Source organism: Hyperoodon ampullatus (assembly GCF_949752795.1).
Source record: "Hyperoodon ampullatus genome assembly, chromosome: 14".
Taxonomy (NCBI): Eukaryota; Metazoa; Chordata; class Mammalia; order Artiodactyla; family Ziphiidae; genus Hyperoodon; species Hyperoodon ampullatus.
Window position 1 is genome coordinate 67569482 of NC_136927.1, and position 72089 is coordinate 67641570.

Consider the following 72089-nt stretch of genomic DNA (forward strand, 5'->3'; position numbering starts at 1 on the left):
CTAATCCTCACTCTACTGTAAGGACTCTATCTGGCTTGCCACAGTTCTCTTCCCAATGCCTGCCGTACGGGTGACACTCAATAAATATTTATTTTTTAAATGATCTAGGATTTGAATCCAAAACCACTTTGTCATGATTTTCAAAGTATGATCCAGGGCTGCCTGCCTGGATGGGCCTGACCCCAAGAATCAGAACGACTGCCTGGCTAGAAATCTGGGCTCAGTGATGGATTCACTGTGTGGCTGGTCTTCCCTCCCTCGGTCTCAGCCTCCCCTTCCGGAAAAGCAAGGGCCCTCTGGACTTCCAGGAAAGGAATCCAATAAAGTGAACTCTGGCAAATATTAAAGAATCTTTTCTTGCTGAGACATTTTCATTTTAACAGAAGCTCCTTAGGGTCCCGAAAGCTATTAAGACCTGGTGAAATGAGGCTATGGCGCGGAGTGTAGATGCTGCCAATGGCAGAGGCGGAGGAGGGGTGGAGGGAGACATGGGAGGGTTTTCAAGTTCCTTAGAGCTTCCCTGGGGTGAGAGGCTGTGTGTCCTCATGGCCAGCCCTGCTGCAGTAGGTGACATCTCCTGGCATCCCAAGTAGGTGACACAATCTCAAACCACATTGGATCGGCAGTGACAGTACTATTTTTTTTTTCTGTAAATCCACATGCCTCAGGGCTCATGCATGTGTGTGTGTGTGTGTGTGTGAGTGTTCATGCACACACATCACAGATCTGCAGGTGACTGGGTTGAGAGAGGGGGCAGCCATAGACATCAAACTCCAAAGTGCCTACGGAGCTCCAAAAAGGCAGGTCTTCACGACATCCTTCTCTTCAATTAGAGCCGATGTGCTCAGGAGTGCAGGCACCATCATAGAAAACTGCCCTGAAAATAAGAGTGAACAGAGGTATAAAATCACTGAGCTTGGGGGGAACTTGGAGCCCACTTAGTCCATTGTTCTCAAAGTACGGTCCAAGATTGGCACCACCTGGAGCTTGTTAGACAAACAGTCTCAGCTACCAAAGGAACGTGATGAATCAGAATTTGTATTTAACAAGATCCCTGGTGTATATATACATACCACAACTTCCTTATCCATTCATCCGTTGATGGACTCTTGGGTTGTTTCCATGTCTTGGCTATTGTGAATAATGCTGCAATAAACACAGGGGCACAGATATCTCTTCAACATCCTGTTTTCATTTCCTTTGCATATATATCCAGAAGTGGAATTGCTGGATCATATAGCAGTTCTATTTTTAATCTTTTGAGGGACTTCCATACTCTTTCCCTAGTGGCTGTACCAATTTACATTCCCACCAACAGTCTACAAGCCTTCCCTTATCTCCACATCTGGAATTTGTATATCTATACACAATGGAATATTATTCAGCCATGAAAAGGGAGGAAATCCTGTCATTTGCAACAACATGGCCCTTGAGGGCATTATGCTAAGCAAAAAAAAGATAAATATTGTATGATATCATTTATATGTGGAATCTAAAAGAGCTGAGCTCGTAAAAATGAGAGTAGAATGGTTATTACTGGGAGCCTCGGGCAGGGGGGAACTGGGGAGATGATATTTAAGGGCCAAACTTGGAACTAGTAGATAAATAAGTCCTGTAGGTCTAATGCACAGCATCGTGATTACAGACAACAATACTGTATCATAAACTTCAAAGTTGCTAAGAAACTAGATCTTACTTATTCCCACCACAAAAAAGAAATGAAAATCATGTGCTGTGATAGAGGTGTCAGCTAACGCTACAGTGGTGATCACACTACAATATATAAATACATCAAGTCAACACGTTGTACAGCTTAAACTTACCTGTCAATTATATGTCAATGAAAATAAATTTTAAAATAAAATAAATAAATGAGATCCCTGGGATCCGAGGAACACTGTCCTAGTCCAACACTTTCATCTGCATTTGGAGGCAAAGTGAGGATCAGAGAGGGGCATGGTTTACTCCGTGTCACACAGCCCATCAGGAGCAGAGCCTAGACAGGGACCCAGGCTTCCTTGCTGCCAGTGCATCACATGTTCTGGCTCTGTGTTTTGACACACCCTGCTTCCTTCTCTTGGACGGCCCTTGGCTCTCTCCTCTGTAAAACCATGTGTGACCTTCAAGATCCAAGAGGATGTCACCTCCCTAGGCAAGATGGCCCCCAGAGACATCCTTGGTGGCAGAGTGAGGGTTGCTGTGTACTTTTAGTTCTGTGTCACAGGCTACTGTTCCCGCACAAGACCTGTTCAGACTTTGGAAATGAGCTCTCCACGAGAGGAAGGCATTTGCTACAAAAGGTCAATAACAGAAGAAATACTCAGTGTACCAACTGTGTCCATCAGGGTCTAGGCAGGAAATCAGAATCCAGCTCAGATGGTTCTTGGGATTCGAATGAAGGGGCTATTTACAGAGCTGGGGGACGGGCTTAAGGAAACCTGTGAAGGATGGGAGGCCCCCAGGAACTAGCCTCCCTAAGCTTGAAGCAGCAAAGAAAGCAGTAGTGGTGTCCCAGCCTGGCGGGGAGATGGGAAGGCTGGAGCCAAGGGTGAGAGGAGTGTCAAGAGTGATGCAACCACGGCCAGACCTAAAATCCAAAGCAAGGAGGAAGCAGGGAGAAGTGCCCTGACCCTGCTCTCTTCCTAACCTCGGACCTCCTGCCGTGCTGGCCTTTGGCTGAGCCCAACTACAGATGAGAAAACTGAGTCAGCATGCCCAAGGTCACCCAGTGGGTGAGCCAGGATTCAAACCCAGGCCACCTGGTCCCAACATCCATGCCGTTAACCTTTCACTTTTCCGATTTATGTTCATTCACTCAATTATCTACTATGTGGTGCTCAGTATTCCAGGCACTGTGGTTTCCAAATTCTGGGTTTTCCAATTTCTTTTCGAGACTTTTGTCATCAGAACACAGTAAACACTGTTCCTGTTCAAAGGGAGAGCGTTTTCCCTGCTGTAGGACTTGATGGTGGGGGAGTGACAGCGGCTTTGGCTTTCGTGGAGGTGGATGGACAGACTGGTAGGAGAAAAGTCCAGGGGTTCTGGCCAGTGTTGGATTCATGCTGCTCCCAGGGGCCTCTGCTGGGTCCTGGGTCACCAGCAGGGACCTTGACCTGGGGGTGGGCACCTGTGGCGGTGGAGGCTGGGCCTGGGCCCATGGGGCACGCTGCCCAGCCGGGGAAGTTCTAATGTCCAAAGCTCACTGCTATGGGAACTCCTGCCCCTGCAAACAGCCCCCAGCCTGGATATTCTCAGACCTCTGCCAGAGGAAGAGTGACATCTGTGTCCCCATGAGGTCCCCACTCTCTAGAATGTCCTCCCTCGTCTCCAAGCTGAAGGGCCCATGGGAGTCACCTGCGCTGTCTCCCTCATTTTACAGAGGGAAACTTAGGCACAGGAGGACACAAGGCTTGCTGAGGGCCCCATGGCCAGGCAGAAGCCAGATCGGAACATTGGTTTCCCGGCTCCCAGCCCAGCGCCCCGCCCTACCTCCACAGGCAGAGTCCAGGGAGCAGATGCCCCCAGGCACACTGCTGCCAAGCTTTTGTCCTTGTTCTTTGCTGGCCTGGCATGGCTCTTCCAAAGCCCACATCCTCCTCATCCTTAGGGTCCCAGCTCAGCAAGTCACCTCAGAGAAGCCTTCTCTGACCATCGCTTTGGAATGGCATCCCACAGATCCGGGTTCAAACCCCTGCTGGGTGACTATGGCCTAATCACTTCATTCCTCTGAGCCTCAGTTTTTTCAGCTCAAAACGAGACTTCAGTAATCACCATAAAAGGCTGCTGCAGGACCGAGAGGGGGGTGTGGCATAACCAGCATGGTGCCCCGCACATAGTAGGCGCTCAATAAATGCTGCTTCCCTGCCAGTTCCCACCAGAAGCGGGAAGGATCATAGGATTCACAGGGCTCAGCCCTGCCCTCAGGAGCACTCAGGCCTCTTGCAGGGGGATTGGGGGGTGGGACAAGGACCCCAAAAACCTCAGCCTGATGGACAGAAACAATAGGACACAGAGGAGCAGAGAGGCCCCAGTGTGGGCTTCCCTGCGCTCAGTGTGGGAGATTCTGATCCCAACCCCAAATCCAGTGCCTTTTATGACCCACTGGGAAGAAACCCTGTCACTCCTGCCACAGTCAGTGTATTGAGGCAGTCCAAAGACCCACCCAATTTCAAGGTGGAGACACAGAGACCCCACCTTTTGAATTTGTGGACATATTTTTAAAGTACCACAATTACAGAAAAGCAGAGAATGGTTAATGCTATGATGGAGAAAGTGCAAAGCTTTCTGGGATCTCAGAGGAGGACCTTCCTCTAATCCAGGGAAATATGGAGGTGATCAGGGAAGGCTTCCTGGAGGTGGGGGCAAAACAAAACTCACGAATATAGGGAGTCCTTGGGAGGGGAGAGGTCCCTACAAATTAAGCACAATCCCTACTATAAATTTTGTTTCCCAAAATAAAATTTTATTTTCTTTACTTACTGCAAATACAATATATGCCAAGAAAATAAAAATGGAAATACCAGCAAACAAAAAGGTTTTCAAAACACCCATAATCCTGCCCATCCAACCAGAAATGATCCCTCATAACTCCTTGCTAAAAATTTTCCAGATTGGCAAACGTGAGAATAGAACAAAGAAATAGAACCTCACCCTATGATGCCATTGGCAATGGGCCCCTCATAAGCATCTTTCTGAAGTATCAAGAAATACATTTATTTCTGCAGTCTCACTTTAAATGTATGATAGTATACCCAGTGCGCTTTTGTTGAACGTCTTAGGTTGGGTCCCGCTCTGACCTTGCCGATGTCACACGGAGCAGCAAAGGGCATCCTACTGCTGTGACATATTTCCACACTGACTTAATTATGTACTTAGAGTAAAGTTCCAGCAGTAGAATTACTGGGTCACTGGGCATGCAGCTGTTTAAGGATTTGCCAAGTTGCCTTCCAGAAGATTTTACCACTAGCAAGGCTTGAGAAGCCTGTTTTCCCACAGGGGATGGGGAGCGGGGGTGTGGGGCGGAGATTTCTTTTTCACATAAACTGAGGTGAGTCTAACTCAGCTGGCTTGGACTCCCAGCTCTGCCACCTGCTGGGTGTGTGAGCTTGAGCCGGTGACCTGGCCCCTCTGAGCCTCAGCTTCCTTGTCTATAAAACCGGGCCTTCCTGGAAATGAACGTGGGGTCTTTTTGTGGGAAGAGGGGACAGAGAGTGTCACCTGGGCCCAGGCCAACCCATCCTCTCACCCGGGGCGGCGACCACAGGCTTTGAACTATGACCCATGACCCCAACAGTGTCGCAAGCAGGTTCCAGTCACTAGGCCTCCCCTTCCTGATTCCAGGAACCTGCCCCACTCAGGAGCTGCCCCAGGCCACAGGCCTCAGTTACTTAAGGGAGCTGGGCCCAGCCTGAGGCTGCGACAGACCTGGCCCAGCCCTCTGGGAACCCAGGATGGGGACCTCGGCTGGGGCCCTGTCCTCCCTCCTGCTGGGAATGCTGCTCACATCCACCCCCGGGGCCCTGGGTGCCAACCCTGGCCTGATCGCCAGGATCACCGACAAGGGCTTGGAGTATGGTAAGGAGCTGCGGTTGTTTGCTGGACTTGGCTGACCCGCTTGGCCCCAGGCTGTTCTGGGTACGGCAGGGGACACAGAGGGGACTCTCTCCCTTGGGGTGGTGCAGCCTTCCCGGCCAGGCAAACCTGGCTTGGGTTCTGGCCTCGTCACCCAACCCCTGGGCCACTTGGGCACATTACTTGTCTTAGCTGGGTTCCCCACTAGCCAACAGAGACAAAGATTTGGGTGCGAGTAGCTGAGTTGGGAGATGATTCCAGGAAACACTGTAAGAGAGTAGTGATGTGAGATGAGAAAGGCAAGGTGGCCAGGAGAGGCGTATCATTAAACCGGCTACCGCCTCAGTGATGGGAACAGCTCCACTGGAAAATTTTTGCTCGAGTTTGAAAACATATGCCTTAAAACTAGATGTCAGGGACTTCCCTGGCGGTCCAGTGGTTAAGACTCTGCGCTTCCAGTGCAGGGGGCACGGGTTTGATCCCTGGTCGGGGAACTAAGATCCCACATGATGTGCAGCACAGCCAAAAAATAAACAAAAACCAAAAATATATATATTAAAAAAAAAAAAAAACTAGGGACTTCCCTGGGGGAGCAGTGGTTAAGAATCTGCCTGCCAATGCAGGGACACGGGTTCGAGCCCTGGTCCAGGAAGATCCCACATGCTGTGGAGCAACTAAGCCTGTGTGCCACAACTACTGAGCCTGTGCTCTAGAGCCCGCAAGCCACAACTACTGAGCCCACACGCCACAACTACTGAAGCTCATGCGCCTAGAGCCCGTGCTCCGCAGCAAGAGAAGCCACCGTAATGAGAAGCCCGCCTACTGCAACGAAGAGTGGCCCCCGCTTGCGGCAACTATAGAAAGCCCGCATGCAGCAACGAAGACCTAACACAGCCAATAAATTAATTAATTAAAAAAAATTGATGTCAGAATGGTGGTTACCACCCAGAAGGGGCACAGGGAGCCTGCAGGGGTGCTGGGAATGCCCTGCATCTTGCTCTGGCTACATGGGTACATAAACATGTAAAAATTACCTGGCAATACCTTTAAGATTAGTGCCCTTTAGGTTATACCTCTACGGATGTTATACCTCAGTTTTAAAGAATGGGCAAAAGCAGGACTATATTTTATTTTTTATTGGAATATGGTTGATTTACAATATTGTGTTAGTTTCAGGTATACACCAAACTGATTCAGGCTCTTTTTTTTTGCAGATTATATTCCATTATAGGTTATTACAAGATACTGAATATAGTTCCCCGTGCTATACAGTAAATCCTTGTTGCGTATCTATTTTATGTGCAGCAGTTTGTATCTGTTAATCCCATACTCCTAATTTGTCCCTCCCCCACACCTTTCATAACCATGCTGTTTTCTATGTCTGTGAGTTTGTTTCTGTTTTGTATATAGATTCAGTTGTAGTATTTTTTTTTAAAAGATGCTAAAACAAAGTCTCAGGAATAAACTGTCCAAGGGGCAAGGGATCTAGGTTATTTATATACGGCTCCCCTCAGCACTTGATGGAGGGCTGCTCCTCACATTTATGGAGGCTCAATTGCCTTATCTGTTCACTGGGGTAATAACATTCCCTCAGGTAGAGCTGGTGGGAGCCCAGATTGGCTGGGGACAGAGAGAGGGAAATCAAGGAAGGGTTCTTGGAGGAGGTGAGGTAGAAAAGATACGTTAACCAGGGACAAGAGATAGCATTTTGGCAGAGACACTGGCTTATGCATTTGCTGGAGGCAGGACTGCAAAGTGGTATGAGGCGGAGTCGGGGAGACCCCGGGTCATCTGTGTACACACACCCTCCCTGAGGGCAGAATCCTGGGTCTCTCATACCTCAGATAAACAGAAGGTCCTACCGAATGCTGTTTATATTGAAACCCTAGATCAGGCAAAATTTGCCTTTTGCTCCTTTCCACTGTGTAAATGTAACCAGTCCTCCAGAGTTGGACATTTTGGTCCTTCCCATTTTTTTTTTTTTTTTTGCGGTACGCAGGCCTCTCAGTGTTGTGGCCTCTCCCGTTTTGGAACACAGGCTCCGGATGCGCAGGCTCAGTGGCCATGGCTCACGGGCCCAGCTGCTCCGCGGCATGTGGTATCTTCCCGGACCGGAGCACGAACCCGTGTCCCCTGCATCGGCAGGCGGACTCTCAACCACTACGCCACCAGGGAAGCCCCTTTCCATATTTTTAATGACATAAACCCTGCATTTACTGAGTACCTGATGTGTCAGGCACCAAGCAAGGGTGCTTTTTAAAATAAATTTAATTAATTAATTAATTAATTTTTTAACATCTTTACTGGAGTATAGTTGCTTTACATTGCTGTATTAATTTCTGCTGTATAACAAAGTGAATCAGCTATACATATACATATATCCCCATATCTCCTCCCTCTTGCATCTCCCTCCCTCCCACCCTCCCTATCCCACCCCTCTAGGTGGTCACAAAGCACGAGCTGATCTCCCTGTGCTATGTGACTGCTTCCCACTCGCTAGCTATTTTACATTTGGTAATGTATATATGTCACTGCTACTCTCGCACTTCGTCAGAGCTTCCCCTTCGCCCCCTGTGTCCTCAAGTCCGTTCTCTGTGTCTGTGTCTTTATTCCTGCCCTGCAACTAGGTTCATCAGCACCATTTTTTAGATTCCACATATGTGTGTTATTTGTTTTTCTCTTTCTGACTTACTTCACTCTGTATGACAGACAGACTCTAGGTCCATCCACCTCACTACAAATAACTCAATTTCGTTTCTTTTTATGGCTGAGTAATATTTCAGTGTATATATGTGCCACATCTTTATCCATTCATCTGTCAATGGACATTTAGGTTGCTTCCATGTCCTGGCTATTGTAAATAGAGTTACAATGAACATTGTGGTACATTTATCTTCTTGAATTATGGTTTTCTCAGGGTATATGTCCAGCAGTGGGATTGCTGGGTCATATGATAGTTCTATTTTGAGTTTTATAAGGAACCTCCATACTGTTCTCTATAGTGGCTGTATCAATTTACATTCCCACCAACAATGCAAGAGGGTTCCCTTTTCTCCACACACTCTCCAACATTTATTGTTTGTAGATTTTTTGTTTGTTTGTTTGTTTGTAGATTTTTTGATGATGGCCATTCTGACTGGTGTGAGGTGATACCTCATTGTAGTTTTGATTTGCATGTTGAGCATCCTTTCATGTGTTTGTTGGCAATCTGTATATCTTCTTTGGAGAAATATCTGTTTAGGTCTTCTGCCCATTTTTGGACTGGGTTATTTGTCTTTTTGATACTGAGCTGCATGAGCTGCTTGTATATTTCAGAGATTAATCCTTTATCAGTTGCTTCATTTGCAAATATTTTCTCCCATTCTGAGGGTTGTCTTTTGATCTTGTTTATGGTTTCCTTTGCTGTGCAAAAGCTTTTAAGTTTCATTAGGTCCCATTTGTTTTTTTGTTTTGTTTTGTTTTTATTTCCATTTCTCTAGGAGGTAGGTCAAAAAGGGTAAGCAAGGGTGATTTTTATCCTGTCAGCCCCTTTTTGCTTTGCAATGATCTTTTTTAACCCTCATGCCACCCCAGTGAGGAAAGTATTATTATCATTGCTATTTAACCGACAGAGAACACCAAGGTTGAAAACTTGCTCAAGGTCACCCACCTAGAAACATGCCAACACCAGAATCCTAGCCCTAAAATCCTTACAGTCTCTTATACACAGGCTAGATGCCATGAAGGACAGGAAAGAGAGCCACCCTCCAAGCACACAGCACTCCTCCCTCTCGGAGCTGCTGACAAAGACTTTGTGTCTTCATCCATAACATGGGCATGAACATAACTACCCCACCAGAAATGCAGTGATGCTCCTGTGTGTTTCTCTTGCTACTTGGTGCTCTAGAGGGGCTCAATAACCTGCAACTGCAATTAATGCTAATCAGGAAGTCGACCTCTTTCCCCAGGGCAGGTGGGAGCCACTGAAGGGTTTAGAGGGAGGGAGGCAGGCTGACTAGGTGGACTCCCAGCTTTTTCCCATCCACAGTGGCCCAAGAGGAGCTGGTGACTCTGCAGAGTAAACTGTATGATGTCACACTGCCCGACTTCAGTGGGGACGCCAAGATCAAATACCTCGGCAATGTGCACTATGAATTCCACAGGTGGGGCTCTGAGGTGACTGGGCAGGAGCCGGGGGGTCTGGAGAGGAAGGGAGGGAGAGCCCCAGGACTGATTCGGGACGTCTCTGGGGCAGACGGTGGGAAGGTTCCTCACAGAATTCAGAGGGAAGTTTTGGGAGGAACTTGGGCCCCTTCATTCATTCATACAACAAATATTAATGAAGACCCACTAGCTGTGTGACCTGAGCCTCAGCTTCCTTATCTGTAAAATGGGGATAACTTGCTGCCTCTTTGGAGTGATAATCCAGGCTCTGGCCTGGCCACTGGATGTAGCCTGGAAGGGAAGCTAGACCTTAAACATTGTTTTAAATAAACCTTAAATTTTAGATGTAGTAGTCCTCTTAGCCCTGAGGTTGGCACATCTGGAGGAGTCAGCTAAAGTTTCCTGGACGCGGTGGCATTTGAGCTGAGTCTTCAAAGGATATTTAGACCTGAACAGCTGATGCTTTTTTTAAAAAAGGCATCAAACACTTTTTGAAGGATTGATAATGGAATGGGGGCAATTGAGCCCACAGCTCATCACACACCTCTCTGCTCACCACTGATGGCTTCATTCAGTCCTTTTTTTATTCAGTCCATCAGTAAACATCTATTGGGCACCTACTGTGTACCGGGCAAAGAAGATGGAACTTGACCATTCTCTTCCCAATGATGGCTCCACAATACACGTCATCTTGGTTTGCTTCTCCCAGCCCTTTTGTGTCTCTTCTTGAAGCTGCCTTCGGCCTTCTCTGAATCTGATTCCCCCACCTGGAGGTGTGGAGGAAAGGGATGATGGGGTGCATCTATGCACCCTACTCAGGATCCCAGCCAGGGACACATGAGCTCTGACCCTGACTGTGCAGCTTTGGGCAAATGCATCCCTTGTGAGAGGTTCTATGTCCCCCTCTGTAAAAAGAGAACCTGAACAGTGCTGAACCCCTCTGTGAGACAAACTGACATAATGCATGTAAAGTACTTGGCATGGCTGCCTGGTCAGCACAGGGCACACAGCAGGTAAGTGTGGGGAGCCAGAAGCCTGTCTGATGCAGGCTCAGCTGGCCTAGTCCCTGTAGGATGGGGGCGAGAGCAAGACCCCTGCTGAGGCTGGACCTGCCTCTGCCTCTGGGCTGATGCCGCTTCTGTGGGTCTCTCTCCAGCCTGGACATCCACAGCTGTGAGCTGCTCGGTGCTGCTCTGAAGCCCCTCCCCAGCCATGGCCTGCATTTCTCCATCTCCGACTCCTTCATCAGAGTCAAGGGCAAGTGGAAGGTGCGCAAGCGGATACTGTAAGTTGACTCTGCTTCCAGGCCCTTGGAACCTTGGCTTTGGCTTTCATTCTACGCTTCTTGGGTCCAAGGTGTTCCTAGCTTCCCCCATAGCAGACCTCAAGGCAAGAATTCAAGTGCAAGTACTTCATCTGGGGAGCGACCTAAGGAAACATAGAGGGGGTGTGCAGAAGTGAAGTGGGGAAGGAGGTCAGCTTGGCAGCTACTAGAGCTCAACCCTCCCGGGGACCCCTGGGGACAGTGTAGGCAGAGCACACCTCTGAGGTACCCCAACCTCCTGTTTGCCATTGGTCAAGGGTAGCTCTCAGGGGCACGACCTCTCCAGCACTTTGAACTGTTCTCTGACCTCTGAGGTCCTTGGATGGAAGGTGGGTTAGTCTCCTTGGGCTGCCATAATGAAACGTCACACACTAGGGGGTTCAACCAACAGAAATCTATTTTCTCACACTTTTGGAGGCTGAAAGTCCAAGATCAAGATGTGGGCAGGTTTAGTTTCTTCTGAGACTTCTTTCCTGGGTTTGCAGATGCCTGCTCTGTTGCCATGTCCGCTCATGGTCATCCCTCCATGAGCCTGCATCCCCGGTGCTTCTCTGTGTGTCCAAATCTCCTCTTCTTAGAATGACAGATTGGACTCTAGCCCACCCTAATGGTCTCATTTTAACTGAATCACTGTCTCAAATACAGTCACATTCTGGTTACTGAGGGGCCTTCAACATTTGAATGTGGGGGGGGACACAGTTCAGCCCATAACAGGAGGGCAACTATGGGTGACCTGGCCATATAGACACTGGAGACCTGCCCTGTCCTACACAGTAGCTTGTGGCCACATGTCCTTACTGAATACATGAAAAGTGGCTGGAACAAATGGGGATCTGTTGTAAGTGTGACACACCATATTTGAAGATTCAGCACAAAAAAGAACATAAGAAATCTCATTAATAATTTTTACATTGATCACATGTTGAAATGATAATCATATACTATTAAAATGATTCTCACCTTTTTCCTTTTGCTTTTTCTAATGTGGCTACTAGAAAATTTTAAATTACCCATGTAGTTCACATTATATTTCTGTTGGACAACACTGCTTTAGAAAGATGCTCAGTATATAGGTCACCTATATGTGCATATTTCTTCAATTTCCATGACAGGAATGAAGCCATACTCTTCAAGATCTCTTATATGAGCATATGAATATCTACCTCATTTTTTTAAACTTTTTTTTAATGTAACTTTTTTTAAGATTTTTTTTTTGATGTGGACCATTTTTAAAGTCTTTATTGAATTTGTTACAATACTGCTTCTGTTTTATGTTTTAGTTTTTTGGCCACGAGGCATGTGGGATCTTAGCTCCCCGACCAGGGATCAAACCAGCACCCCCTGCATTGGAAGGGGAAGTCTTAACCACTGGACCTCCAGGGAAGTCCCTGTAATATTTTTATTGAGGTGAAATTCACATAACATGAAACTAACCATTTTAAAGTATACAATTCAGTGGCATCTAGTGCATTCACAATGTTGTGCAACCACCACCTCTACCTAGTCCCACAATATTTCCATCACCCCAAAAGATGCTCCATACTTATTAAGCACTAACTCCCCATTTCCCCCTCCCCCAGTCCTGGGCCACCACCAACCCGCCTCTGTCTCTATGGATTTGCCAATCCGGGACATATAAATGAAATCGTATAGTATGTGACATTTTGTTTCTGACTTTTGTCATGTAACATAATATTTTTGAGGTTTATCCACACTATAGCATGCATCAGTGCTTTGTTCTTTTGTATGGATGGGTAATATTTCACTGTGTAACTAGACCACATTTGGCTTCATTCTTTTTAAAGGCTGCATAGCATAGATGCCCACAATTTATTGAACCTATCCCAACTAGTTGACATTTAAGGTTGCTTCCTCATTTCTTGCTATTACCCATGATGCTTCAGTGAGCTGCCCCACACATATATCTTGACTGGACGAACCACAGAGTAAAGACTTAGAAGTAAAATTACTGGGCCAAAGATTTGTGGTTAAAATCAGGATAGATTCCACCAGCTTGTGTTCTAGATGTGCTTTCCCAACCAGTGTTTTGTTTTCCATATCTTCACAAGCACTGGGTATAAAAACTTCTAAACTTTTTATCAACCTGTTAGGTGAAAACTGGCATCATTGTTATTTTCATTTTTAGTAACTTCTCATGTGCTTATTTGCAATTGAACTTCCTTTTCATATCTTTGATCCCTTTTCTTTCCTTTTGTCCTTTCCTTATTTCTTTGTTTAGGCTTATTCTTTGTGTATTAAGGAAATTAACTCATATATTAGCTCACATGTTACGGAAATTAGCTCTTTGCCTAGATCAAGATGCAATTTTTTTTTTACTTTGCATATGGCATTTTTTTGTTGCTGTTCACTAAAGTTTTAATTTTCAGTGCTGGCAAGTTTATCCACCATTTCCTTTATGGCTGCTGAGACTTGGATCTAACCTAGAAAGGCTTTTGCCCATCTCTGACCATAAGTAAATGAACCCAAGCTTTCTTCTTGAACTTTTATGGTCTTATCTGTAATAAATCTTTGCTTTGTAATAAGTATTTGTAATAATTTTTGTAATTAAATTTTTACTGCAGCTTCACTTATTTGGGGGTAAGAATTGAGATTTATATTTTCCCCCCAAATGGTGGCTGACCCTAGTCTAGGAATCAATTACTACTTCTCTTATCTCCTCTAGGAAACTAGACGGCTCCTTTGATGTGACAGTCAAGGGCATCACCATTTCAGTCAATCTTCTCTTGGGCAGCGAGCCCTCTGGGAGACCCAAGGTCACTGTTTCTAGCTGCAGCAGCCACATCCGTGATGTGGAGGTGCACATGTCGGGAGATTTGGGGTAGGTCACCATCGGGACACTGACGAGCTTGACCCCTGGCTGCAGCCAGAGGCACATCCAGCCCAAGGCCTGGTCACTGATAAGCATGAGGGTCCAGGCGTAATGCATGGGTATATCACGTGCACTTGGAGGTAATTCTTTGGGGGACCTGCTGAAATTAACAGAAGCAGATTTAAGCTCGGAGTACTGGTGTGCCATTTCCACCAAAAGACAAACTTCACCACCAACAGGCAAACTTCACCACCAACAGGCAAGTGCAATTTGGCTACTGAAGAAACACAAAGGCTTTTGGCCAAAGGAGAGTTTGTGGAAAATATATAAACCCTTGAGCAAGTCTCTTCAAGTCTCAGTTTTGTTGATTAGAAAAACATGGATTCTCCAGCCCCTCCCCCAAATCTACTGACTTGGGGGGCACAGCAGGGGGCTGGGATGCCAGATGCGCTGAATCAGTGAGTGTGCTGGGAACTGGGACTCCGCATATTCATCCCATCCAGGATTCTGGGACACAGCAGGGGACCAGAATGGGGTGGGGAGGGCTCCCTTGGGGACTGGCCTGGCTCTCCCTACTCTCCCACTGTCCCTGCATTCAGTGGCACACAGCTGATCATCCACTGTGCTTCTCTCCCCAGGTGGCTGCTGAATCTCTTCCAACATCAGATCGAGTCCAAGTTCCGAAGAGTACTGGAGAACAAGGTAAGAATGTCCAAGTGGCTGGCGCTGCCGAGCCGCTCAAGGGGCTGGGCCCAAGTCCTTAATGGGCTCTGGCCTTGAACAGCCCTAGGGGCTGGCCCAGGCACACTTGGGCTCAAGGCCCAGAGAGGACAAATCAAGGTCATGAAGCTGGTGTGCGGCAAAGCTGGGGACAAAACGTAGGTCTCTGGACTCCGAGTCTATCCAGTTAGACAGAAAATGGTTAGATGCTTGGCCAAGGGTAAAACAGTAGGGGCCAAATGGAGACACCTGCTTGGCCTTGCTCACTGCCTGCTCTGGCCCTGCAAGCCACAAATGCAAAAAAGAAAATCAACACTTAGGTGGCTGCAGATACCAAGCAGGAAACTTTGGGAGTGTGTGGACCAGGTGGGAGTTCTGGTTCCTGCCTGGGCGATGAGCACCTGCTTTGTACGCGGAAGCAGTAACAGACTGTCAGTTCTTCCCATTAAAAAATTATGTGACATCTCCAAATTTTGGAATCTCTGTCTCAAAGAAAGAGGTTTCATGTTAACTTTCAGTTCTTGCACTCACTCACTTCACCCCAAAATCTCATTTCTGGGGTATCATATACCTGGATCTGTGTCTGTAGCAATGACTGTGCTTGGGAAGGAGAAAGTAACAAAGGAGGAAGAAACAGGCGCACACACCGCTCTTGGTACAACATCTGGTTTGGCTTTGAGTGCCTCCTGGTGGTTGAAGAGAGAATAGCATGCAGACCCCACAGATTGGATGTAGCAAGCTGCCGTCTGTTCCTTGTCTTATCCTGGTGTCCTGGGGTCTAGGTGAGCTTGGGAAATATGTCAGCCTCCTTCTCAAGCACCCCATTGCCATGTTGCCATGCCTTTCTGAGTGGGACATAATATTCTTCAGCGGTTTGGATTTATACTCCCCTGTTGATGATGGAGATAATAATGGTTAATATAATAATATATAAAAATATTACCATATTACAACTAATAATAATATAATAATTATCAGGGTAATAAGTTACCCTGATAAGTATTATTTTGATAAATTAGTATAATTAATGTTATACAGAGTGTGTCACTCTATATAACTATTCTTATTTATAATAATAATGGTGGCTATTTGTTGAGCCTGTGGTTTGGCTAAGAGTAATGTACTAATCACTTCACATAGGCAATGCCACTGGATCTTAACCACAGCCTCTGAAGGAGATACCGTTTCCCACGTTTGAGAGAGAAGCTCTGAGCGTGGAGTAACTTGTTCAGTGGTCACCTTGTTGACAAGAGGCTAGGTCAGGATCTGAATTTCCTGGAGCTTGGAGCAACTTGTACCAAAGGCCTTGTGGGGGCTGGTGTCTCAGGAAAGATGGAGATCTCTCTCCTCTGATCCCTGATCTTTTTTTTCTTAAATTTGTTTATTTATTTATTTTGGCTGCGTTGGGTCTTTGTTGCTGTGCGTGGGCTTTCTCTAGTTGCAGTGAGCGGGGGCTACTCTTCGTTGTGGTGCGCGGGCTTCTCGTCACAGTGGTTTCACTTGTTGCAGAGCACGGGCTCTAGGAGCACGGGCTTCAGTAGTTGTGGCACGTGAGCTCACTAGTTGTGGCTCGCGGGCTCTAGCGTGCAGGCTCGGTAGTTGTGGCGCACGGGCTTAGTTGCTCAGCCTCATGTGGGATCTTCCCGGACCAGGGCTCAAACCCGTGTTCCCTGCATTGGCAGGCGGATTCTTAACCACTGCGCCACCAGGGAAGTCCTGACCCCTGATCTTTATAGGGCTTCAGAAATCTCCTTCTCCCAGGGCAACTAAGAGCCTGGTGCAGGACCGTTCGGCTTCCCCATTCAGGGAGGGATGTGGTATCTGACTAGCAGGGCTAAGAATAATGAGTCCTTGCTGAGCTTACTCTCTGGGCCATACACACTCATCATCTTATAGCCTCACTCCACCCCTGCCAAACACCCTGGAAAGCACTGGGCCTTGTCACTGTATCCTGAGGTGAGGACCCCAAAGCAGAGAGAGATTCTGCAAAGGTCACACAGCCAGTGGAGACTTAGCAGGATTTGAACCCAGGTTTTCAGACTTCCCTACTACACCCTTAACCACTGCCCCAACCTGCCTCTCTTGGAGACCTTACTGCATGTCTGGGGCCGAAGCACCTGAAGGCCTCCCTTCCCCCATTGGGTGAGGTCGACAGAGTTTCCTGGCTCCTTTGAAACCAACCATGAAGGTTCCTCACCACCTCTTTCCTTTATTTCTGGCAGCTCCCCACTACCAAACTCTTCTCCCAGAAACTAGGCCAGCTGCAAAGGGAGGTGAAGATTTCACCCCTTGTCTGCCCAACCCCCAGCCTAGTCCTTCCCCACAACCCTGTGCCTGGTTTATGCCTGCTCACCCTTTAGCTTGCCCTTAAAATGCCACCTCTTCAAGGGAGCCAGCGGTGACTCCCTCACTAGGCCAGAGCCCCACCCATGCTCTTGGACCCCCTGCCCACGTGCTCCTCCCTCCACTGTATCTGTGCATCCATTTGCACCACAGGTGATAGCTGGTTAATCAAAAAAGCTGTTTAAAGTGAGGACTCACTCATACACACCTGAACAAAGAAAATATTTACATATGAATCCAAATGTTTTAAGGTACAGTAAATGTAAATTCAGTTGCTAGGCCCAGAACTGTTCTTTGTAAACAGTCTCTTGATTGGCATTGCACTTTCTTTCTTTCATTCAACATGGATCTGCTACAAATTCCAGCTCAGATTTCTTTAACCACAATGAGAATCTAAAGACATTTGCAAAGCAATCCCAATGCAGAATCCTTCTAGATTTTTATGATTGTCTTCCTTGTAAGCTTCCCTGGTCCACACCAATTTACCAGCATTTTCTTTAAGCAACTCACCTTTCCAAAACACTTACCATAGGTTTTTGGGAATTCCCTGGTGGTCCAGTGGTTAGAACTCCACGCTTTCACTGCCGAGGGTGTAGATTTGATCCCTGGTCAGGGCACTAAGATTCCTCAAACGCTGAGGCATGGCCAAAAAAAAAAAAAAAAAAAAAGAGGAAGGAAAGAAAACATAGGTTTTCATAGAAACAACTCTTGTCTCAGTTGTATTTCATGGGTTTACATAAGAAATAATTTGAGTGATTGCAATAGCAAGGAAAGCAAACAGGTTAGAGAACACACATTTCCTTTTCTTGGGACGCACGCAGTTCAACTGGGGCAAAAAATTCTGAGTGCTTAGTGTGTGTGTGGTAGTCTGCTGGATGGGAGGGTTCAGTCTTCCATGGGCAGCAGGGGACATGGGGACTATTGATCAATCCAGCTAACCTGTTAAGTGATGACATTTAAGAAGTATCTGCATTAAGTATACACTTATTTGTGTGGCTATTGCTACTTATTGTCTAGTTCTGCTATTTCCACTCTAGAAAGTCCTTCATGATGGAGTTTCAGGCAGTGCCTCTAGCCATGTCCCCTCATCCACTGCGTAGGTGACTACCTAGCTCCGATTTCCAGTCCTGGGATGGACTTTGACAGGTCCAGCTGGACCCTATTGGGATCTACATGGGGTCCGACATGTTTTTGATCATTTCTACTTTCTCAGTACCTGGCACATCATAAGCACTTATACATTTTTGTAGAATCAGTGACCAATTAGCAAATAAGTGAAATAATGGAACTAAAGCAACTAGCACAGGGCCAGACCAAAGCCAGGGAACTCACTCAGGCTTTCTCTTCTTATATTTTTCAGATTTGCAAAATAATCCAGGACTCGGTGACCTCTGACCTACAGCCTTATCTCCAAACTCTGCCAGGTAGGACACCCCACCCATCCCTGGGATACTTGATTTTTACTAATTTTTATAAGTGCATACATGTACCTTATAAAACCTTACATGGAAGAGAAGTGTTGAAAGTTAAAATTAAAATCCCCTTTTCTCCCCAAATTTTCTTCCAAGAGGTAACCTATTTCCTTTGAATGTACAAATATAAGTATACACATACATAAGCATATGACTATATACTCACATATGTATTCCTTTTGTTCATGAATATATGAGAATATGCATAATTATGAATATATATATTAGTCTATAATAATAGAGACATTGTTCTTTTGTAACTTGTATACTTTGGAGATCTTTTTTTTTCTTTTTTTTTTTTTTTGCGGTACGCGGGCCTCTCACTGTCGTGGCCTCTCCTGTTGCGGAGCACAGGCTCCGGACCCGCAGGCTCAGCGGCCATGGCTCACGGGCCCAGGCGCTCCGCGGCATGTGGGATCTTCGCAGACCGGGGCACGAGCCCGTGTCCCCTGCATCGGCAGGCGGACTCTCAACCACTGCGCCACCAGGGAAGCCCAGAGATCTTTTTACATCAGCACATATAAGTTGATCTCATTTTTAAAAACTTTTGTGTAGCAGTTAATACAGAGAGAAAAGTGCTCAAATCAGAAGTGAAGAGTTTTTAGAAACTTTTCACGAACTGATCACATGCACGTACCAGCTTCCAGATCAATATACAGAACACCACTGGCCTTTCAGAGTCCTCTCGTGTCTGCTTCTGACACTACCCACCCCTCAGGGTGACCACTAACCCAGCTTCTGCTAGCAAAGATTAGTTTTGCACTTTGTATATCAATGGAACCATACAGTAGAGTCTTTTATCAAGAGCTGGAGGCTTTCTCTATTCAACTTTTTTTTTTAAAGGATACACATTTTATTTATTTATTTAAATTTATTTTATTTATTTATTTTTGGCTACGTTGGATCTTTGTTGCTGCACGCGGGCTTTCTCTAGTTGCAGCGAGCAGGGGCTACTCTTTGTTGCGGTGCGTGGGCTTCTCATTTCGGTGGCTCCTCTTGTTGCAGAGCACGGGCTCTAGCCCTGTGGGTTTCAGTAGTTCTGGCACGCGGGCTCAGCAGTTGTGCCACACGGGCTTAGTTGCTCCGCGACATGTGGGATCTTCTCAGACCAGGGATCGAACCCATGTCCTCTGCACTGGCAGGCAGATTCTTAACCACTGTGCCACCAGGGAAGCCCTATTCACCTTTAAAATATGAGGTCAATCCATATTGTTGCATATTGTGAGTTCATTCTCCTGCTGTGTAATCCACTGTGTCCATGTCTCTCCATTTATTTATCTATTGTACTATTGAAGCCCATTTGGGTAGTTTCAGTTTTAGACCATCATGGGTAGGTGCTGTGAACATTCTAGCTCCTGTGGATGCACGTCTTTGGGTATATAACCAGGAGAGAAATTACAGGCTCTTGTGGTGCGCACAGGTTCAGCCTTAGCAGATCCTGCCAAACAGTTTTCCAAAGTGGTTTTTTTTTTTTTTTTTGGTACACGGGCCTCTCACTGTCTTGGCCTCTCCCGTCGCGGAGCTCAGGCTCCGGACGCGCAGGCTCAGCAGCCATGGCTCACGGGCCCAACCGCTCCACGGCATGTGGGATCTTCCCGGACCGGGGCATGAACCTGTGTCCCCTGCATCGGCAGGCGGATTCTCAACCACTGCGCCACCAGGGAAGCCCCCAAAGTGGTTTTAATAGACCTTTTATTTCTTTTTTGGCCATGCCACGTGGCTTGCAGGATCTTAGTTCCCTGACCAGGAATTGAACCTGTGCCCCCTGCAGTGTAAGCATGGAGTCCTAACTACTGGACCACCGGGGAATTCATTTTAACAGCTGCACAGTGTTCTATCTTAACAGATGTCTCCATTTATTTAATAAGTTCCCAGCTGCTGGATAGGTAGGTTTGTTGCCATCCTTTGCTATTGCCAACAGTGGGGCAGGGAGCGCCTCACACCACCTCTTCCCCTTCAAATGTAGCAAGTGGAGGCCCCGGATTTCGGCTACACACATAAAGTTGGTAGAAACAGGCCCTGGCAAATTGTTGAGGTGTTCTCTCATGCCTTGGCCCCCAGGTCCTCCACACTCACCTGTTGACATTCCCCTTCAGCAGAGACCCAGGCAGGCACAGACACCCAAGTGCTTGGGACAGAAAACTCCAGTCCCTCCAGGGCCTTGGAGGGGAGTCTCTGGGCCCTTTGGACATGGCCCAGCTTTCCTGGTTATTTGGTTCGTACTGGTAGGAGACTGGTTTCCCGGAAGATCAAGGTCTCGGTTGTAAACTTGGGGAGGAATAGCTTCGGCTGGAGAGTTTTTCCTATTGTGTGGCTTCCTAGGTGTGGAAGGGCTGCCAGACCTGAGTTCCTCCTGCCCTCAGGGTATGTGTGTGTGTGTCTATGTGTCTGAGTATGTGAGACTCTGGAAACTGTTCAGGCTCTGGGCTAAGCATACCAGCCCCCTTGTGGCTTAATCACCAGTGGAACCGAAGAACCCATGTCATCTCTTTCTTGGCAAAGGCGTTCTTTGCCCCCAGCACTGGGCTGGGTGGAGGGTCTTAAGGTGGAGGGGCAGGGGGCTCTGAAGAAAGTCACAGAGAGTGTGGGTCAGCCAGAGCCCTCGCCCCTTCTCCCCCGCCTGCCTCCTAATTCTGCCCTTCCCCCGTTCAGTCACCATGGAGTTGGACATTTTCGCTGGGCTTGATTACAGCTTAATGGAGGCCCCTCAGGCAACAGCGGAAGTACTGGACGTGATGCTTAAGGTAAAAGGGTCAGGGGCGGGGGCTTGGGCGGGTCCAGGCCAGGTGTGGCGTCACCTCAGGGTCAGCCCTTCCTGGGGCCTCTTGTTCTCCTGGCTTCAGATCTGTCCTCATCTCCCCGTGGTTCCCACTGTGTCAAGGGCGGGGCGATATGGATTGCTGCGGGGTGTTCCCAGAGCCAGGATCCTCCCACGGTGTCTTTTTTTTTTTTTTTTTTTAAGCTTTTTTTTTTGGCTGTGCCAGTAGCTGTGGCGCACGGGCTTAGTTGCTCTGTGACGTGTGGGATCTTCCCGGACCAGGGCTCGAACCTGTGTCCCCTGCATTGGCAGGCGGATTCTTAACCACTGCGCCACAAAGGAAGCCCCTCCCGGGCTGTCTTACATCACTTAGGCCTTGAAACTTCCCTTCCCCCTTCCTCCCCTCTTTCACCATTCCCACCAAGCAGGTGAGGTCAATCAGAGCTGGCCCTCAGTCGTGTGGAGGAGCCGGCCAGGAGGTCCTATAGGTTAACAGACCAAAGCTTCTGCGGATCGTTTCATTAAGGGATTCTGGATACACACTTTGATCCAAAGGAAAACATGCTTTTTATTTTTTAATTTTTATTGGATTATCGTTGATTTACAATATTGTGTTAGTTTCAGGTGTACAGCAAAGTGTATCAGTTATACATATACATATATCTTCTTTTTTTTATGTTGGGGGTAGGAGTTTTATTAATTAATTAATTTTTGCTGTGTTGGGTCTTCGTTTCTGTGTGAGGGCTTTCTCTAGTTGTGGCAAATGGGGGCCACTCTTCATCGCAGTGCGCGGGCCTCTCACTATCGCGGCCTCTCTTGTTGCGGAGCACAGGCTTCAGACGCGCAGGCTCAGTAGTTGTGGCTCATGGGCCTAGTTGCTCCGCGGCATGTGGGATCCTCCCAGACCAGGGCGCGAACCCGTGTCCCCTGAATTAGCGGGCAGATTCTCAACCACTGCGCCACCAGGGAAGCCCCCTTTCTTTTAAGATTCTTTTCCCATATAGGTCATTACAGAGCATTGAGTAGAGTTCCTTGTGCTATACAGCAGGTTCTTATTAGTTATCTATTTTATATATAGTAGTGTGTATATGTCAGTCCCAATCTCCCAATTTATACCTCCCTCCCTTATCCCCTGGTAACCATAAGTTTGTTTCCTACATCTGTGACTCTACTTCTGTTTTGTACCCTTTTTTTTTAGATTCCAAGGAAAACTTATTTAATGGTGGAGTTTCAGGCATGTTCCCTCCAATCCATGTTCCCTCATCAGACTCTATAGGCAACTACCTAGCTCAGATGTCCAGCCCTGGGATAGACTTAGAAAAGTTCAAATGGATTCTCTCTCTCTCTCCAGGGTGAAATTTTTAGCCGTGATCACCGCTCCCCGGTTGCCTTCCTTGCTCCTGTCATGAGCCTTCCTGAAGAACACAGCCGAATGGTCTACTTTGCCATCTCTAATTATGCCTTCAACACCGCCAGCCTAGTTTATCACAAAGTGGGATACCTGAACTTTTCCATCACAGATGACATGGTGAGAATCATAGCACAATAGCTCCCACAAATGACACTGTCTCCTTCCTTCTTTCCTTTCCACGCATTTACATCAGTGAAATAGTAAATTATGACTAAGAAGAAAGATCAAGAGCAGGAAAATGTAAGTTAGTACGATTTCCCTTTTCACTTTGGCTGCCAGAAAGCTCAAAGTTCTTTCTCCCTTAGAACAATTGTGGAAGACTTTGTGGCTTGCTTATCTGTCTTTTACTTTTCCCTCCAGACTCTATCTCTTATTCTAATTCATACTTTCTTTCATCCTGATGGTCTGTGGAGGTTTAAAAAAAGATTTTAGTGAATGGGGCAGGACAATAGATACACTGATAAATGCATAAAGTTACATAGAATAGAAAATAAAGACCAAGTTAAAAGTAAAGCACAATTTTATAAAGACACTGGGCCCCAAAATTGATTTTTTTAAATATCACGAATCTGTGCAGGAGCTTCCTGTAGCCAAAATGGAAAGGGTACATGATTTAGTGATTCACAGGAAAAAGGAGAGACAAAGTCTTCCGAGCACTTAGCTCTAAAATAACTCTCAGATGTGGCTTTGTATAATGGTTACTAAATTTTAGAGTGGATCACGTGGTTAATATTTCTTTCAGTTTCTTTAATATTTCTGGGGTTTAGATGGATGTTTCTTGTAGCTCTTTGTAAAAGCTGAGGCCCCGTGAACAATGTAGGAATGGTGGGGGAAACACAATGCAGTCCGTATTGGATGGTCCAGCCTACACTGGTAATAAATTGAGGACCAGCAGTGATGGATGGAGTGACACTTGTCCTTTGACTCACCCACACGCAGGCCTTTTACTTCTATTGCCATGTTTGAGTCACCCTTCCCACCTGTGGTACAGTCCTTTCTTTCAGTGGGTGGGATCACGGTAGCTGTGTTTTACTGAGCGCTCACTATGTGCTAAGCCTTGGGCTAGATGCTTTGTACCCACCATTTCACTTAGCCCTCACAGTGACCCAACAAGTGGGGACTATAATTATCTCCATTTTATAGGTGAGGAAGTTGGGGCTCAGAGAGGTAAAGGCACTCACCTGAGATCACATAGTCACAAAGCCAAGAGTCAAACCTAGATCTGCGTGATTGCAAATCTCACCCTTGTGGATCCTCTGACTGAGTCCTGAGTGTCACTTATGGCCCAAGGAGAGCAGTCAGGATCCCAAGGACTTGTGTGCTCATGGTGAATGCAGAACAGGCATCTCACCATTGCCATGGTAACCCTGAGCAGTCAAGAAGCTACATTATTGAATATCCCCCCACTTCCCCATCTCTCTTCAGAACTTCGGCTCTGGCCGGAGCGCCTAAAACTTCTTTTGTGTCCCTTTGCCGCAGGTTCCGCCTACTTCTAACATCCGACTGACCACCAAGTCCTTCCGTGCCTTCTGCCCCCGGGTAAGGCTTCCCTTAGCCCTCAGGGTGCAGGCTGAGCCCCCAATACTTCAGGGGTCTTCTTTAAAACCTCCACACTCCTCTCAGCTTGACCAAGAGTCAGAAGGCCAGCAGTGGGGCCCCCAGTGAAGGCCGTGGTGCTGCAGGTTTGGGGACTCCCTTCCCTTCAAGGCCCAGAGGCCTGAGCCCTGTGTCTCGTGGGACCACAGGCTGCCCAGTCTTTTTTTTTTTTTTTTGCGGTACGCGGGCCTCTCACTGCTGTGGCCTCTCCCATTATGGAGCACAGGCTCTGGACGCGCAGGCTCAGCGGCCATGGCTCACGGGCCTAGCCGCTCTGTGGCATGTGGGATCCTCCCGGACTGGGGCACGAACCTGTGTCTCCTGCATCGGCAGGCGGACTCTCAACCACTGCGCCACCAGGGAGGCCTGCCCAGTCTTTTGTTGATGATCTCTGACAATACCAAGGAATGCCGACATGTCCCACAAAATGTATCCTAATTAATAACACCAAGCAATTACAGAGGGCGTACTAGGGGCCAGGCACTGTTCTTGGTGCTTTAAAAAATTATTTTTTGAATGGATAATAAATTCTCATTGTTCAAGATTCAAAAGACATAGAAGGCTATAGAGTGGAAAGTCCCATCCACTCCTGTCCCCTAAACATCCAGTTCACACCCCGAGTCTATCAATATTATCAGATCGTACACATCTTTCTGGGGCTATTCTATGTATATGTGAACAAATGTATGTCTTTCCTCCATTTTTTTACACAAATGGAGGTATATTTTACACTCCATTTTGTACCTTACTTTTTCCCTTAGTATACCAGGAGATGATTCCATGTAGGTAGATAAAGAGCTTCCTCACTCTTGTTTTCTTGGGAATCCAGTCTGCCATTGTATTATGGATGGACCATAGTTTGGGTAATCAGTCCCCCATGGAAGGACGTGTACGTTGTTTCCGGTCTTTTGCTACATCAGTGTTGCAGTGAATAACCCTGTAGCTTGGTCTTTGCTGGACTAAGCTCTTCATGTTCAATATCTCATTTAATCCCACAGAAATCCACCTGTCCTGTCCCCTCTCCGCTATCTTCTGAGTCCCCCCAAGACACAGCTCAGACAGGTGGTAGTGCTTAAAGTTCCTTGCAGGAGGCTTGATGATGGCTGAGAGGAATTATAACGGTGGGAAAATGGTTGAACTTTAAATACTGCGGTACCTGGGTCACGTCCTTCCATAACATACCCTCACAGCAGGCCCCTTCTCTCCCTAGAGCCCCACAAAAGCCCAAGCTGCCACCATGTTGTCGGCACTAGCGTTAGAGGGACCTTGGCTTCATCCTGGTTCCAACATCCCTTTTGCCCAGAAAGAGGAGGAAACTCTCCCTCTCCCTTCCTGCTCACATCGTAATCAACCTGACACAGAAGCAGCTCAGGTCACCTTCTTAGTCAAGTGGTTTACCTCCTCAACCTTCTAAAGATCTCCCTTTTACAACTGAATGTAGATTTTATATTTGCATAACCAAAAGGCTCATGGGACTGTCGTTCCTCCACCAACTTCCCCCGTAAAAGGAAGTCTTGACCCCAAATTAAATTCTAATTAAAAGGAAAATTGCCAGCTCTTTGAAATGGTGGGATCTAGGTGTGCTGTGCTTCAAAAACATTGGTGTCTGGTCTTTGCATGTGCAGTTACCTGAGTGTGATGGGGGTATAGAGAAAAAAATAGCTCTCACCCATTGCCCAGGGAGGGGTGTGGAGTGAAAAAAAAATCAGCCTAATCTTTCTGGAGGACAGTTTGGCAATCAATAACTGGCAGAAGCTTTAAAAATATCCCTGTCTGGGGCTTCCCTGGTGGCGCAGTGGTTGAGAGTCCACCTGCTGATGCAGGGGACACAGGCTCGTGCCCCGGTCCGGGAAGATCACACATGCCGCGGAGCGGCTGGGCCTGTGAGCCATGGCCACTGAGCCTGCGCGTCCGGAGCCTGTGCTCCACAACGGGAGAGACCACAACAGTGAGAGGCCCACGTACCGCAAAAAAAAAAAAAAAATCCCTGCCCTTGGACTCAGCAATTCCATGTCTAGGAATGTATCCCCCAAAATAATAGCCAAGGGTACACAGGAGAGTGGTCTTTAAAATGGCAAAACCTTGGAGACAACTTGATGTACAATAAAGTTAGATCAATTGCAGTACCCATGCACAGTGGAATACAATGCATCCATGAGATAAATGACACAGACTCCATATGTCTGACGTGGAAGGATGTCCAGTTATACCTTCAAGAGAAAAAGGCACAGAGCATTTTGTGGAAATTAAACCAACCAAGAAGTGTTCTCAGCTTGACCTGATTCCCTCAAGGTTCTCCCAGCAAACCTGCACGTTTCCTTCTCTTGACATAATTTCTTCATTCTGCCCTCAGTTAGCCAGACTGTACCCCAACATGAACTTAGAGCTCCAAGGCACAGTGGTCTCTGCCCCTTTCCTGAACTTCAGCCCTGGGAATCTGTCCTCAGCTGCCCAGATGGAGATTGAGGCCTTTGTGCTCCTGCCCGACTCTGTCAAGGAGCCTGTCTTCCGGCTTGGTGTGGTAAGGTTCAAAGGCTTGGCAAACATTGTTCCCTTTTCCTACATGCTTTTTCCCCCACTCCCCACCTGGCTAATTCCTTAAGATAGATCTCAACTTAAGTATCACTTCCTCAGATAGGCCTTTCTTGGTTGCCCTTACCCCTGATCTACCTTAGGCCCCTTGTCATTTTTTTTTCTTGTGGCACCCTATTATTTTTCCTCATAGGACTTATTGTAAAGATACCAATGTAGCTGTTTGCAGGTTTATTTGCTTAATGTATGTTTGCCCAACTAAGTGAGTCTGGGCTATTGTGGGGAGGAACGCATAGGGGATCTTTGACCTGTTGCTCTGCTCTGTATCTATATCTGACCCCTGACCCCTGAAGACTACATTTCCCAGGTTTCCTTGCACTGACTTCTAGCTAGGTCAGCCAATGGAAGACACTGTCAGGAGAACAGAGGGTGGGAGGAAGGAAGAAGCCAGAGTATTTCTTCTTCTCTCTTTATCTTGGACAGAGACTCAGGCACTGACTGTGTCTCCTCCATGGTGCCTCCCCAATTCCTCCCTCTGTTCCTCCAGTCCTGGGGTGGAAGCAGCTTCCCACCTCTGCTAATCTCTGAGTTGCCTCTCCAACTCTTTTTTAACTTCTCAGCAATTCCATCATTTGTATAACCAATCCCCTGTATGAAAGTCCCTCTTGGTTAAATATTGAGAGTTGTGTCTCCCTTCTCAGTGGACCCTGTCAAACAGAGAAGGGATTCTGAGTTTTTTGGGGGTCCTGCTCACAGGATGGAGAACTTTGCTCTCTTGTTCCAGGTTTGAAACTCAGCAAGACAAATTTCTAGAAGAGTAATTGCTCCCAGATGTTATATCTGCAATTTGATATTGTTGTTATTGTTATCAAAATTGTTGTCAATATATTTTATTTTATTATTTTTATTATTTTCGTAAAGCAGAAAAGGATAACTTTATTGCTTTGCCAGGCAAAGGGGAACACCCCAGACTTCTGCCTTGAAAAACTATATGTCCCCAATATATTTTAAATTAAAACATAAGCTATTATTATTACTATTATTATTTACGAGGGCTGAATCTTGGCCCTGAGATAGCTAGAAATGGTCGCTTTAGAGATCTCCAGGGATAGGCCTCTAAACCTTCTCTTGGTAGTATGTTCAAAGTTTAATTGCTATCATAGTCAGCAATTTCAAGTAAAAATGTTCAAGTCCAAGTTCAAATGTTTATTGAGCACCCATGATGAGCTTCTTGGGAGTCTAATCTAGTGGGCAAGTTCCTGCTTTAATTCAGTGAGATGTTTGCTTAGAGGAGACAGCCAGTCCTCATAGTTATCCATTCTGTACATGACAACCTCCTTCATTTAGACCTGTTTCTTTCTACTGGAATTACCAGGCCACTAATGTGTCTGTCATGTTGACCTTCAACACCAGCAAGATCACTGGATTCCTGAAGCCAGAAAAGTAAGTCAGCCTCCTGACTTACATGGGGGGTGCTCAACTGGGCTCCATCTGACACTTCAGCTGATTCCCTGTAGCTGGAGGTGGGATGTAACCAGATGCCCCTGTCAAACCGTGGGGCCCACAGTTTGGGAAGGAAACTTAAATTTTACCCCAGTTGGCCCAATTCCTTTGGCCAACTGGATCTGCCTCCATAAACTTCCTTTTCACCTAACCCCCATTACTTCCAAATTTCTAAAGAATTTACTAATACTGCTTTTTCTTTTTTTTTTTTTTTTTTTTTTGTGGTACGCGGGCCTCTCACTGTTGTGGCCTCTCCCGTTGCGGAGCACAGGCTCCGGACGCGCAGGCTCAGCAGCCATGGCTCACGGGCCCAGCCGCTCCGCGGCACATGGGATCCTCCCAGACCGGGGCACGAACCCGTATCCCCTGCATCGGCAGGCGGACTCCCAACCACTGCGCCACCAGGGAGGCCCGCTTTTTCTTAATCTATGAATTTTAGACATCAGCAATATTGACTTCCTGAAATTATAGAGACTGAGTTCTTTCATGCTACACACTTCCCCTCTGCAAGTCTTCCCAATAAGGTTGTATCATTGTTTTTGGTTCCTCAATCACCTATTTCACTCTCACTGCTACCACACCCTTGGCCCTGTGCCTTCTCAAGCTGGTGTCTCCTCCTTTCTGGGGATCCCTACATTGCTTAGGTTTCCCTTGAACATAATGCCCACATCTCTGAATCTTCTCTGATTTGTTATAGGATACAAGTGGAACTGAAAGAATCTAAAGTTGGAGTATTCAATGTAAGTTATTATTGTTTTTATTTATGAAATGATTAGGGTAATAATTAATTTAGAGTATTTACTAAGCAATGCTTTGGCACCTGTAATAGAAAATAGAAAAGGAGAAGAGTTACTCTCTGCCCTAGAAAAGCATAGAAGTTCTTGAGGACAGGAACCGTAGGGCAGAGGAACAGTTACCTCCCAAAATAAGACAGTATAATTAAATCATCTATTGGACAGAATTCTTTTAACTGCAAAGAATAGAAAGCCAACTAAAAGTGTCTTAAGCAAACAGAAGGAATGTATAGGATCATAACCAAAAAACAAAAACAAAACAGCTAAGGCTAGAGGTTTCAGGCATAGCTGGATCCAGGTGTTCAAATTAGTACAAGAATCTCTCTCCAAGGGAAGGGGAGAGGGGCGATATAGGGATAGGGGGAAAATGGTTATTAACGGATTGTATAAAATCATGTGTGTGACACTTCTGAAAACTGTAGAGCACTACAGAATTTAAAGAATCTTTCATTCAATTTTTTAAAAAGAAAAAAAGAATATATTCCAAAAAAAAAAAGAATCTCTATCTCTCCATTCTGCTTTCATCTGTGTTGGCTTCATTCTCAGGCAGGTTCTTCCCACTGGTTGAAAAACTCACAAATTTCCTGTAGTTTCTTTTTTTTTTAACCCCCCCCCACACAAAAAAAGCCCTCATTGGATTAATCTTAGTCATATGCCCATTCTTTAGCCAATCATGTGGTCAGAAATTGGACAAGGTCAATTGGCTGAGCATGGGTTTAATCTACACTCCCTGAGCTAGGATTTGCAGTCCCAAACCACACGGACTGAGATTGGAAAGGAGGGTTCCCCAGGAGAAAATAGGAACTATTATTAAAACAAAAGGAATTGAGTGCTGGGCAGGCAAAACCAAAGGATGATTTCCACAAAGAGGAAAAAGTGGTGAAATAGATGGCGCCATATTAAAGGAGGAAAAAGAATGGGAAGTTTTATGTGGGCTGAAGCAATCGAGGAGAGATTTCTGAAGAGGGAAGGTGGGGTGATGGCAGCTGCTCACAAGCCAAGGAGGAGATGGAAAGACTTTCATCTACAGCAGTTGGCTCCCTTTTTACCATCCTATGGATGCTGGCTCCCTCTGACCACACTTTACCTGCCCCCCACTTCCCAGACCTTCCCTCAAGTAGAAGTGGAAAAAATACATCAAGTGTGGGGAGAAACATTGCCCACAGGGACCCTGAAGGATGACTCCTTTCAGAGAACAAAGGCTAAAGTGAATAATGACACACTAATATTGTATCTGTGCATGGCATGTAAAAATGTTCTATGAAGTAAATTATTCATATGTAAAGAGTCACAAAAAGACATCCTATCATGTTTTCAGAACATCGACCATAAAAAATAAGATCTGTAGGGCTTCCCTGGTGGCGTAGTGGTTGAGAGTCCGCCTGCCGATGCAGGGGACACGGGTTCGTGCCCCAGTCTGGGAAGATCCCACATGCCGTGGAGCGGCTGGGCCCGTGAGCCATGGCCGCTGAGCCTGCGTGTCCAGAGCCTGTGCTCCGCAACGGGAGAGGCCACAACAGTGAGAGGCCCGTGTACCGCAAAAAAAATAAATAAATAAAATAAGACCTGTAGAATCAGATAAATCTGGATTCAAATTCAGACCCTGCTGCCCGATTTCTAGCAAGTCACTTTCATTCTTTGGGCCTCAGTTTTCTTATCTGTGAAATGGGGACATTAATATTAGCTTCGAAGTGTTATAGTGAAAATTGCATCAGGTGTAGATGTAATGCTCTGAGCCCTATACCTGGCACATAGTGAGTGTTAAAAGTTGGGTTTCATAATTTTTGTTTTGACTTAAAAATCTTTTTTATTATATAAGTAACTTGGGAAAACATTTCCACTGTAAAAAGAAAAATTAACTACTAAAGATAAGGCTAAGCCAAACCTTGATGTTCTTCCTGGAGGATAGATAGTTGGCCGTGTAGTCTTCCAAATTTTTCTATCCCTTTGTACACATATAAATGTGCATCTCAAAATAGTTTTACCTTATAAAGTAGTAGCATGATGTAGGAATCTACCTGAAATTTGCTTTTTTTCAAGCCTTTTGCCATGTCAACCCATACGAAACCACCCCACCCATGGGGTGGCCTCTGTGGAGGTTTGTTGGTGGGCAAGATGGTACATGTGGTTATGGTGTACCTCTCCTATGCTCCACCAGGTGGAGCTGTTGGAGGCGCTGCTCAATTACTACCTTCTCAACAACCTCTACCCCAAGGTCAATGGTAAGTATCACTATGGATTTTTCCAAGTCAAGAGTGGACACTGCTCTTTCAGGGAAAGAAAGCTGGGACCAGGGCTCTCCTGCAGGCTGTGTGACCTTGGGTGAGTCACTTCTCTTCTCTGAGCTTCAGTGGCCTGTCTGTGAGACAGGAGTGTTGAAGTCGGCCTCACCTCATTCCGGGCCTCTAAGGAGGGCTGAGGATAGGGGCAGTTTTTGGAACACAGTAAACCTCCTCCTAAGAGAGAAAGAGGGGCTCACAGAAGTGCCCACACACAGCCTGAAGTGACAGGTGAGACTGAGAACCAAATTAATATACAGGGTACAAGGCAGCCCACCTCTAAAATCACATTCCCCAGTTAGTTGCTATCTCCCTGGTCAAAAAATAAAGCTTAAAGACCTAAACCCTGTTTCCATGAGACCCTGCTTCATTTGGCTGCAGTAGAAAGCAGGATGCCAGTGGGGGGCAGGGAGCAAATGCCCACTGGATTCTTATCATGAGTAGACGCTGCCCCATCCCTGCCAATGTCTCCACAGAGCACCATGGCTGAGGGCTCAGGCTCCTCTGTCAGTCTGCCTGGCATCAAATCCCAGTTCTCCCACTTTCTAGCTATGTAACCTAGGACAGGTTACTTGGCCACTCTGTGCCTCAATTTCCTTATCTGTAACATGGGAATAATCATCCCAATCTTTGGTGATAATTAAATGGGAATATACCACGTATAGGGTTTGTAGAGAGGAACTTTTTGGTGTAAAATTTTCTCTGTAATTATTTATTAACAAATCTCTCTGGATGTTCTGCCTCAACCTCCAGATAAGTTGGCAGAAGGCTTCCCCCTCCCTCTGCTAAAGCGTATTCAGCTCTATGACCCTGTTCTCCAGATCCACAAGGTCAGTGGATTCAGCAGGGTTCTGAGGAATTGGGGAGGGGGCTTGGTTAGCTTTCCTGGTTTGCAGGCTATAACTCAGTGGGTGGGACCCAGCCCAACCCTGCAGCTGGGAAAGCCTCCACGGGGGTGGGATGGTTCAGGGTCAGCTGGATGCCATGAAGCCGTCCACATGTCCTTTAGAAGTGGCACCTCTATGGGGGCAGGAGGGATTTGACACAACCTGTGTCACAACTTTCCACCCCCCCGCCGCCCCGCCCCCGGGCCGTGGGTGACCTGGGAGAACCTCAAGACCAGCTCGTTTTAAAAATACAGCCATCCTAGCCATGCCAACAGCTCAGGTTCTGAAAGCCATTTGTAAGTTTTTTAAATTTCTTCTAATTTCTTGGGAATTCCCTGGTGGCCCAGTGGTTAGGACTCGGCACTTTCACTGCTGAGGGCCCGGGTTCAATCCCTGGTCTGGGAAATGAGATCCCACAAGCCGTGTGGTGAGGCCAAAATTAATTAATTAATTAATTAAAATAAAATTTCTTCTAAGTTCTTAAGTGGAAGAGCTTTGATGTACTAATAGATACATGTTTGGTGTGCCGTCCCTCATAGACCCATGGCCCCACCACACTCATAGCTTGACTTATGGTGTATGTCCTTCCAGCCTTTTGTCTCCTCCAAGCATTTTTTGAAATTGTTTTCTTGTTATGGATAGTTGCCTTGCTAGCGCTCAGACCTGTTTCCTTTCTTTTCTTTTGGTTGCAGTCTAGTCTCCCTTCCCCCCACCAATGTTAAATTCTGTCCCAAGCAGGCAAGGGACCATAATTTACTTAACGATTTGAATACCAAGGAATATGTCTGATTCTTCACCAGACTCTCCACTCTTCTGAGCAAGCATTTTATGCACCATCTGTGCCCCACGGTTCAGGTTATCTTTCTAGAAGAGCATCCGTGAGGTGGGATGACTGGGTTGGCAGGCTTGTCAGCATTAAAGGAGATGCTGCTTTGTGCCTGGTACATAGTCAACATCCAGGAAACAACAGCTACTAATGAGAGGGGCAGGCAGCAGAGTGACCAGGAACATTGAAACAGAGATCAACTGAGACATTTGAAAAACAAATATCCAGAGCCCTTTTGTGCCCAGAGATACTCAACATCCAACTATGGTTGAGAGTTTATAAGCAGTGAGACAGATCATTGTTCAAAGCAAGGACTGAGGAACAGTTCATGCAGCTGGCCTCAGTTTTCTCCTGTGTAAAGTGGGGTGTAGCCCAAACCTCACTGGGCAGTTATGAAGATTAGAGCTTCTAGCTCAGTTTGGCACAATGGAAGTCATTAGAAGATTTGTTAGATTGACCCTTGAACAACACGGGTTTGAATGGCCCCATGTCTGGGTATACGCAGATTTTTTTCAATAATAAATACAATACTATGGTACTACACCATCTCTGCAGTTGGTTGAATCTGTGTATGAGCAACTGCGGCTGCAAGGAACCGCGGATATGGAGGGCTGACTATAAATTATACGTGGATTTGCCCACCCATCGGTGCCCCTAACCCCGCAGTTGTTCAATGGTCAACTGTATATACTATCATATCCATTCACATTTTTTTTTTTTTTTTTTTGCGGTACGCGGGCAGTGAGACACTGTTGTGGCCTCTCCGGTTGCGGAGCACAGGCTCCGGACGCGCAGGCTCAGCGGCCATGGCTCATGGGCCCAGCTGCTCCGCGGCATGTGGGATCTTCCCAGACCGGGGCACGAACCTGTGTCCCCTGCATCGGCAGGCGGACTCGCAACCACTGCGCCACCAGGGAAGCCCTCCATTAACATTTTGAGGTCAACTCTGCCCATGTGTTTGACCCCCAAAGGCAGGGGATGGGTTGCTGTAGGAAAGAATTGGATTTTGCTCTGAGTTCAGAATTCCCACCCCTTTGGTGATGGAAACTTACGAGGAAGTAGGAGAATAAACCCCAGCAGCTCAAAGTTTTGTCTTATTCACCAAGGAGAGAGAATTTAGGTGACACAGGGGACATTTAAGAGGTCTGCCAGGAAGCAGCAGCTTGGGAAATGACAGATAAATTGCCACCTTAGAGAAGGTAGCTGGCAAAAGCTGTGCTTTATGGAGACCTTGGGAACAGAGGCACACGCTCGATTTATGCACTGACCTGGTTTCTGGCAGAGCTTGTGCTTCCCCAGACGTGGGCCTCCCTTTAAATCAGAGATGCATCTTTTTGGAGTAGAGGATGCTTTTACCATCCTGTCCTGTCTTGTCTCTCCTAGGACTTCCTGTTTTTGGGCACCAACGTCCGGTACCTGAGAGTTTGAGGACAGGGTGAAAGACGGGGCTTGGGGGCCACAGCTGGATTGCCAAGTTGCATTTCCAGATGTGCAGCATATTCCTGGAGATTCTGGGAGGATGAAGACCATTTCTGTTATCAGCTCTGGGGGCCTGGCCTCTGTCCCCACACTCCTCCTTTTCAGCACGTACGCCCACACCCCCCTAACTCTGGATTTTGCTTTCCCACCAGGATGGACCGTCCTCCCCCACTAGCCTGTACTATCTTTAAGGGCAGGCACTGTCTTTTTTATTCACCATCGTATCCCTGTGCCTAGCAGAGTGCTTGCACTTAGTAGGTCCTCAATAAATATTTACTGATTGGCTCAATGAAGGAAACATCTGGTACTCTAGCTGATCCTCCCTACTGCCAACCCTCTCTTACTTAAGGGGTCTTTGGATGGTCAGCTCCATCTGTGGTCTTCAAGGATGAACCCTGACCACATTCCCATTTCTCAGCGCTGCTGCTGTGGGAACCTCAATGCGAGAACATGGGATTCCACTCCCTGCTCAGCCCTGGACCTGGTGCTGATGCTGGCTCTCTAAGACAATTGTCCATCTCAGTTTGGAGGCAGTTCATGGGTAGTTCATGGGCTCATTTCAGTACATGCTCCCTCTCTCCCTCCCTCTCTGTCTGCTGCAGACACAGGAGCCAGTGGGTCTCCGGGAGCAAAAACTCAGCCTCCTGCTGCCCTCCCCATTGAAACGGGTGTAAATTAGGAGGAAATGGATCTGTCTAGGTTTTGGGTCCGATCCGAATAAAAGACTCATCCAACTGTTATTTATGAGCCCCAAGCCTGGAGGAAGAGGCCGTGATTTCTAATTACTGAACAACCAGCCTTTGATCAGACTTTACCAAACAGTCATTTCCAAGTTATGTGGTTGGGCCCCCGGGGACCGGGAATCAGAAGGCTCATTGGATGCTTTCTTAATTGTGTTAATGAGCGGATGGATGGAGCTGCCGGCTAGCAGATAATTCACAGGGAATAGACACATTTACCCTGTGTGTGACAGAGATGCATTACAAGATGGGATGATGCACTGTCACCCAGCTGGAGGCGGGGTGAGCCATGGCTTCGCCTCGTCCCTTTTGTTCACCTGTCTGCTACCATCATCCATCCTGTGATGGACTGTGAAGGGCTCGGCTTCGTCCAGCACTGGCCACGTGGCCTTGGACCAGTCCCTTTCCCCCTTTCCCCCACTTTATGCTATAAAATAAGGATGATAATAATAGTAGCCATGTCCTAGGACTCTTATAATGATGATATTAGGTAATCCATGTAAAAGGATTTATTTAACCCTAGTGGGGATTCAATATTTATTGGCTGGACGTGCTTACTGAGCATCCTCCTGTTTGCAGGCACTGAGTTGGTCAGCACAGGGGAACTAGAGGCAGCACAGACCCAGTTCCTATGTCTGTTTTTCAGAACATTGCCTCACCGTGGAAAGAGCCAGTCTTGACTCCAACTGACTTGCTTTGGGCCTCTGGGAAAGGCCTCTCTAAAGCCTCAGTGTCCTCCCTTGTCAAATTTGCTGGGAATACCTCCTTGCAGGGTGACTAGGGACTCAGTGGGTTCACATCCAGCTTCTGGGGGTGAGGGGAGGATAGGGCATAACCAGGTCCTGGTAAACAGCTGATGCGATTATCACCTACCTTCCTTTGGGCTCCCCAGAAGCAGACTCTGAAACAAGGAGGCCGGTACAAGTAGTTTACTGGGAAGAGGATCCCAGGGAAATAACCAGTAGAGGAGAGAAAATGTGATGGGGGGCGGGCTTCCCTGGTGGCGCAGTGGTTGAGAGTCCACCTGCCGATGTAGGGGACACGGGTTCGTGCCCCGGTCTGGGAAGATCCCACATGCCGCGGAGCGGCTAGGCCCGTGAGCCATGGCCGCTGAGCCTGCGTGTCCAGAGCCTGTGCTCCACAACGGGAGAGGCCACGACAGTGAGAGGCCCGCGTACCACAAAAAAATAAATAAATAAAAATAAAAATAAAAATTTAAGATGTCAATCAAAGCAATTTAGGCACGTGCTTTAAAAAATTCAATGTACAAAATGGATAATCAACAAGGACCTACTGTATAGCACAGGGAACTCTACTCAGTATTCTGTAATAGGGACTTCCCTGGTGATCCAGCGGCTAGGGCTCTCTGCTCCCAACTCAGGGGGCCCCAGTTTGATCCCTGGTCAGGGAACTAGATCCCACATGCTGCAACTAAGAAGTCCACATGCCGCAACTAAGAAGTCCGCATGCCACAACTAAAGATCCCGCATGTGGCAATGAAGATCCCGCATGCATCAACTGAGACCTGGCACAGCCAAATAGATAAATAAATATTAAAAAAATTTTTCTCTAATAACCTACATGAGAAAAGAATTTGAAAAAGAATGGATATATGTATACGTATAACTGAAGCACTTTGCTGTACACTTGAAATTAACACAACATTGTAAATCAACTATACTCCAATATAAAATAAAAATTAAACTAAAAAAAAGAACAAAAACATCAATGTACAAAAGGGTCCATAATAAGCAGCAAAGGTCTCAGAGGGAACAACCTTTAATTCCTTAAACGTTTCTGTTTTTAGTTCTGGATACCTTCAAATATTAAGTAATGTTCCTATTTCTCTCTCTCTCTCTCTTTTTATTTACCAATATGAAACAAAATTACTGACTTCATTAACCCGCCCCACTTACAGTCCCTCTCTCAAAATAGTTATGTAACTTCATATTTTTGGCTTCTCTGTTGGTCAGTTTATAATTTCAGATACTATGTTCGTACATTTTTTTGCTCCATCAACTATATATAGCTGGGGTCTCTCAATCTCTCTACTCACTGTGACCTAGCACCTCTCTGAGCCTGAGCTCCCTCACCTGAAAAAGAGCAGGTATGAAAGAGTCTGACTAGATAGCTAGTCACAAAACCATTTCTCTTTCTTCCTGGGCTCACAGCTGTTTCCCAGCCTCCCTTGCAGTTAGATGTGACCATGTAACTGAGCTTTGGCAAGTGGAATGTGGGCAGAAGTGATGTGTGCCACTCTGGGTGTAGCCCATAAACACCCCTATTTGAGTCTCATTCTCTCTCTTTCTCTCCCCTCCCCCATCCGGATTTGACACCCAAGGTAACTTGAGATAAATGTACTGACGATGACAGAGCCTCCAGCAGCCCGGATCCCTGAATCATTCTGTGTCACGGACTTCCAGTACTATGTTGAATAGAAGTGATAATAGTGGGCATCCTTGCCTTATTCCTAATCTTAGAGGAAAAGCTTTCAGTGTTTCACTAATGAGTATGATGTTTGTGGTGGGCTTGTCACATATGGGCTTTGTTAGGTTGAGGTCATTTCTTCTCCTAGTTTGTTGAGTGTTTTTATCATGAAAGGGTGTTGAATTTTGTCAGATGCTTTTTCGGCATCTATTGAGATGATCATGTGATTTTTATCTTTCATTCTGTTAATGTGGTGTGTAATTTGCATATGTTGAACCGTCCTTGCCCCACACAGGTAAATCCCACTTGGTCATGTTGTATGATAATTTTAATGTGCCGTTGAATTTGATTTGCTAGTATTTTGTTGAGGATTTTTACATCTATAGTCATCAGAGATATTGGCCTGTAGTTTTCTTTTCTTGTACTGACTTTGGTTTTGACATTGGGGTAACACTGGCCTTATAAAATGAGTTTGGAAGTATTCCCTCCTCTTTCGTATTTTGGAAGAGTTTGAGAGGTATTGGCGTTAATTCTTCTTTAAATGTTTGGTAGAATTCTCAGTGAATCCATCTGGTCCTGGGCTTTTTTTGGGGGGAGATTTTTGATTACTGATTCAAACTATTACTAGTTACAGGTCTGCTCAGATTTTCTACTTCTTCATGATTCAACCTTGCTTGGTTGTATGTTTCTAGGAATGTTTCCATTTCTTCTGGCTTACCCAATTTGTTGGCATATAATTGTTTATAGTAGTCTCTTATCATCCTTTTTATTTCTGTCATCAGTTGTAATGTCTCCTCTTTCATTTCTGATTTTATTTGGATCTTTTTTTTTTAAGTCTAGCTAAAAGTTTATCAATTTCATTGATCTCTGTAAAAAAGCAGCTCTTAGTTTCATTGATTTGCCCTGCTCAGTTAACCCTTCGTTTCCCCCCAGCAAGAAAATATGCAGCCTATCTAGACCATAAATAACCAGATAATCTCTCCTGGTTCAGAATTCTAAAAGCTTGTCATCAGCTCTACAGTTCACTTAGCAAATGATTGTGTGGCACTGTAAATTGCTATTTAAATATTTTGTTATCTTACTTCTCCTGAGTTTTATGTCTAACCACTGTAAGTAGATTATACTTTCCTTGAGGGCAGGAAACAGATATTATATGTCTTTGTATCACCCATGCCTCATTGCAGTACTGAGTTGGGCACTTAATATGTATCTGGTGATTTGATTTGAAGTCTCTTGTCACTTAACCTAATTTTCCAATCTTTTCCCCAGCTACGGGCTGCCCCAGGCCCTTTTCACATAGCTCCTCCAATTTAGAGTCTGCTGTTAATTGTCTCCATACCTTTGTCTATGCTGTGCTGCACATGCTCAGTGCCCCTGCGTTTGACTTTCATATCACTCCTGTTCAGATCACAGAGCTCCCCAAAGGACATCTCACCCGGTTCTCCCTCTTTCTGATGGGTCTAAGCCCTCTGCTGGGGCTCCAGAGGATATTCAGGAGGTAGATGAGCCATGAAATGTTAAGTCAGGAGGGTGGAAACCCAGGTCAGCAGGAAACAAGAGAGGATCTGAAAGGCCTACATTTTAAAGGGTCATCAAGGGTTGCAGGGATTAGCATAGTTAATATTTTGGTGAATTTCCTTGGTGACTTTCCATTTTAGGAAAGCCTGGGCATGGTTAAGGTCATGCAGAGAGGAAGTATAGAGTGGGATGGCTTCATAGAAAAAGTTTCTTTTAGATCTAATACTCCATGATTCAAAATTACTTACCGTTATGTGTTGAATTGTGTCCTCCAAAACAGATATGATGAAGTCCTAACCTCCAGTACTTCAAAATGTGACTTTATTTGGAAATAGAATCTTGATAATCAAGTTAAAATGAGGTCATTCAGGTGGTCCCTAATCCAATATGACTGGTGTCCTTATAAATTTGGACATAGAGACAGACACCCACAGAGAAACAAGATGATGACAGAGGCAGAGATCAGACATGCAGTTTCAAGTCAAAAAATGCTTGAGGCTACCAGAAGCTAAGAAGAGGTAAAGAAGGATTCTATCCAGAATCTCTGAGGAAGCATTGTCCCATGGATATCTTGATTTCAGAATTCTGGCCTCCAGAATTGTGAGACAATAAATTTCTGTTGTTTTAAGCCACCCAGTTTGTGGTATTTTTGCAGCAGCCCTAGGAAAGTAACACACTTATCTTCTCCATGCTTCCTTCCCCCTATCCATAAAATGAGCACCTAATGTCAACTTCACAAGAGTGGGAGGCTTTTTGCTGAGCTAAAAATATCAGTGGATTTTTATTTTTTAAACATTTATTTATTTGACCGCGCTGGGTCTTAGTTGCGGCACACGGGATCTTCGATCTTCATTGTGGCATGCGGGATCTTTAGTTGCGCGGCATGTGAACTCTTATTCAAGGCATGTGGGATCTAGTTCCCTGCCCAGGGATTGAACCCAGGCCCCCTGCATTGGGAGTGCAGAGTCTTAGTCACTGGACCACCAGGGAAGTCCCACCAATGTTTTTTGTTTGTTTGTTTTTTTGTGGTACGTGGGCCTCTCACTGCTGTGGCCTCTCCTGTTGCGGAGCACAGGCTCTGGACGCGCAGGCTCAGCGGCCATGGCTCACGGGCCCACCCGCTCCGCGGCATGTGGGATCCTCCCGAACCGGGGCACGAACCCGTGTCCCCTGCATCAGCAGGCTGACTCTCAACCACTGAGCCACCAGGGAAGCCCCCACCAATGGGTTTTTAATTAGTTATGCAAAAGTCAGCTTCTCACTGAGTTTGCAAAATAAGCACAGCTGTTCCAAGTATGCTTTTGTTTTTTTTTTTTTTTGGCTGTGCTGGGTCTTCATTGCTGCGTGCGGGCTTTCTTTAGCTGTGGCGAGCAGGGACTACTCTTCCTTGCAGTGCGCGGGTTTCTCATTGCGGTTGCTTGTTGCAGAGCACGGGCTCTAGGTGCATGGGCTTCAGTAGTTGGAGCATGCAGGCTCAGTAGTTGTGGCTTACGGGGTTAGTTGATCCACGGCATGTGGGATCTTCCCGGACCAGGGCTCAAACCCATATCCCCTGCATTGGCAGGAGGATTCTTAATCACTGTGCCACCAGGGAAGTCCCTTGACTACAGTTTTTTATTCTTTAACTATATTACTGGATTCTACCTCTTAACCTTTCACGAAGAAGTTCTGCTTCAATATTCATAGATTAAATTAGTCTGTGAATTTCTTTTTGTTGCTTTGTCAGGTTTCGATATTTATCTTAGTCAACTCAGGCTGCTATAACAAAACACTGGGGTGGCTTTAACAACAGAAACTTGTGTCTCACAGTTCTGGAGGCTGAGAAGTCTAAGATCAAAGTCCCACCAATTTGCTTTCTGGTTAGGGTCTAATTCCTGGCTTACAGATGGTCATCTTCTGGCTGTCTTAACATAGCAAAGAGAAAGGGAGATGTCTCTCAGGACACTTTTTATAAGGACACTAATCCCATCATGAGGGCTCCATCCTCATGACCTCATCCAAACCTAACCACCTCCCAGTTGGAAGGCCCCACTTCCCAATACCATCACATTGGGAGTTAGGGCTTCAACATACGAATTTGGGGGGAGGACATAATACAATCCGTATCAATATTAATATCCTTCCAAACAAAAATCACTGGGCAGTTTCCTTCTTTCTTTTTGCTCTGGAAGAGTTTGGTGAGCTTTGGAATTACCTGTCACTTATAGATTTGAAAGAAACCATGGGGTTGTCTTGGACAACTTCCTCAGCTACTTCCATAGTTATTAGTGTGTTCAGGTTTTCTATTTCTTCTTAAGCCAGTCTTGGGAATTTTTATTAACTTATTTTGGTTTTAAATCATCCAAATTTTCAAGAGGATTAACATTGCATTGTTAAATGGGCCTTCTTAATCTCTCCCTTACCTTTATACTGTATAATATCATTCAACAATTAAAGAGAATAAAGTAGATCTTTATATGCTGACATGGAAAGATCTACAAGATAGAATGGGGAAAAAAAGCAAGTCTCAGAAAAAGAGAATCCATTTTTTAAAATAAGCTTTTATTTTGGAATTAGAATCTCCTTTTTATATATTAAATGGATGTAAAATGGTCTAAAAAGATACCCACTAATATCTAGTTGTAGCAGTATTCCCCTTAGACCTGAGCAAGAGGGACCTCTCCCTTGGGCATGCTCTTTAGAGGGGCTGCTCATCCTCCTTCCAGATGCACCACATCCACAGAGGACATGCCCATCTAGAGTCTGAACCTTCCTTCTAGACCAGCCTTCCTATTCCTGGGACCCCAGCATTCCTTCCAGAGTCTGTAGGGACCTTGCCTCAGGTATGTCTTCCTGAGGATGGAGTGTACCACTGCTGTGACCACTGCTAGGTCCTGTTTGAAGGGTGTGTGGAGAAACCTGGATGTGCAGGTTGGAGTCTCCATCTGTGTATGCATGAGGCCCTGGTGGTGTATACGGAGCCAGGAAAGGGAAGAGAAGGGAGGCCCTACACCACATTCTAGGAAGAAACTCTGTAGAGTCCAGGAATTCTAAATCCAAACATGGTTTCTCAGATCAATATGAAGGTATATTTGTCCAGGTAGGAGGATAGAACGTTTCTTTTTTTTTTTTTTTTTTTTTTTTTTGCGGTACGCAGGCCTCTCACTGCTGCGGCCTCTCCCGTTGCGGAGCACAGGCTCCGGACGCGCAGGCCATAGCTCACGGGCCCAGCTGCTCCGCGGCATGTGGGATCTTCCCGGACCGGGGCACAAACCCGTGTCCCCTGCATTGGCAGGCGGACTCTCAACCACTGCGCCACCAGGGAAGCCCTAGAACGTTTCTATTTAACAGTTTGTTAGCTGGATTTACAAAAAGTATGTAGATATATGGTATGTGGGCCTTGGTTTGACCCTTGTCCTGGGACCCGCAAATGTCATGGGGTTAATCATATTACTTCTGGGAGAGACATGGAACTTGAGGGGGGAAAAGGGAGAGAGTGTATCATGGGCTGAACTGTGTCCCGCAAAAGTCATATACTAAAGCCCAAAACGCCACCCCACCCCCTGTACCTAAGAATGTGACTCTATTTGGAGATGGGGCCTTTTAATGTGTCGATGAACTTAAAATTAGGCTGGGCCCTAATCAAACTGACTGGTATGCTTATAAGAAGAGGAAACGTGGACATACAAAGAGACACCAGAGGCTCATGTACAGAGGGGCGAACGTGTAAAGAGGGGGACTGTCTGCACCCCAAGGAGAGAGGCCTCAGAGGAAACCATGTGGGCACCTTCATTTTGGACTTCCAGCCTCCAGAACTATAAGAAAATAAATTTCTGTTGTTTAAGCCACCCAGTCTGTGGTATTTTGTTCTGGCAGCCTGAGCTGACTTTAACTTTTTACTCTATTTTTTTCTTCTTCTTTGACTTTTATTTCTAATGCCTATGTATCCATGCATTATTTATGTAATTAAAAAATACATATTAAAATGTTCTCTTATCATGCTCGTCTTTCATTTCTCATCCTAATTATGTATTCTCTGTATGTGGTCTTTTTCCTCCTGATTAGGCTGGCTGGTGGCTTCTCTATTTTACTGTGCAGGGTTCTTTTCCACAATGAATCAGCTCTTCCATTTACCAATTCTACCTTTGTTTCGTACTTTAATTCATTAACTTCTGCTTGTCTTCATTCTGCCCTTCTTTCCTTAGATGTATTTTGTTGCTCATTTTGTATCTTCCAGCTTTGAATGCTTGATTCATTTATATTTGTCTTTCTTTTTTCTTTTTCAGAAATATACGTGTTTAAGAAGAAATTTCCCTCTCATAATGTTTTTTTATTTTATTTATTTTTGTCTGCATTGGGTCTCCATTGCTGTGCATGGGCTTTCTCTAGTTGCAGCGAGCAGGCGCTACCCTTTGTTCCAGTGCGTGGGCTTCTCATTGCAGTGGCTTCTCTTGTTGCAGAGAACCGGCTCTAGGCGCGCAGGCCTCAGTAGCTGTGGCTCGAGGGCTCTAGAGCACAGGCTCAGTAATTGTGGCACACGGGCTTAATTGCTCCGTGGCATGTGGGATCTTCCAGACCAGGGATCGAACCCATGTCCCCTGCATTGTCAGGCGGATTCTTATGCACTGGGCCACCAGGGAAGTCCCTCTCATAATGGCTTTAGCTGTATCTCATTGTTTTAGACACACAGTGTTTTCATCTTTGTTTTCCAATCTTGTTTGAACTTACAATTTTGACTTTCTTTTGTTCTCAAATGGAGTTTTAAATTTTGAGGAGGGGATGCAACTAGAGATTATCATACTAAGTGAAGTAAGTCAGAAAGAGAAAGACAAAAACTATATGATATCACCTATACGTGGAATCTAAAATATGACACAAATGAACTTATCTATGAAACAGAAACATAATCATGGACATAGAGAACAGACTGGTGGTTGCCATGGGGAGGGGGTTGGGGGAGGGATGGAGTGGGAGGTTAGGGTTAGCACGTGTAAGCTTTTATATAAAGAATGGATAAACAACAAGGTCCTACTGTAGAGCACAGAGAGCTATAGTCAATATCCTATGATAAACCATAATGGAAAAGAATATTTTAAAAAAGAATGTATACATGTGTATAACTGAATCATTTTATTGTATAGCAGTAATTAACACAACACTGTAAATCAACTATACTTCGATTTTAAAATAAGTAAATAAATTTTGAGGAGGGTTTTAAAAAATATTTTATTTATTTATTTATTTGCTTGCACTGGGTCTTAGTTGCGGCATGTGGGCCCCTTAGTTGCAGCTCCCTGGCTCCTTCGTCGTGGCACGCAAACCCCTAGCTGCCGCATGCATGTGGGATCTATTTCCCTGACCAGGGATCAAACCCAGACCCCCTGCATTGGGAGTGCAGAGTCTTAACCACTGCACCACCAGGGAAGTCCCGAGGAGGGGGTTTAATTTTTCCGTGTGGTTGGGTTTTTGTCTCATTTCTACTTTTTGTTTTAATTTCTGGTTTTATTACTTGGTGGTCAAAGAAGTCTCTACTATTTCTATTTGGGGGAAAATTACTGATATTTTCTTTATAGCCATGGTCAAGACTTGCAACTATGGAAGACATATTCGCTGTTTACATATCCATTTGTTTGCACGATGCCATATTATTACTAATATCAACCTGATTCATTATTTGATTCGGATCCTCTGTATCCCTTTGTGACTTGTGGCTCTTGGTAAAGCCCTTTAGCCAGTGTGGTTGAGCTGATTCATCTCTGTTCAGCTGGCATTTTACAAGGGTGATATCAGAGTGTGAGTCTCACCTCTCTCTCCTCACCTTGCCCTTAGCTCGTTGGCTTGATATAGGATCCCAGCTCAGAGAATTACAAGGGTGGTAAAGTTACAGAGTCATCCTTACAGCCCTGGTTCCCATCACCCCCGGGCTTGAAGACAGTCACAAGGTGTGACCTTCCCTAACACTCTTGAATCCTCTTTTGCTCTGAGTTCTCATCTTTCCAAGTAAAGATGTTGGTCAGACCCTTCCAGACCCTCTTACTTACTTTTAGGAAACCTGTACCTACTTAATATCCGGGAGATAGGCAGGGACTCTCCATGTCTTCCTTAAATGTGTTACAGATATCTCTGTGCGTCTGGAAGGTACTCTTGCCAATTTGCTCAACTCTGCCACGTTCATTTCAGATGACACGTTCTTCTGTTACTTGCTCCGTCAATTTGTCTCTGCTGCTGCTGTTGTTCACCTGAAAGGTGTTGGAGAGGGTCAGCAGGGCTTTCACTCTGCCACCTTTTCCTCCTCATACCCATCAAAGCCAATTGCTTCTGTCTCTTGCCATGTTCTATGAAAGCCAATAGCTGGATCCTCACTAAATTGAGAGACTGTGTGCTGAAGTGTCCGACTCAAAATAAAAGCTATTAACTTTATGGATCCTTGGGGACACCTCAAAGGTCATTCTGAAACTAGAGTTCAGCGGGAAGCCCATGTGCTTGCTGATGAGGACAGACAAGGCATGTTACGATGCCTTTGAGAGAGAGCACAATGGCTTCAATCATATGTCTTGAGGACAGAGAGATGCTCCCTATTGTGTCTCCCACAAGCAATTCGAAGTGGCTTCTAGATAAGCAGCAACCAGGCTGCTCTGGTTTAATAATATTCCTCTTATATTCCTGAGCAATACCGAGGAGTCAGTTGAGCTGTCTATAAACACAGTATTCTCAAATTTTCTTTGCTTTTTCTTTACTGTTTTACCTTTTTCTTTCTCCTTCCCATTTTGTTCTTTTTTCTTTCTTCTCCTGTTCCTGTAATAAATTTGAAAGCATCAGTGTTTCTAATGTCCAGGAAATATTTTTATGACTCTTTCCCTTTGCTTTAGACCTTATTGGCTCTTTCTTTAACCATAATTCTCACCTCCTCATAGTATTTTACAAAACAGGAAATTTCTATTTACTGTAACTGGCAATTATTATATAAACATTCTTCATGCGTATTGGTCAGGTTTCAGCAGGTTGTGCTGCAGAACAAACAACCCCAAGATCTTAGTGGCTGACCACCACAGTGGTTTATTTCTCACTCACGTGACATGTCAGTTGCAGCTCTGTGCCAAGTCCTCTTCATTCTGGATCCAGGATGCAGGAAGAAAGGGAAGATCAAAGTGCAAAAGGGATGAACTAGCCAAATCTAATCCCTTTCAGAGGGCTTTTCCAGGAGCCCACCCTTTCCCGGTTCAGGTGGGTCACTCAGCAGCCTCCTACAGCGCGGGCAGCTGCTCCAGCACCTGTCCCTACAGTTTACAGCAGCCAGAAGCACTGAAAGGCCAGTAGCTTCCCCCAGCACCCCCACCTTTGGCAATTTTGTATTCAAGTGCTTCCATTGAGATACCTCAGTGGTATCAGGGTAGCTTTTCCTGGTATGATAGAGGGCAGTTTTCTGGCAAGTTCCACCAGGGCAGACCTCAGTAACTTCTCTGCTGTTCAGTGAACCACAGCTGTGCCCAATCCAACAAAGTCTGGACCTCAGCACTGGGGGGAGGGCATAGGGGAGGGAAAGCTCTTTCTCAGCCCTGAGAGTCATGACTGCTCCTTATACCTGCTACTTCACCTGTATTCTTCAGAGTTCTCTTTACCTCTTAGTAGGCAACCCCTCATTACTTCAATCCTCTGTTATAGTCAATGATTCTTTATATTACACTTTCCCTATTCAAATTACCATGTGGTTTTTCTCTCCTGATTGAATCCAGACTAATACACCAGCCCAGCTTTATTGGCTCACATCTCATTAGCCAGGACTAGCTGCCAGTGCTGGGAAATGTAGCTCTTTAGCTGGGCAGGTGGCCACTTCAACTAATCCAGGGTTCTGCTAACAACAAAGAAGGGGAGTTGAGGTCTTGCATAAACAATGTGCAGCGCTGACCTCAACAGAAGTACATATTGATAAGGATGCCTTCCAGATCTCCAGTCAAACTTCTCTGCTTTCTAGGAAAATTCCCTTGACCACACCCATTGGTGAAAATCCCCACCTGCCCACATCTCCAGGTGAACATTCTTACCTGTCCACGTCTCCAGGCTCATTTCACACCATCCTCCCCGACACCATGGATCCTTTCCCTTGAAAATCCCCTCAATCCTCTTAGAAAAGGATTAAATAAGCGGAAACAAATTCAACAAGTATGATTTGCTCTATTATGAGCATTACACAGACTGAATGTCCCACAGTGTCCCCCTGAAACAGGTGGGAAGGGGGCAGGGCACAACCTTTAAAAGATGACACAGCCTTTGGATCTGACATAAACTGGTTAGAACCAACTAGGTCCAAGATGGCAGAATATTTGACTTCCAGTAGACCTTGAGCTTCATTTTATGCTCATTGTAATATATTAGCATATGCTAAATGACACCAGGGCCATGACAGTTCTGAGACTAACCATAAAAGGCCAAAAAGTGGGCGGTGGCCCAATTCCTGGAAATCTCCACCCCTTCTCCAAGATAGTTGGAATAATCCTCCCACTCATTAGCCTATGAAATTACCCAGCCCATAAAAACTAACCACCCCATATTTTGGGGCCTCTCGCCTTCTGAGATGGCCCACACTCTGTCTGTGGAGTGTGTTTCTCCCAGGGCCACTCTCGCCTTTTGAGACACACCATACTCCGTCTATGGAATGTGTATCCCTCTAAGTAAATCCACTTTTTACCTATTGCTTTGTCTCTCACTGAATTGCTGAGACATAAAGACTTCAGTAGGCCCTGAGACCAGATATGTGATTTTAATTAAAAGACAGTGGATTCAAGTCCCCATCTGGGTTTTGGCCAGGTTCGAGTCCCGGCCCATGGGTTCAAATCCCAATCTGAGTTGTGCGGTTTCACCCCCAGTCTTTGAAAGCCCCCCAGTCCCTCCAGCCTCACAGAGTCTCTAGACAGCCTGCCCACTGGCCCTCCATGTGCTGTGACCCATGTCGTGTCTGCCTCCCTAAACAGTTGAAGCCCCCTTAACAGGGGGACTGACCCAGTGTCTGTCCCTTGCAGCTCCCTGCCCAGTCACCCTGGCCCCCAAGGCAGGGAAGGGCATCCCCTCCTTTCTCAGGACGCTCCCCAAGCTCTCAGAGCCTGGGCCTGAGACACAGACATTATTGCTCCCCTTCTGCAACTCTGACTCAAGCACAAGTTCCAGCCAAGATGGAAACAGGAGGTAGTGATGGGAACTTGCTGTGTGACTGTGGGAAGGTTAACAATCTCCTTCTCAGGGGTAGCTGTGAGAGTTAAATGAGAAAATGACAGTCTTGCTAGTCACACGGTAAGTTCTCAGTAAATGCTAGTTGGGGTATTATTATTTTACAGTTGCTGGCTAGCTCTTCAGAAAGAGGGGTCTCTCACCCTGAGGAGTTTAGGAACCTCCAAGTGAGTTCTGACCACTTTGAGGTCCCGGGGCATCAAGAGAAGTCACTCCGAAGGGACAGCAGGGGAGAACAGCTTAAGCAGCCAAGCTCTCCTGGTGGATGTTAACTTGAATTCACAGGAAGTTTCACAGGGAGATCTTTCCAGAAATGCAGTAGCTGCATTGAAAGTGCAGACTGCGCCGCCATCTACTGGCCATGTCTTGGAAGGAACGTAAACAAGTAGACAACTGGTCACACTGCTGCTGGTTAATCACGTAGATTCCCGGCCCACACTCTCAGGGGTACTGGGGTGTCTGCATGTTTATCGAGTCTTTCAGTGGATTCTTGTGCAGGTGGTCCAGTGCCCCCCACCTCTTCCCATGAGGGGACCCTATTTTAAGGCATGAACAAAAATATTCACAACGATGTGATGCACTGAAACGCACTCTTGCCCAAAACACCTAACCTGAATCTAATCATGAGGAAACATCAGACAAACCTAAGGAGAGTGACTGGCCTATACTCTTCAAAAATGTCAAGGTCACGAGAGACAAGAAGACTGGGAAACTGTTACCAGGAGACTGTTACAAGGAGACTAAAGAGAAAGGAAAACTGAATGTAATATATGATCCAAGATTTTCATTCATTATGTAGGATGTTATGGGACAGTTGACAAAATCTGAATATAGTCTGCTGAAAATAGTATTGTATAAGTGTCAATTTCATGATTTTAATCATTGTACTATGGCTATATAAGAGAATGTCCTTGCTTTTAGGGAATACACACAAGTGTTTAGGGGTAAAAGGCCAACAGGTTTACATCTGGCTTGCAAACAGTTTAGGAGGGAAATTTATGTATATATATGTATAATCTTGATGAAGCGTGTTCAGGAATTCTTTGTACTCTTTTTGCAAGTTTTTTAGCAGTCTGAAATTATACTAAGAAAAAACTTTTTCGCAGCCCTACTGAGAAAATAGTGACATAATGCCACCAAAAATCAGTTACACATTAAAACCTCACCTTTTTACAGAGCGCTTAGTAGGTGCTGGACATGTGCTTTTCATGGTTTATCTCATTAAATGCTCACAGCAATCCTATAAGAGAAATGCTACTATTACCCTCCAATTTTCACATGAAGAAAGCTTCACCTCAGAGAGGTAAAGTAATCTGCCCAAGATCACACAGCCAGTAGGTGATAGAACTGGGATGGGCTCTCTCAATCCAGAGTCATAAGAATCCAACTAGCAGCACGTAGGGTCCACAACACTAGAAGACATGGTTCTCATTATTGAAAGGACTGGGGACCACTCCTGCAGTTGCCAGATTGAACTGTACCATATCCTCCAAACATACCTGGGCCTTGACTCTGCCTCTGTGCAGACCATTGCTCCTGACTGCCTTTTTTTGCTGTCTTCAATGTCCCTCCCCTACATCCTCTTCTAGGCTGAGAAACCTCTTTCCCCATAGTTCCTTCCCAAGCCCTGTACCTAGGAGGGACCTGTGCCTGCTCTGCAGTCCCACAGCCCTATACTTGTCCTTCTCTCAGAGAATATCCTATTCTCCATCTCCCACTATAATCCTTTGGCAGAGGCAGAAGAGGGAAGCTATTGCTGGCTCCAGCTCTGCACTCAGACAGACCTGGATTCGAAACCTGGCTCTGCCGTTTACTGGCTGTGTGATCTTGGGCAAGTCCCTTCACCTCTCTGAGCATCTTATAAGTAAAACAGAGCTACGATAACCCAACTCATTATAAAGAGAAAGAAAGATGAGCTATATAAGACATTTCCTATAATATCTGGCAAGCAGCAAGTACTTAAAAATGTTAATTACTACTCCTGTGTCCTACCTCCATAATGACTGTTTTAAGTTTTTTCAGATAAATTAGTTATAAGCTTGTGTCAAAGTTTTATTTTGATCATGCCACAAAGCCAAGTCAGAGTTCCCTTTTGTTAAGGACATTTCCCAGGAAAAGAGAATGGTTGGATAAGCATTATTAAACTGAATACAAGATAAAGAATGTCTGATAATCAGCTGAGTGTTTGGGTAGCTGATTTCTCCAAGGAGGTTTTAATCTTGTTAGAGTTTATCAGAAAATTGCTTAAACATTTATCAAGAATGCTAATTTCCTCCCAGAAGGAGATTGTGAATTGCATCAAGCAATTCTATCGTGATGGGAACACTCTGCTCTTAATCAAACTCATAATAATCAAGGCTGACATTTCGTGAGGGTTCACTATACACCCAGCATGGAGCTGTGTCACAGGCCTAGCCTTGAAGCAGATCCTGGATGTATTTTGTCATTGTGCCCTGTTCTGACTTAGTTCAGAGTCAGACTATGCAGGCGGCTACAAAATGCTGATGGAATGTGTGAACGGGAGCAGCGGCCATCACGTCCCAGGACTCTGCATGATGTGGGACACACACCCTCTCCTGTCCTGCACACCACCAAGGTGGAAACAAACAGGTTTCTGAGAGCAGACCATCCGCTGTTCCCCCAATATAATGGGATGTAAGTAAATGACTTGGTTAGGCTTTCTGGTTCAATACTGTCAAGAAAGTCCTTTACCAGCTAGATGACAAAGTGCTTAATTTTGGCCACGGAGCCTGGCAGAGAGACCAAAAGCTCATTACCAAGCATGGATGCCTTTCCTCTGGCAGACAATAAAGAGTTGGATCCAAGTTGCTCATTAGTTTCTTTAGGGATTTGTTGGACATCTTGCTACTATGTGAAGAAACAGATGGACTTGGCTGTTGGCCGCAAGGATATTTAAGAAGGAACAGATCTGCCTACCCATTGTGAGAAGCAAAACACTGTGTCCGAAGGGGGTGCACTGCCTCCCATATGGTTTGGGGATGAAGTCAGTGGTCTTCAGAGTGTGGTCCCCTGACCAGCAGCATCAGTATCACCTGGGAATTTGTTAGAAATGTGAAGTCTTGGTCCCCACCCCAAACTTACTGAATCAGAAATCTGAGGTGGGATCCAGCACTCTGTGTTTTAACAAGCCTTCTAGGTGATTTGGATGCACATTCAAGTTTGAGTTAAATTGGGTTAAGTTGTAACATGTTTTCCTCTTTCTGTCTTCTCTGGCTTCCCCACATCTTCTCTTCCTCCCCATCATCTCCCATCCTTTCTCCTCTACAAACCAACACCTTCTCAGAATCTCCTGGGATTGAATATAAGCACTCAGCTGGGTTGTGAGACCATCCATGGATCACCAAGAAAGATGGAAGATTATCAAACTCCAGAAAATTGTCACATTCTCCCAGCTGAACGTTTGAGAACAGGCCTGCCTGGATGAGCTAGAAGACACCTTGATGGCATCTGAGGCCACAGCACCACATACTTCTGAGGCAGAAACAAGATCAGGCCAGAGTTTGGAGTCTGTGCTGTCCTGGAGCCAGCCATGGCTGCTCAGAGGATGTTCAGAGCAAAATAGCTTAGGGGAAGAACAGCAACTGGGAGAAGAGGTGAAGAAATGGCTGTAGGTGACCACAAAGAGGCCTGGCACAATGGAGCCATTCAGAGAAAAATGCAACAGCTACAGGATGGATCTATGGAAACACATCAGCAGATCTGGGAGCTGATATTTAGTGGATGTTCAAGGAAAGGGTGACTCCTGAAGGCTGGAGAACTTGGGACACTCATGTGACACCTATAAAAAGAAGGCACAGTCAACTGATTCTTTTAATAAACATTTGCAATTCACCATGGCACATGCTGAATTTTAGGCAGAGGGCATATCTGGTACCTCACTCTGGTACTGTGGTCCCTTCTAGCAAGCTCTCCATCCAGCTCCACAGCCATCTCTAGGTCTACTTAGACCACTCAGGATCCCAGGCAGCTCAGGGAAACTAAATTTCAAAGCCTCCTGCTATGGACAGAGTTATGTAACCCCAAAATCCATATGTTGAAGCCTAACCCCCAGTGTGCCGGTATTTGGAGTAAGGAACTAATTAAGGTTAAATGAAGTCATAAGAGTGAAGCCTTAATCTGGTAAAATGAGTGTCCTTATAAGAGACACCAGGCATATATACAATGGAGTATTACTAAGCCATAAAAAAGAATGAACTTTTGCTATTTGCAACATCATGGATGGACCTGGAGGGTATTATGCTAAGTGAAATAAGTTAGACAGAGAAAGTCAAATACTGTATGTTATCACTTATACATGAAACCTAAAATATAAAACAGGTGAACGAATACAATAACAACAACAAAAAGAGACAACAGGGAGGCCACTCTCTGTCTCTCTCTGTCTCTGCTATGTGAGGACATGGTGAGAAGGCGGCCATCTGCAAGTCAGGAAGAGAGACCCCACAGGAAACCAAATTGACTGGCACAATAATCTTAGACTTCCTGGCCTCCAGAACTGTGAGAAAATAAATTATTTTATTTAAGCCACCCAGTCTATGGTGTTTTGTTTTGACAGCCCAAGATAATGAAGATAGCTCCCTCTGCCTGACCCCACCAGGCTGTCCAGTTGTCCTGGATATACTACAGGATAGGACAGGGGATAGTTCAAGAAGTGGCTTCTTTCAGATTGCTAAATGGGAAGCAGAGTAAATGATTTCCCCCCTGTCCTCAGTGTTCCCTCTAATGCACCTTTCCCCTGCAAGCCAAAGTCCACAGAAGAGACACCTTGTACCCCTCAGCCATCTGTCCAGGATCCAGTCTCCCTCACCAGTGAGCCAACACTAGCCTTGGGACATCCCAGATACTGCAGCCAGTTGTATCAGGAACTGGCCCCACCACCAGCAGGCTGACACTAAATCTGAGACCCCCAGCCCCACAATCGCCCACTCCAGAACCCAGCCCTGCCCATCAGTGAGCCAGCACTAGCTCCAGAAACCCCCAGGATCACATAGCCAGCAGCCCCATGACCCAGCCCTGCCAGCCAACCAGTGGCTGGCAGCCTCTACACAAGGTAGGGCCTGACAACAAACCAGACCAAGTGCCAGCCACACCTACCAGATTGCCCACAGCAGTCAGTCTGCCACAACACGCAGCCCAAATAGTGGGCACCCCTAGAGCATATAGCTCTGGTGACCAGAGAGAGGAGTGTGCTGCTGAGATACATAGGACGTCTCCTACAAAAGGCCACTTCTCCAAGGATGGGAAATGTAAACAACCTACCAAATACATAGAAATAAAAAGAGCAAATTAGGCAAAATGAGGTGACAGAGGAATATCTTCCAAATGAAAGATCAAGATAAAACCCCAGAAGAAGAACTAAGTGAAGCTGAGATAGGCAATCTACCCCACAGAGAGTTCAAGGTAATGATCATAAAAATGTTCAAAGAATTTGGGAGAATATTGGATGAACAGAGTGAGAAGTTAGAATTTTTTTTTGTGTGTGTGTGGTACACGGGCCTCTCACTGCTGTGGCCTCTCCCGTTGCGGGGCACAGACTCCGGACGCGCAGGCTCAGTGGCCATGGCTCACGGGCCCAGCCACTCCGCAGCACGTGGAATCCTCCCGGCCCGGGGCATGAACCCGTGTCGCCTGCATCGGCAGGCGGACTCCCAACCACTGCGCCACCAGGGAAGCCCAGAAGTTAGAATTTTTTAACAAGGTTAGAAAATATAAAGAAGAACCAGAGATGAAGAATACAATAATTGAAATGAAAAATACCTAGAAGGAATTTCTAGAAAATTTCCTAGAAGGAGTCAACAGTAGACTAAATAATACAGAGGAACTGATCAGCAAGCTGGAAGACAGATTAGTGGAAACCAATGAAGCTGAAAGAAAAAAGAATAAAGATTAAAAAGAAATAAGGACAGTTTAAGAGATCTCTGAGATAACGTCAAGCATATTAATATTCACATTATAGGGGTCCCAGAAGAAGAGAGAGAGAAAGGGGCAGAGAACATATTTGAAGATATAATAGCTGAAAATTTCCCTAACCTGGGAAAGGAAACTGACATCCAGGTCCAGGAAACACAGAGAGTCCCAACAGGATCAACCACACCAAGACACATTGTAATTAAAATGGAAAAAATTAAAGGGAGAATATTTAAAGCATCAAGAGAAAAACAATTAGTTACATACAGGGGAACTCCAATAAGAATACCAGCTGACTTTTCAGCAGAAACTCTGCAGGCCAGAAGCGAATGGCATGATATATTCAAAGTGATGAATGGGGAAAGCCTACAACCAAAAATACTCTACTCAGCAAGGCTCTTTTCATTCAGACTTGATGGAGAGATCAAAAGTTTTACAGGCAGGCTGGGCTTCCCTGGTGACGCAGTGGTTAAGAATCCGCCTGCCACTGCAGGGGACATGGGCTTGAGCCCTGGTCCGGGAAGATCCCACATGCCACGGAACAACTAAGCCCATGTGCCACAACTACTGAAGCCCGCATGCCTAGAGCCTGTGCTCCCAACAAGAGAAGCCACCACAATGAGAAGCCTGCACACCACAACGAAGAGTAGCCTCCGCTTGCCTCAACCAGAGAAAAGCCCATGTGCAGCAACGAAGACCCAAAAGCAGCCAGAATTTTTTTAAAAATTAAATTAAATTAAATTAAAAAGTTTTGGGGCTTCCCTGGTGGTTCAGTGGTTGAGAATCTGCCTGCCAATGCAGGGGACATGGGTTCGAGCCCTGGTCTGGGAAGATCCCGCATGCCGTGGAGCAACTAGGCCCGTGAGCCACAACTACTGAGCCTGCGCATCTGGAGCCCGTGCTCCGCAACAAGAGAGGCTGCGATAGTGAGAGGCCCGCGCACTGCGATGAAGAGTGGCCCCCACTTGCCGCAACTAGAGAAAGCCCTCGCACAGAAACGAAGACCCGACACAGTCAAAAATAAATACAAAAATTAATTAATTAATTTTAAAAGAAGACCTAAAGAAATACATGGCGAATATCTTAAAAAAAAATAGTTTTACGGGCAGGCAAAAGCTAAGAGTTCAGCACCACCAAACCAACCTTAGAGAAATGTTAAAGGGACTTCTCTAAGTGAAAAAGGAAAGGCCACAACTAGAAACAAGAAAATTACAAAGGGAAAAAATCTCATTGATAAAGGTAAATACACAATAAAGGTAAATTAGCAGTGTGTAAAGCTACTGTGAAAGTTGAAAGACAAAAGTAGTAAAATCATCTATGACTGCAATAAGTAGTTAAGCGATACACACAAAAAAAGATGTGAAATATGATGTCAAAAACAGTAAATGTGGGTGTGGGGAAAGTAAAAATGCAGGGTGTAAAAATGTATTTGAACTTAAGACATCAGGAATTCAAAATAATCACATATAGATTGCTATATACAGTGTGGGGAATATAGTAAATAACTATGCAGTATCTTTGTATGGTGACATATTATAATTAGGCTTATGGTGGTGATCATTTTGAAATGAATAGAAATACCAAATCACTATGTTGTGTAACAGGAGCTAACATAGTGTTGTAGGTCAGTTATACTTCAAAAACAAACAGATAAACAAACTCAGAAAAAGAGATCAGATTTGTGGTTACCAGAGGCAGAGGGTGAGGAGAGGGGGAACTGAATGAAGGCAGTCAAAAGGTACAAATTCTCCATTATAAGACGAATAAGTTCTAGGGACGTCATGTACAACATGATAAATATAATGAACACTGCTGTACGGTATATATGAAAGTTGTTAAGAGAGCAAATCTTAAGAGTTCACATCACAAGAAAAACTTTTTTCTATTCCTTTTTTTGTTTTTTTGGCTGCATTGGGTCTTTGTTGCCACGCGTGGCTTTCTCCAGTTGCGGCGAGCGTTGGCTACTCTTCATTGCAGTGTGCGGGCTTCTCATTGTGATGGCTTCTCTTGTTGCGGAGCACAGGCTCTAGGCACGTGGGCCTCAGTAGTTGTAGCACGTGGGCTCAGTAGTTGTGACTCGCGGGCTCTAGAGCACAGGCTCAGTGGTTGTGGTGCATGGACTTAGTTGCTCCGCGGCATGTGGGATCTTCCCAATCCAGAGCTCGAACCTGTGTCCCCTGCATTGGCAGGCAGATTCTTAACCACTGTGCCACCAGGGAAGTTCCTCTATTTCTTTAATTTTGCATCTATATGAGAAAATGAATGTTCACTAAACTTATTGTGATAATCATTTCATGATGTATGTAAGTCAAATCATTAGGCTGTACACTTTAAACTTATACAGTGCTGTATGTCAATTATATCTCAATAAAACTGGAAGGAAAATTAATAATAATAAAACATCCATACTACGCAAAGCAATCTACAGATTCAACACAATTCCTATCAAAATTCCAATGGCATAATTCACAGAAATAGAGCAAACAAGTCTAAAATTTATATGGAACCATAAAAGACTCCAAATAGCCAAAGCAATCTTGAGAAATAAGACCACAGCCAGAGGCATCACACATTCTGATTTCAAACTATATTACAAAGCTGTAGTTATCAAAACAGTGTGTTATTGGCATAAAATCAGAAACATAAATGAATGTAACAGAATAGAGAGCCCAGAAGTAAACCCACGTGTATAAGGTCAATTAATTTACAACAAAGGAGCCAAGAATACACAATGAGTAAAGAACAGTCTCTTCAATAAATGGTGTTGGGAAAACTGGAAATATACATGCAAAAGAATCAAACTAGACCCCAATGGTAACCTTGACATCGGTCTTGGCAATGATTTTTTGGATCTGACATGAAAAGCAGAGGTAACAAAAGCAAAACTAAGCAAGTGGAATTACATCAAACTAAAAAGCTTCTGCACAGCGAAGGAAACCGTCAACTAAATGAAAACGCAACCTACTGAATGGGAGAAAATATTTGCAAATCATGTATCTGATAAGAGGTTAATAATCAAAATAGATAAAGAACTCATAAATTCAATGGAGAAAAAAAATCTGATTTTTAAATAGGCAAAGGATCTAAATAGACATTTTCCAAAAGAAGACATACCGATGGCCAACAGGTACAGGAAAAGATACTCAACATCACTAATCATTGGGGAAATGCAAATGAAAACCACAATGAGCTATCACCTCACACCTGCTGGAATTATTATCAAATAATATTTAATAATAGCTATTATAAAAAAGACAAGAAATAACAAGTTTCAGCTTGACGTGGAGAAAAGGAAACCCCTGTGCATGCCTTGTTGGTGGGATGTAAATTGGTGCAGCCACTATGGAAAACAGCATGGAGGTTCCTCAAAAAATTAAAAATAGAACTACCATATGCAAATCAGAAGAAAGCTGGAGTAGCAATTCTCATATCAGACAAAATAGACTTTAAAATAAAGACTATTACAAGAGACAAAGAAGGACACTACATAATGATCAAGGGATCAATCCAAGAAGAAGATATAACAATTGTAAATATTTATGCACCCAACATAGGAACACCTCAATACATAAGGCAAATACTAACAGCCATAAAAGGGGAAATCAACAGTAACACAATCATAGTAGGGGACTTTAACACCCCACTTTCACCAATGGACAGATCATCCAAAATGAATATAAATAAAGAAACACAAGTTTTAAATGATACATTAAACAAGATGGACTTAATTGATATTTATAGGACATTCCATCCAAAAACAACAGAATATACATTTTTCTCAAGTGCTCATGGAACATTCTCCAGGATAGATCATATGTTGGGTCACAAATCTAGCCTTGGTAAATTTAAGAAAACTGAAATGGTATCAAGTATCTTTTCCGACCACAACACTATGAGACTAGATATCAATTACAGGCAAAGATCTGTAAAAAATACAAACACATGGAGGCTAAACAATACACTACTTAATAACGAAGTGATCACTGAAGAAATCAAAGAGGAAATCAAAAAATACCTAGAAACAAATGACAATGGAGACACGACAACCCAAAACCTATGGGATGCAGCAAAAGCAGTTCTAAGAGGGAAGTTTATAGCAATATAATCCTACCTTAAGAAACAGGAAACATCTCAAATAAACAACCTAACCTTGCACCTAAAGCAATTAGAGAAAGAAGAGCAAAAAAACCCCAAAGTTAGCAGAAGGAAAGAAATCATAATGATCAGATCAGAAATAAATGAAAAAGAAATGAAGGAAACGATGGCAAAGATCAATGAAACTAAAAGCTGGTCCTTTGAGAAGATAAACAAAATTGATAAACCATTAGCCAGACTCATCAAGAAAAAAGGGAGAAGACTCAAATCAATAGAATTAGAACTGAAAAAGCTGAAGTAACAACTGACACTGCAGAAATACAAAAGATCATGAGAGATTACTACAAGCAACTCTATGCCAATAAAATGGACAACCTGGAAGAAATGGACAAATTCTTAGAAATGCACAACCTGCCAAGACTGAACCAGGAAGAAACAGAAAATATGAACAGACCAATCAAAAGCACTGAAATTGAAACTGTGATTAAAAATCTTCCAACAAACAAAAGCCCAGGACCAGATGGCTTCACAGGCGAATTCTATCAAACATTTAGAGAAGAGCTAACACATATCCTTCTCAAACTCTTCCAATATATAGCAGAGGGAGGAGCACTCCCAAACTCATTCTACGAGGCCACCATCACCCTGATACCAAAACCAGACAAATATGTCACAAACAAAGAAAACTACAGGCCAATATCACTGATGAACATAGATGTAAAAATCCTCAACAAAATACTAGCAAACAGAATCCAACAGCCCATTAAAAGGATCATACACCATGATCAAGTGGGGTTTATTCCAGGAATGCAAGAATTCTTCAATATACACAAATCAATCAACATGATATACCATATTAACAAATTGAAGGAGAAAAACCATATGATCATCTCCATAGATGCAGAGAAAGCTTTCGACAAAATTCAACACCCATTTATGATAAAAACTCTGCAGAAAGTAGGCACAGAGGGAACTTTCGTCAACATAATAAAGGCCATATATGACAAACCCACAGCCAACATCGTCCTCAATGGTGAAAAACTGAAACCATTTCCACTAAGATCAGGAACAAGACAAGGTTGCCCACTCTCACCACTCTTATTCAACATAGTTTTGGAAGTTTTAGCCACAGCAATCAGAGAAGAAAAGGAAATAAAAGGAATCCAAATTGGAAAGGAAGAAGTAAAGCTGTCACTGTTTGCAGATGACATGATACTATACATAGAGAATCCTAAAGATGCCACCAGAAAACTACTAGAGCTAATCAATGAATTTGGTAAAGTAGCAGGATACAAAATTAATGCACAGAAATCTCTGGCATTCCTGTACACTAATAATGAAAAATCTGAAAGTGAAATCAAGAAAACACTCCCATTTACCATTGCAACAAAAAGAATAAAATATCTAGGAATAAACCTACCTAAGGAGATAAAAGACCTGTATGCAGAAAATTATAAGACACTGATGAAAGAAATTAAAGATGATACAAATAGATGGAGAGATATACCATGTTCCTGGATTGGAAGAATCAACATTGTGAAAATGACTCTACTACCCAAAGCAATCTACAGATTCAATGTAATCCCTATCAAACTACCACTGGCATTTTTCACAGAACTAGAACAAAAAATTTCACAATTTGTATGGAAACACAAAAGACCCCGAATAGCCAAAGCAATCTTGAGAACGAAAAACGGAGCTGGAGGAATCAGGCTCCCTGACTTCAGACTATACTACAAAGCTACAGTAATCAAGACAGTACGGTACTGGCACAAAAAGAGAAAGATAGATCGATGGAACAGGATAGAAAGCCCAGAGATAAACCCACGCACATATGGTCACCTTATCTTTGATAAAGGAGGCAGGAATGTACAGTGGAGAAAGGACAGCCTCTTCAATAAGTGGTGCTGGGAAAACTGGACAGGTACATGTGAAAGTATGAGATTAGATCACTCCCTAACACCATACACAAAAATAAGCTCAAAATGGATTAAAGACCTAAATGTAAGGCCAGAAACTATCAAACTCTTAGAGGAAAACATAGGCAGAACACTCTATGACATAAATCACAGCAAGATCCTTTTTGACCCACCTCCTAGAGAAATGGAAACAAAAACAAAGATAAACAAATGGGACCTAATGAAACTTCAAAGCTTTTGCACAGCAAAGGAAACCATAAACAAGACCAAAAGACAACCCTCAGAATGGGAGAAAATATTTGCAAATGAAGCAACTGACAAAGGATTAATCTCCAAAATTTATAAGCAGCTCATGCAGCTCAATAGCAAAAAAACAAACAACCCAATCCAAAAATGGGCAGAAGACCTAAATAGACATTTCTCCAAAGAAGATATACAGACTGCCAACAAACACATGAAAGGATGCTCAACATCTTTACTCATTAGAGAAATGCAAATCAAAACTACAATGAGATATCCTCTCACACCAGTCAGAATGGCCATCATCAAAAAATCTAGAAACAATAAATGCTGGAGAGGGTGTGGAGAAAAGGGAACACTCTTGCATTGCTGGTGGGAATGTGAATTGGTACAGCCACTATGGAGAACAGTATGGAGGTTCCTTAAAAAACTACAAATAGAACTACCATATGACCCAGCAATCCCACTACTGGGCGTATACCCTGAGAAAACCATAATTCAAAAAGAGTCATGTACCAAAATGTTCACTGCAGCTCTATTTACAATAGCCTGGAGATGGAAACAACCTAAGTGTCCATCATCCAATGAATGGATGAAGAAGATGTGGCACATATATACAATGGAATATTACTCAGCCATAAAAAGAAACGGAATTGAGCTATTTGTAATGAGGTGAATAGACCTAGAGTCTGTCATACAGAGTGAAGTAAGTCAGAAAGAGAAAGACAAATACCGCATGCTAACACATATATATGGAATTTAAGAAAAATAAATGTCATGAAGAACCTAGGGGTAAAACAGGAATAAAGAAACAGACCTACTTGAGAATGGACTTGAGGATATGGGGAGGGGGAAGGGTAAGCTGTGACAAAGCGAGAGAGAGGCATGGACATATATACACTACCAAACGTAAGGTAGATAGCTAGTGGGAAGCAGCCGCATAGCACAGGGAGATCAGCTGGGTGCTCTGTGACCGACTGCAGGGGTGGGATAGGGAGGGTGGGAGGGAGGGAGACGCAAGAGGGAAGGGATATGGGAACAGATGTATATGTATAACTGATTCACTTTGTTATAAAGCAGAAACTAATACACCATTGTGAAGCAATTATACTCCAATAATGTTGTAAAAAAAAAAAAAAAAAGAAACAGTAAAGGGGGGCTTCCCTGGTGGCACAGTGCTTGAGAGTCCACCTGCGGATGCAGGAGACGCAGGTTTGTGCCCCAGTCTGGGAGGATCCCACATGCCGCGGAGCGGCTGGGCCCGTGAGCCATGGCCGCTGAGCCTGCGCATCCGGAGCCTGTGCTCCACAACGGGAGAGGCCACAACAGTGAGAGGCCCGCGTACCGCAAAAAAAAAGAAACAGTAAAGGGAAAAAAACCAAAAAGTGAGTAAAGGAGCAAAGTCAACACACAAACAAGCATGTCGGTCATGGGCTGCCTTGAATAATGTATTATTATGGGTTGTCCTCCATTCCTGTTAAGTTCATGGAGCAGAACCCACGATTTACAGTTCTCCCATGTGCCCTTCAGCATTATCTGAACTTATTCCAGTGTGAGGTCCAAATACAAACGTATGGACTGGTTTCTCTCCGGAGGCTCCTTTACTTCAAAGACAAAGTGAACCTCCACAAGTCCGGGGCCCAGCCCGGTCACCATATCACATGTGGGCCGGCAAAGGCCCGTGCTCTGAAGGAAATGGCAGGACCAAAAAGCTAGTGTGTGAAAGCTCCAGGGTTTGGAAGGGACAACTGGGCCCTTCAAACACGGGGAAAGGTCTTTCAGCGACTCCTGTCCCTGCACTATCGATGACCAGGGCACGGGCAGCCCACGATCACTTTCGATGCAGGAGCAGCAAAGGACAGAAAGAGCCAGGAAGGGCGGGAGGCTGGAGCCAGGGGCCTGGGGCAGGGAGAGCAGCCCAGCCTGGCCGAGTCCCAGCAGCTTCTGTCGTGTCCTGCCAAGACCCCACAAAACCTCCCTGCCAGGGGGAGTCAAGACACTTCCAGCATAAAAAACTGCAAATGCTTTCGGGCTGAAAAAGATCAGGATCATGTGGTCATGGCACCACCATGAAAAATTTTTTAGAACTTTTGCTGCTATCCCAGCTTTGCTCTTCAGATGAAAATGTGGAGTCTGAGACGGGGTCACAGCGCTAGACAGGTTGAGAGGCGGGACCGGTCTCCATCACAACGGTACTTGCACTGACACCCCAAGGCTCGGAAGGGAGATGCCCCGGGGAGCCCTTCACCCAAGCAGGTTTCTAGAGCCCTCCCCTAGGCATGTGGGGGACTGCCCCACAGCAGGATGCTACTGTCACCCCACTTCCCCTTACATGATCATCCAAGCCCCAAAAAACATGCACGTGACTTTACAAAAAACACAAAATTCCAGAGAAAGGTCCAAAAGCCTTACCTGGGGCCCCAGAGCCTAGCGCCTGGCTGACACCAAGATGACGCCTCCTGTGGAGCCTCTGTGCACACAGACCCAGCTGCAAAGGAAAATCGGTGAACGGGCACTCACAGCAGGCCCTGGGGGACACACAGAGCACTTGGCACAGCAGCTGGCAGTTTCTAGCACCCACGAAGGCAGGCTGTTACTGCAGTACCTGAACAGCCACACTACGGTATCAGGAACAAGAACAATTTAACCCCAGGAAGGGGTCTGCAGGTCACCTCTGACGGGAATAACACCTACGTTACCCTATGTGCCAACTGTGATCAATTTGCTGCTAACCAGTCTGTAGGCTGTGGCTGCCTGGCAATGACTAGAATGGACCGGGAGGGGTACCAGGTGGGGGAGGGCCCCGTGCCTGCTACGTAGTATAAGGGCGACTTACATATGCATCCTCAACTATACTGGGCTTTGTCCAGGTCAGTCACTAGAAAATCACCCACAGCGGACCACGGGCCCTGCTCATGACCAGGATTAAGGCAGATTATAGTAAGTCTACCTTTCATTACAGAAACAATTCCAGTGGAGAAAAGGAGGCTGACCTGGCAGGCTGGCTTGCTGGAGGGCTTGGTTCCCTGACACTCTGCAATGGGAGAAGCCCTGTCACCTCACAACAGATGGGTCATCTCCACCTCTTTGGGGTTTTTTTTTTTTGGTCCAGGTGCTATGCATCAGGCACCAGATGCAACACAATACAGGGAGGTGCTGCCCTCAAGATTACAGCATAAGGGGCACGATCAGCAAATCAACACTTTCTAGGTGCGATCAGTGCTGAGGGGCGGGGCTGAGGATGTGGGATGAGGAAGGGGTGCAATGGGGAATCAGAGAAAACTTCTGCAAGGGAGCCCTCCACTGCCAGCCCGTGAACTGCTAAGGCAGGGCCCTGTTCGGGAAAAGGGGCGCTCAGTGAGCACACAGCGCCAGGGACCAGGAAGCAACACAAATCAGTGGGAAGAAAGACATGTACGAAAGCTCCAGAGTTTGCAAGGGACAGGAGTGAACCCTCCAAACACGGGGAAAGGCTTTCAGCAATTCCTCTCCCTGCACTATCAATGACCAGGGCACAGGCAGCCCACGATCACTTTCGAATGCAGGGGCAGAAAAGGGCAGTGAGGGAGCTGAGAAGGGAAGCCACCGCCAGCATCCTGGGAAACGGCCTGGCCTAGGAACACACCAGCAGACAGGTCAATGACCAGACTTACAGCCTAAGATGACAGAACCACCCGATTATTCACCAGTCCCTGCCAAGAGCTGAAGAGGAGACTAACGGCAGAAATACTGAGAACTCTTAGGTAGTGAAGGAACGTGTGTAAGTGGCACCAGGATTGAACACCTGACAGAATTCTCACTCAGGCTCACAGAAGAACACTTGGCTGGTCACTGGATGTGAATCTCTGTCCTGTCAACATCACAGCAGCCTCCATCCAGGCTCTCAGGAGCAGAAGGGGGCCCAAGCCTCCACTGCACCCTCACTCTCTACACCTCAGCACCCAACATCTCTGGCCTCACAGCCTGCACACAACTCAAGTACTAGAGGACCGGCGGGACACCACTTACCTGGGACTCAGTCCCGGCTCTCCCTGATGACACATCTCATGTAACAGCAGCCATGTGACACTCCTGCAGGGGACAAGAAGCCATCATGTGATCTGCCCAACTGGCAGGAAACCATTATGCTCATCGACAGGAAAACATGATGTGAGTGTTGGGGGGATTCGGGTCTTAGGCAATGAATGCACTACAGCCTGACTCCCTCCATCCTCAGACTGCCTCATGCTTGGTCACTGCTAGTCACTGAAGGCTGTCCTGTATGGAAGGGACAAGTATGGGTCCCCTGAACATGGGGAAAATCTTGCAACTTTTCCTCGGCCCATATTACCAGGACACAGGCAGCCTGTAACCACTTCAAATCCAGAGGCAGAAAAGAACACAGGGCTGCTGAGACTGGAGACCAGGGTCAGAAGACCACAGCTGTGGCAAGACCCACTTCCATTCTCCTTTTTTAAAGCCTCAGAGAAACGAGCAGCAAGCCAGGCAGAGGGCACTCAACAGACACCAGGTGCCAGGAGACATCTAAAGAGGTGGTGAGGGGAATTCCCTGGAGGTCCGGTGGTTAGGACTCCGTGCGCTTTCACTGCTGTGGCCTTGGTTCAATCCCTGGTCAGGGAACTAAGATCCGGCAAGCCGTGCGGTGTGCAATAAAACATAAGTAAAATAATAGAAAGGCGGCGGGAGGACGGCTCCAGAGTTGGGAAGGGACAGGAGTGAACCCTCCAAACATGGGGAAATGCTTTCAGCAACTCCTCTGCCGGCACTACCAGTGACCAGGGCACGGCCAGCCCACGATCACTTCCGAATGCAGGGGCAACAAAGGGCAGAAGAAGAGCCAGGCAGAGGAGCCCATGTGAGAAGCCGGCTCTCCGCCCAGGCAGGGGAAAGCTGCCCAGCCAAGCCCGGGACCCCAACGCTATCCTCACTTCATGGAAAGACTCCACCTCCCCTCATCAACAGAGGCCACACGAAGACCAACTTCTCGTAAAAATGCCTCAATACTCATCCACCCACAAAATACTAACTAAGTACCTACTAACCACTTGCCAAGCACTGGGGATTCAAAGACACAGACCAGGCCTCTGCCCTCCAGGACTGCTTGCTGTTTCCCCCCTGGAAGGAAAGGAAAGCTCAGGAGAATGAAGTAACTCACCCGAGGTTCCACGGCTAACGAGGGGCTGCGCCAGCATCTGAACTCAGGCCTTTCTGGCTCCCAAACCCAGCCCCACTCTCCTGCACAAGGCTTGGCAAGACTGTTCCCAGAACCTCCCTGAGCCCAGGGACCACCCCCTCTGCGGCGGGGCAGGAAGGCCACGGCCCCCAGTTCAAGGCCCTCGGGGCAGCACTTGCCCAAGGGACAGCTCAGCCCCTGGACACAGTGGGGCGCAGCAGGCAATGCGGCTCAGGGTCCCGCAGGAGAGGAGGGGGCGCTGGCAGAGGCAGGCGCAGCAAAGCCGTTCGAGGGAGGGTCTTCAGCAGCGCTGGGCCCGGCCAGGGAACGGGTGGGGAAGGGTTTCAGTGCGAAGCAGGCAGACTCTGCCCCTCGGGGGCCCTGGGGCGCCCTCACTTTAAAGTTCAAACACCCGTTTGGAAAATGGACGTTTCAACACTTTCCCTTAAAGCTTATTAGGGGGAAATGGGCTAACGGTCACCAGAGTATTAGGCCGGTAACCGACGAGCGGCTTTGGGGCCTGAAACGCTGGACTCGGAGGTGATGGGCAGTGAATCAGGGGCTCTGGCGCCCCTCGGGCCAGGTTCACACGGGCTCTGCACGACCCCCTGCGGGACCTCGGGCCCACGCGTCATCCGACCGGTCTCTCGACATCAGCGGGCAGTCTCCCCACGGGGCGGGTGAGGCTCCGAGACGGCGCCGGCCGGTGGCTCGGTGACCCGAGGCCTCTTTGTCGAAGACACGAGGGCCGAGAAGTCGCCATGCGGCGCTCACCGCCCCCTCGGGCCTCAGTTTCCCCTTGGGGGGGGGGCGGAGCAGACCACGTGCCCAGCGCTCCCCTCAGTAACGCACCCGGGGCGCAGTGAGAGATGGCGCGGAACAGAGGCGGAAACACAGCAGACAGTGCGGGAAGGTGCGGATGTCCGCGAATGTTGGGAGATGGCGTGGATCCAAGAGAAACAGAAGCCACCGGAGCCGGAAACCTCCTCCACCCGCGCAGCGGCGGCGGAACTGCAGCAGAGACGAGGCCTGCGGCCTAGAGCGGAGTCGCCGGGAGCGGATCCCTCGCGCGCGATCCTGCAGCGACCTCTGGTGGAGCGGAGCCCGAGTTCTGCGTTGGGATGACTTGGTAATTTCCAGAAGCAGTCTGAAATTTTGAAAATAACATTCCCTCACCTGTTTTGCTTTTCTGTGTGTGTTCTGTTTGTTGTCACTGATTTGTCATTAATTTGTAGGAATGGTGACTCTTTCACATGAGGAGCTTTAATTAGCAAAAGCTCTTTTTTTTTTTTAAATATCCGAGTATATTTGATTAATAATGTGTTAGCTTCAGGTGTACAGCGGAGTGATTCAGTTATACAGATACATATATATATTCTTTTTCAAATTCTTTTTCCATTTAGGTTATTACAGAGTATTGAGCAGAGTTACCCCTGCTATACAGTAGGTCCTTGTTGGTTATCCATTCTAAATATAGCAGTGTGTACATGTCAATCCCAATCTCCCAATCTATACCTCCCCTGCCACCCTTTCCTGCTGGTAACCATAAATTCGTTCTCTAAATCTGTGAGTGTGTTTCTGTTTTGTAAATAAGTTTGTTTGATCATTTTTTTAAGATTCCACATGTAAGCAATATCCTATGATATTTGTCTTTGTCTGACTTACTTCGCTCAGTATGACAATATCCAGGTCCATCCATGTTGCTGCAAATGGCATTATTTCATTCTTCTTTTTTTTTTTCTTTTGCAGTACGCGGGCCTCTCACTGTTGTGGCCTCTCCCGTTGCAGAGCACAGGCTCCGGACGCGCAGGCTCAGCAGCCATGGCTCACAGGCCCAGCCGCTCCGCGGCATGTGGGATCCTCCCGGACCGGGGCATGAACCTGTGTCCCCTGCATCGGCAGGCGGGCTCTCAACCACTGTGCCACCAGGGAAGCCCTATTTCATTCTTTTTAATGGCTGAGTAGTATTCCATTGTATATCTGTACCACATCTTCTTTATCCATTCATCTGTTGATGGATATTTAGGTTGAAGAACTCATGTATTGTGTTGAGTTTGGACAATAGGGATCTTATCCGATTGACCATTGTATTGAGTTTAGTGGCTGGCACAGCTGAACAAATGAATGAATTCTGGCCATATACTTATTTGGACACATCACCAGACTAAAATATTGTTCAGATGACCTGAAACTGGAACATGAGGGTGACAAGGACATAAGCCTACAGAGGTGGGCAGGTGCTTTGCTAAAACGCCATCCTAAAAGTAAAAGCAGTCTTGAATCAGAGGGACTTGATCAAATTTGCATTTCGGGGACCTGGTCAGATTTGCGTTGTGCCAGAGAAGACAGACAGAGGTCCCATACTCCCGATGGCACTGCAGAGAGGCTTGAGAGAGGGGCTCACGGCCCCTAATCCCACAAGCACTAACACTGCTTGCATCCTGGGCCGGGTATCTCTCAGACCTGAGGCAACCCCGCCACTAACTTGGTCCACATTCTGAAGTGCAAACAGCCCACTCTTGTGTCTGAGCAAGTGTCTCCCCACTTCAGATTCCTGGCACTTCACTAAGTCAGCACAATGTGGAAATCCAGTCCTGACCAATGCAACGGAGAAGGAAATGGGTGTGGGGGGGTGCCTCTGAGGGTGAGAACACTCCATCTTCTGTACCTGGGAGGAGCCTGTGGGATTCTAACACTGTGAGAACATTGGGGATCTCCATGATGAGGAGGGGCCATGGGATGCTGTGGCTGGAAGGATACTGGACAAAGGGGTCAGGTGTGCACACAGCCCCAGTGTCCTCTGCTGCCTCCTGCTCTTGCCCTTACTCTCCCTGCGGCTTTGGCTAAGTGACCTCACTTTGCCCAGCCTTAGTTTTCCTTTTCTGGAAATGGGCAGAGTCGTAGTCCCCCCTCCCCCAATAGTGTTGCTGTGAGAATTAAGTGAAACAATGCACACCAAGAACACAGCACAGAGCAGATGGCCAAGCACGGTAGTTGCTATACTTTGGTATTTCTGAGAAAGCCCAGGGCTTCTGTCACTGTGAGGACACCGTGAGATTATTTATGAGGCAGAGAGAGTGTGCTGTATTTGAAGAGCCTAAGGCAGCACTATCCAGTAGAAACATAATGCCGGCCGGCGGCATGTGTAATTTTAAACCTTCCAGGAGCCACATTAAAAAGGTACCAAATGAACAGAACATATAAACAACAAGGTCCTACTGCACAGCACAGGGAACTATATTCAATATCCTAGGATAAACCATAATGGAAAAGACTATAAAAAACAATGTGTATGTGTGCATAACTGATTCACTTTGCTGTACAGCAGAAATTAACACAACATTGTAAATCAACTCTACTTCAATAAAATAAATAAATTAAAAATAAAAAATTTAGGGACTTCCCTGGCAGTCCAGTGGTTAAGACTCCATGCTTCCAATGCAGGGGGCACAAGTTCCATCCCTGGTTAGGGAACTAAGATCCCGCATGCCACATGAGGTATGGCCAAAATTTTTTTAAAAGTTTAAAAAACAAGGGCTTCCCTGGTGGCGCAGTGGTTGAGAGTCCGCCTGCCGATGCAGGGGACACAGGTTCGTGCCCCAGTCTGGGAGGGTCCCACGTGCCGCGGAGCGGCTGGGCCCGTGAGCCATGGCCGCTGAGCCTGCGCGTCCGGAGCCTGTGCTCCGCAACGGGAGAGGCCACAACAGTGAGAGGCCCGCGTACCGCAAAAAAAAAAAAAAAAAAAAAAAAAAAAAGTTCATTGTCTCCTTCCACAGGTGTAAAATCTGGGATAGGACTGTCCACCTGCTGCCCAAGAGGTTCTGCCCTACAGGGAAACTTCTAGGGGAAAGGGACCCCAAGAAGAGGCCCTGTTCACATCACTGGGGGTACAGTCAAAGGGCACCAAGAGGCGGGGTCTCTGAAGAACCCCTGAAACAGGGGCTGAGGGAGAATGCTCAGCATTAATTTCATGACCAGCCTGGAGAGAAATGTTCCCCCATCTCACTCGTCATTCCATCTGATCCTGACCCTGGAGGTACTGGGAGTGGGGGTGGGCTGGAGAGAGTGGGCAGAAACCTGGTGAAGAGAAACACATTTGGATAAGTAAGGGGAGAAGGTTCCCATCCCCTCCCAGCAGACAGCAACCCACCCTATGCTTGGCGCCAGTTGGTGGAGAGCAGAGAAGTCTGACCTATCAGTGATCATTGAAAACACGATTAATACATGAGATGGACATTTAAAATAATTGAATGAAAACTATGTTCCCCATTTTTAGTAATACAAGACTTGTTACCTAAGAATGATGAGAAGACTGATGAGGACTGCCTGATATTTTTCTAGGGGCAGCGAAAAGATACTTCCACGTAGAAAGTTTAAAGAGACAGGCAAAAAAAAAGTTTTTATGATGACATACCAGAAGTCCCTCTTTCAACATACTGGTCACATTTATAAAGGATTGGGCTGTGGCTGGGAGGCCAACATTCCATCATCTTGGAGTTTGTGACCTCACAGTGGCTGAGAGATTCCTGGAGCCTGGAGATGGGTGGGATGGGGAGATGGGGTCTCGGCTGGCTAGATAGATTGTCCGAAGGAGGTGATGCCCAGGGTCTAGGCTGGAAGTCGGCAGCTGGCCCGGTGAGCCCTGCAGGATCTCCAAGCCCTGTCCCTGCATTAAGAATGATCAGCATGCTGGTGGTCTTGCTTATTCTGTTCATCTTCCTCCTCTCCGTCTTACTGATCATCTGTTACTGCATCTTTCAGGAGGAATAGGCTTGGGCTCCTGCAGGCTGGGACTGAGGCCCATTGGTAGCCTTGGCCAGTCCAGCCACCCAGGTCCTCTGCTGCCCCATGGCCTGGGTCTGGGCCTGTTTGGGAGCCTCCAGCAGCCCCCGGGCCCTCACTGGATGCTCAGACAGACTGAGATGAGACAGAGGTTCTCCCCACCAGGGTCAGTTCCCACCGAGGTGTCAGCATCCCCTCCTCGCTGGTCCTCTGACCCCCACAGCCTCTTTGTCACTAGTTCTGCTTCTGGTTCATTTTTGTCCTGGGCTGAAGGCCACTGGTTCCGGAGAGGGGGGGTCCATGTGGGCTCAGTGAAAGTCTAAATGGCTCAGGCCTCTGCCATGCGGACAGACAGGAGAAGAGGTGGCCCGTTCCCTTCCCAAACAGGCAGGGCTGGGCCCTGGGGGACCAGAGTCCAAGCGAAAGACTGATAACCTTGGCCGGTGACATCAGACTTTCCTTCTATCTGTGGTGGACGATCCTTGAAAACAACCTTCTTGACTAATGAATCTGGATGGTCTTAGCTAATTAACTTGGGTTTCCCTGAACACCTTTGGACCTCCTTTGCTAACTAAATAACTGAGATGTTTGTGGCTAATTATACTTAAGCTTTCCTGGCTTGAGAATCATGAACTTTCTTGCCTGACTACCTCGGCCTTCCGGGATAACAATATTGGACTCTGGGTCGTTATCTCTCACCATGCTAACTGACTATATCAATTCTTTACTCTTAAGACCTTGGGTTGTCCTGGTCAAGGGCAGCAAACATCCCTGACTATTTTTCTGGGACTTCTAGGATAAAAATAGAAGAATTTTTCTATGATTTCACCATTACGTGTGATATTGACCGATGGTTTATGATGTATATTCTATTTTTAGAATTCTAAGACTCAAAGTTATGAATGAATAGTAATTTTTATCAAATTATGATAATCATGATGATGATGGTGATAGCTAAAATGTATTACTAGCTGACGATAAGCCAAAAGCTAAAAAAAAAAAAAGCACTTACAGTATTCATGTATTTCAATGCATTATTTTACCTATTTTTGAATTTTTGAATTGTAAAGTACACATAACATAAAATTTACCATCTTAATCATTTTTATTTTATTTCTTTATTTTTGGCTGCATTGGGTCTTCATTGCTGCGTGTGGGCTTTCCCTAGTTGCGGCGAGCAGGGGCTACTCTTCGTTGTGGTGCGCAGGCTTCTCATTGCGGTGGCTTCTCTTGTTGCAGAGCACGGGCTCTAGAGCGCAGGCTCAGTAGTCGTGGTGCACAGCTTAGTTGCTCCGCGGCATGTGGGATCTCCCTGGACCAGGGATCGAACCCGTGTCCCCTGCATTGACAGGCGGATTCTTAACCACTGCACCACCAGCGAAGCCCTGGTCATTTTTAAATACTCAGTTCAGTAGTGTCAAGTACATTCACATCGTTGTACAATCAATCCCCAGAACTCTTTTCATCTTTCAAGCTGAAATGCTGTACCTATTAAACACTAACTCCCTATTCCCCACTATCCCCAGCCCCTGACCACCACCATTCTACTTTCTGTCTCTGAATCTGACTACTCTGGGTACCTCATATAAGTGGAATCA

At 45.9% G+C, this 72089-nt stretch overlaps 1 protein-coding gene across 1 annotated transcript; it reads left to right on the top strand.

Annotated features, from left to right (window-relative positions):
* Window positions 1-5450: 5450 nt before the first annotated feature.
* Window positions 5451-34417, top strand: LBP (lipopolysaccharide binding protein; the record flags this gene model as incomplete). The annotated part of the gene is made up of 15 exons (XM_079719098.1): window positions 5451-5574; window positions 9599-9713; window positions 10871-10999; window positions 13722-13877; window positions 14507-14570; window positions 18292-18355; window positions 21056-21147; window positions 22513-22689; window positions 24052-24111; window positions 26522-26689; window positions 28076-28143; window positions 28901-28943; window positions 31156-31219; window positions 32030-32106; window positions 34373-34417. The coding sequence occupies 15 exons, from the start codon at window positions 5451-5453 to the stop codon at window positions 34415-34417; spliced, it is 1446 nt and encodes a 481-aa protein (XP_079575224.1).
* Between the last annotated feature and the right edge of the window lie 37672 nt (window positions 34418-72089).